The following is a 70,689-nucleotide window of genomic DNA, read 5'->3' as shown; positions in this document are numbered from 1 at the left end:
AGGTCACCAGCCTCACTTTTCCTCTGGAGCCATCTGGATCCAGTGACCATATATTCATCAGGATGACTGGAGATGGCCCAGGATGCAATGGGAGACCTTGGCCCCTTTAGACCAAGGTCTGTTCAGTTACTCACTTAGGGTGAGTATATAATAATACGATGTATAGATATGATAGATCGATAGGTCACATATAGATATGAGTGTGGCTGAGGTATTGGTGAAGCCGTGGGAAAGAATGTGTGCTTATGTGCAGGTGTGGTCATGTTTAGTGGCATGTATGGATATATGTGTATGGGTGTGGTTGTGGGGTTCGAGGGGAACGGTGTGTATATGAATGGGGGATGTGGGAGTGCAGTGTGGGTGCAGTTGTGGGGAAGATGTGCATATATTCATGGGTGTGTCAATGTGATTGTGTGGTATCCTGTATAGGGGAGGAATCACTCTGTCCTGTACACAGTTTTGCCTTCATCTACATCCCGGGAGCCTTGGCATTCCTAGGCTTGAGGACACTCCCAGCAGGCGGAGGGGACTAGGATGAGAGACTAAAAGAACAGGAAGTAGGAAAGGAGCACAATCTGAAAGAAGAGTGAGAAGAGGAGTGAGAAGAGGGGTAGATGTGGGGGAGGGAGGGAGATACCTTACTTAGCCCAGGATGGGTAATAGGCTTCTTGGTGACAGGGGATTAAGTGGAAGCAGATTGTTTGGTGCCCCCTCTTTCCTTCCCCCACTCCCCTGTATGGAGGGGCAGGGAGGGGGTGTGTCACAAACAGCTCTCAGCCACTGGATCCAAAGGCTTTTTCAGGCTTTCCTTTTGATGCCTCTGCAACGTTGGACATTGTTGACCACCCCTATGCCTCCTTTGGGATACTGCTGCCTGCCCACAATCCCCACCCCAACCCCCACCCCCTGCAAAAGTTTTCCTGTTGCTGCTCTCCCCTGGTTTTCCTGGGCCCCCTTCTCTTCAGTAACATCAGTGCATTTGATTTACAGATTTATATATCCTGCCTTCGTCTCTCTCCTAAGCTCCATGCTACATCTCCCACTGCCTTCTGGGCACCTCCACGTGGATGGCCACAGGCATCTCAAAACTCATCATTTCCAAAACAGAATTCATTGTCTTTCTTTCTAAACATACTTATCTTCCCAATTTTCCTGTTTTTCCCCATTTTTCCCAATTTTTTGATATATTTTGCCTTTATATCACTGTCTTTTTGTGGGGGGAAGAAACCTCTCTCCCAAACCCTCCACGTTGAAGTCTACTTGGTGACAAACGGCAACAGTCAAAACTATACACTACATCTGATAACAGATATAATATTGTGCCTTGAAGAAGGGCCTGCATTGGTGTTCTGGTCACTGAGTTCAGCTCTCTTTTAGTGGTCTTTTCCTTTATACTGTTGAATGGGTATGTTGTTCTTGTTCTGCTTATTTTGATATTGCATGAGTTAATGAAAACTTCCTGTGTGTCTCTGAATTTAACACTCATCATCTGCTATATGATAATATTAAATTACATTCATAGGTACTTTTTCAAGCATTCCTCCAAATAATAGGTATCTGCTTTATTTCCATTTATTTGTTATCACGAAGATGGCTGCTGTGAATATTTAGGGTTTGGTTTTTTATTTTGTTTATTATTGAACTTTGCTGCTATTTTTTGCTTCCTTGGTGTATAATATAAGCCCAGTAAGGAGACTGCTGAGTCAAAGGCATAGATTTTAGTCATTTTTTCTTTCATTTGAATGAGTTTACAACACCACCAATAGTGTTTTAGTATTCCTGTGTTTCCAATGCCTTTCCAATATTGAACGTTGCCAGGTTGTGTTATCTTTGTCAGTTTGCATGGTATATGGGGAAACCTCAGAGTAGTTTTATTTTGCATCTATTATTGTTAGTAATTAAAAATATTTTCATATACACACTATAGTTTGCATTTCTTTTGAAAATGATTCATATCAAAGCTTTTTACTTTTGTTTTCAATTGGGAGAGGTAGGAGGGTGAGAAAATAAATGCCTTTGGGGGGGGTGTAAAATAAAAGTTACATTAAGAAAACAATTCAGATCTTTTGACCACCAGCCTACTGGGGAATGTCTCTTGGTGTTAAGTAGTTCTAATTAACTGTATAGTTCAGATAGCATAGAGTTATCAGACATAATTGATGTAAATGTTCTCTCACTCAATTCTTTCTCATTTGCTCTTATTAATACAAAAGAATTGTCTTACATACTCAAAATATTTTTTTATGTTTTATTATCTCCTCTGTCCCTCATTTTGTTAGACATGCTTCCCCTAGGATAGTTGTAAAAGCAATCAGACCTAATTCTCTTTGATGTGACCTTTTCTGTTTAGTTTCTTTTCCATTTGCTTTTATTGCAGTATATGAGACAAGATATTGGTGTAAATATTACTTTTACCAAACTACTTTCTACTTTTTGCAGCATCTTTTGTTATAAGGAAGACTTCTCCAATATTTTATGCTCATGATTTTATGAAATGCTTTGCTAGTTTTTTATTTCATCTCTTTCAGTGATCTACTTTTCTGTTTTTAATCTGTGCTCCTTACTTTTTTCCCCTATTATTTCCCCAAGAGATTCTAGATCAGGGAACCTGCAGCCTTGAGACCACATATGTCCTTCTAGGTTCTTGGCTGTAACCTTTTGACTGACTCCAAATTTTACAGAACAAATCCTCTTCTAGATCTTTATATCTTTCCAATAAATTTATTTTTGTTTTGTTTGCTTTTATAAAATATCCTTTAAATCTGTAAGTTAGTTCTGGTAGTATTGTTATTTTTATGATACTGGGTTGGCCCAACCACAAGCAGTGAATATCTTTATGATCATTTGTCTCTCTTTTTTTCTGTAAAGAGTGTTTTTATAGCTGTGTTTAAATAAATCTTATATGTATCTTAATAGGTTAAGTTTGAGAAATGGAATGCATTTTTTAGTTATTCTGAATGAAATTTATTTTAAAATCTTCCTTGTTTTTTGTTAGTACTATACCAAACAATCAAAAAAACATTTATTAAGCACTTATGCTTGGCACGGTATATACAGATACAAAAGTGACACAGTGCCTGCTTAAAGAGATTACATTTCATTGAGGGGATACAGCATATTCAGAGATAAATAAATACAAAAGATATAAAAAATGAATACACAGGGATGGGGAAGAGGCATTCACAATTCAGAAATCAGGAAAGGAAGTGGCCCTTGAGCTGAAAGAGGTAGAGGTTCCAGAAGTTAGAAGTGAGGAGGCAGAGCATTCTAGCCTTAGGGAATAGTATGTTGCAGAAGATACAAATGGGAGATGGAATGCTATATACTGTATTGTGACGGGGGTGGAGGGGGAGAGAACAGGACAATAAATAGGCTAGCTTCATTGAAGCAGAGAGTACATGAAGGGGAGTAACGTCTAAGTCTGGAAAGATAGACCGCAGTCAGATTGTGAAGGGCTTTAAATGTCAAACAGAAGACTGTATAGAAATATGATAGCTTTTCATATTTATTTTGTATCCTGCTACCTTACTGAAACTAATTTATTCATTGATTCACTGATTCTCTGGAATTTTCTAGGTTCACCATCATGTCATCTGCAAATAGGTTTAGTTTTTTGTTCCCTGATCTTATTTCTATAACTAGCATTTCTCAAATTATGTTGTCATAGTGGGAAGAAGTAACATCCTTTCTTTGCTTCATTTTTTACTAGGAAAGCTAATATTTCTCCACTGCAAATAATACTAGTTTTGAGATTTTTCTTAATGTGTGCTTTTGATCATTTTTTTCGAAATTTTTTTTTTTTAAGTTCCAAATTCTTTCCTTCCCTCTACTCCTTCCCACACCCATTGGGAAGGCAAGAAATATGATGCCCATTATATAAATGAAGGTCATGCTAAACACTTCCATATTAGCCGTGTTAAAAAAAAAAAGACAAGAAAAATAAAGGGGAAAAAAGAGTTTAGTCTGTTCTCTGGGTCAATCAGTTCTCTATCTGGTGGTGGGTAGAATTTTTCATCATGAGTCCTTTGAATTGTGGTGGGTCACTATAATGATCAGTTACTAAGTCTTTCATAGTTGATTATTTTTGCAATATTACTGTTAACTGTGTACACTGCTCTGATTCTGCTCAGTTCATACAAATCTTCCCAGGTTTTTCTGAAACCTTCCCCTTTATCCTGTCTTACGGTAAAATAGTGTTCCATCACATTCATATTCTACAACTCGTTCAGCCATTCCCCAATTGATGGGCATCCCATCAGTATCCAATTCTTTCTGCCACAAAAAGATTTGCTATCTATAGTTTTGTACATATGGGTCCTTTCTGCTTTTTTCTTTGATCTCTGGGTTATATAGATCTCATACTGGTATTGCTGGGTCAAAGGATATGTGCAGTCTAATATGCCTTTTAGGCATAGTTCTAAAATGTTCTCCAGAGTTGGAGACTAGTTGGACTGGTTCACATCTCCACCAGTAGTGCATTAGTGTTACCTATTTTCCTACATCCCCCTCAGCATTTGTCCTTTGAATTTAATTTCTTGTCTAATGTGATATCTCCCCCAGTAGTTACTATGTAAGCAGAGATGGTGTTAGGGGCTATGATCTGTTCAGGTCATATATTAGGACAAAATGAGACACTAACAAGTCATTGAAGGAGGCTTCTCTAGTTTGGGGCCTCTTGTCTCCATGTAGAAATAAATGTCTCTGGTCAGTTAAGAAGGATATGATGAAGGATATAGAGATTCATATGCTTTTCAGAAAACTATCAAGTTGGAGGAACCCCAGCTCCACCTTTGTGGGATTTTTCATGCCCTTAGTTGACTAGAAAGCTACATCAGGCCAATGAAATTCCAAGGATAGATTTGTTGCTTTTTGGGAAAATTAATAATCTCTGTTATGAGAAGCAAGGAAAGCAAATCCCTTTTGCAGTAAGTGGGAAGAGTCTGGTTCTACTACCAATGGGTTCATTTTTTTAATATCCCTAATGTCTTGCATAGTATCATAATGGGTACTCAGTCCATGAATGGACTGAATTGGATTGAACTGAACATAGTATAATGTATTAAAGACCTTACTAGAAGTCAGGAGAACTGTTTCCAAGTGCTGGTTCTGCTACATACTTGTAAGTAGCTGAGTCTCCATTTTTCAGCTGAACAATGAAAATCACATTTTTACTCCCTAGCTAACAAGGTAAGAACTATGCTTTTAAAACAGGTTATAACCAGTAACATTTGTGTATGTTTGAGCCAATGCTGAGACAATAACAGTTTGTTTAGTGTGTTCCACTACTGCACTACTTTGTGGATGATGTATATGTATCATCCCCAGTCTCTGCAGGGCCCTGACATCAAATGGTACAATTGAAATTTCTGGATCCCCCCAACTGACCGTTACACATCTTTGAGGAATGTTTACAGGTCTGTAAGAAACTGACATTATTTTGATTATGCACATTTGAAGTATAAGAGGACAGACCCAGATGGAGAGATGCTGGCCTTTGAAAAAGATGATTACCATCTCCCTCAAACCACAGATGTTTACTATACATGAACAAAGCAGGTTACTGAGAATAGATGCTCCTAGGGATCAGATAACTATCCTAGGAAGAGATCAATTTAATCCAGAAGCTTCTCACCAAAGTTTCAGATGTTTTCCTTACCTAGAGAATGTGGGACCTCATGAAGTTGTAAGCCAGCCTTGGGGACTCTACCTTCAATGGCTGAAGTCAGAGATTCATACAAAGGAGCAGATCCTGGAGCTACAGGTACTGGAGCAATTCCTGACCATCATCCCCAGTGAGATCAGGATTTGGGTGAAGTTGTAGCATCCAAAGACTTTTGAAGAGTTGGTCACCTTGGTGGAGGATTTGACTCCCATCCTTGAAGAGGAAGGTGAGAATTGTACAGGAAGAAAGCAGAGGGACAAGTCTCTTCAGGATGTGAAAAGGGTCAACCCAGTGATAAGGGTCCTTGGAAAACAGAAGGGAAAGAAGAAAGCAATAGGAAGGAAAGGGAGATCTCTAGACTGGTGGTCAGGGAACCTTATAGTGACAATGAGCGAGGATCTTTTTTAACCTCAACATAATAATGTTGTCTCTTATCTCATGTAATCTAACCTAGACCCTTCTTTGCAGTTTTAATATCTTCAAAGCACTTGGTCACAAAAGGGGAGACCAACCCTCATGGGCTACGGAGTACAAAGAGGGGGTCTCATTAGTGGATCATATGGTCATAGATGTAGAGCAGTAAGGAGCTGTAGAAACCATGAAGCCCAATTTCCTTGTTTTATAAAGAAGGAAACTGAGACACAGAGTTACTTAGTTACTTGCTCAGTGTTACTTAACTTGTGTCTAAGGATTCAAATTCAAGTTTTTCTGACTTCAATTTAGTGCTTTACTCACAATGTCACCAATTTGCCTTTGCTTACAAACTATTCTTGTCGATAAACCAATAAATCTAACTAAACATTGGGTTAAACCATAATAGTTTGCATTTATAATACTTTCTTATCCCTTATGACTCTGATACGTATCATAATCCGATATGATCACAGTTCTACAGATGAGAAAAGTAAGGTACACTATGGTTAATTGATTTGCAAACTAGATAATACTGAAGTTGAATTTGGTCAACTTCTTAATCTCACCTTATACCCTTATCAGCAGACTACGCTTCCTCTTTGATAGATTTTCTGCTTTCTGTAAGAAAAGCAGGAAATTGACCCATCCCACATTCTGTGATGATGGAATGAAGGATGAAGGAAAAGAGAGCATTACACTAGAAGGTAACTTTAGCAGAGACTTGAATTACACACTCCAGATGACATAATAATAATTATTAAACCAGTTCATGTGTTTTCACTCCCAACCAAAATTTCATCCTTAGAAATCTGCTGTGAACACTAGCACTGCCCTGCTCTCTTAATTTGTCACATCCTGTGGACTGATTCAATTTCTGTCTTTTCTCCTTCCAAGCTCTGTATTCTTAGGATTCTATCCTTCCTCAAGAAAAAAATACATAAAAAGGAAGCTACCATGATCCTAATAGCAGGATCTCAGATGAGTTGGAGGTTGCTTTTATTTTTTAATATGATTTTGATTCCAAGTATATATAATCATAAGTATATGATTTTTATTCCACACCCCCTTTTTCTAGGCCTTCTCTACTTTAATGCCTAAAAAGGCTTTTCCAGAAATCTAAAGCCCTCATTTTCTTTCAGGAAACAGGTCCTATCCTGGTGCCTGATGGATTCCATAGGGAATGTTCCCTACTTCCTAATAGAGTACTGGACTTGGAATCAAGAACTCCTCCTCATGAATTCAAGTATAGTCTCAGACACTTACTAGCTGTGTGACCCTGGGCAAATTATTTTACCCCTTTGGCATCAGTTCCTCATCTGTAAATTGAGCTGGAGGAGGAAATAGCAAATCACTCCAATATCTTTGCTAAGAAAATCCTAAAATGGGATGGACATGGACTTAGACATGACTGAAATGATACAACACCCTAACATTTACTAAGTTATGTCTCTTTACAGTGTGCTAAGTACTGTAGTCATCACCAAAGAGTACAAAACAAATATAAAATCTAATCCTTAGAACATTAAGACTTCAACCACTTCATTGGAAGGACAAGGTCTATTTGTGTGTGTGTACTTACATAGATAAAAATGAAAAGAAATGCAAAAATTAAAGCATCTCGGATCTGAAGTTGAAAGGGACCCTAGAGGCCATTTAGTCCAATTCCTTCATTTTATAAGTGAGGAAACAAGCCTAGGAAAGTTAAATATCTTGGGTCACACAGATGGTAAAAGTCAGGGGCTGGATGTAAACCCAGAACCAGTGCTCTTCCTCTGTACCATCTTGCCTTCCTGGAATCAAATTTCAGGATATGCAGAAAGTAATTGCTGTATGTATTGGGAGAAGGAAGAGATCTATGTGGGTTGAAGGGATAAGACATGAGATTTTGCTGGATTTGTACCTCCCATTTACACTGTATATGTGTTGTGTTTATGTGGTGGTTTGCATGTTTTCTATCTCATTAGAGGAGGAACCATGTTTTTGTCCTTCCTTGTATCCCCAGCACTTAGTGCTGTACCTGGCACATACTGAATGCTTAATAAATGTTTGATGAGGATAATAATGACGTTCCTAAAAATGCATAGGATTTGTAGATTCCAAGGGGAAAAGACTAGCACAAACACATGTTCAGAAGTAGATGTGAATATGATATCTACAGGAATATCTATGGCAGCAAAGTGATGCAATTGATAGAGCTCTAGGCCTGGAGTCAGGAAAACCTGAGTTCAAGTCTGTCCTCAGACACTTACTGTATATGCATGGGCTAAGTGACTTCACTTAATCTCTCCGTCTACCTTAGTTATTTCAACTCTAAAATGGGCATAACAATAAATAGCACCTACTTGTCAGATTTGTTTTGAGGATCCCTTCGTACAATGCCTGGTACACAGTAGTCACTTGGATTGTTGCTTCCATTCCCCTCCACAACTCCTACCCAGTAACCAGTGTGAATATAATTACCTGGAATAGAAGATTCGTGGTAGGATAGTTTAAATGCCCATATCTCATGCAGGGGACAGTAAAGAACTATTCAGGTTTTTTTAGAACAGAATTTAAATGAAGAAATAGTATGTTATGAAAAAGTGGTAAGCAGGGGAACTAAAGATATGGAATATTCTTTTGTTCTTAGATGTGGTCACTATGTTGGTTAGCTTTGCTGGTTTGGGTTTTTTTACCCTTTGTTATAAGGAAAGGCTCACTGAGTAAGAAGGGGTATGTTTGTTAAATATAATAAATGAATGTTGTATAAATAAATATAATAAATAATATAATAATATAAATATAATAAATGAATATTAAATAAAAACAGAAAGCATTAATAAAAAATAGAAGAATCAAAAACAACTCTGGGATTTCGAGCATGGGACACTGGTAGAAGAGAGTCTCAAATAGTAATCTTAGTGTTGTTAGGCTGACTATTGTAGATTGTTATGAACAGATTGGCCAACAAATCCCAACTACGAACCATAACTCTTTCCCCTTCTCGTATCAGCTCTTCACAGAGAGCATATTTCCTGCCTCTGTGAAGAACTGAAATGAGCAGAGGAAAGAGTTATGGTTCATCCTTGTTCTCAAAAAGCTTACATTATACCAGGAGGCAAGTATATATATGTGTGTGTGTGTGTGTGTGTGTGTGTGTGTGTGTGTGTGTACAAAGAATAAATAAAAAGAATAAACACAAAATATTTAAAATACAAGGTAGACTTGAAAAGTAAGCACTAGCAATTGGGGATACCAGGAGAGATTTCATGTAGAAAATGGTAGAGAAGGGGTGGAGTCAAGATTGTGGAGGAAGAGAGGAAGCATTTTTGCCTAAGTCACTCAGCATCTCTTCTACAACAACTCAGAGAATGTAGCTGACCGAATTTTGATTGGGAAAGTCAAGAAAAAGTCAATGAGTAGTTTGTCCATCCTGGGCCAGCTTAGGAACATAAACAGAAAGATCTATGGATAATGGGGTAAGGACTAGCCAGGAGTGCAGTTGCAGGGATGGCAGTGGCAGGGTGCCACTGGCAGTGCCCAGGGCTTATTAGGGGGATGAGACTCCATGCCAGTGCAGGAAACATTCACACAGAAAGAGATAGCAGGGAACCCTTGAACTTGCAGTGGGAACAGGATTAGGTACCAACTGGCAGCTCTGCTGCCCATTACCCAGTTTGGGGTTATAGTGTACAGAGCAAAAACTTAAGTTCCAGAAATTTAGCTCTTGAGACTTTGAGCCCAAGAACACATCAGAGGCTTAACCTCTAACCTTTAGCCCAGCACATAAACCTGCAGTGGAATCACCAGGGCAAGAGACCAAGACCATTCTCTCTGAACCTGCAGAACCCCACAGCAGACTAACAGTGAATGAGATCAATAGTAGTTTATTACAACTCAGCCTTGAACAAGCCAACAGACCCAAACCTAGGTCAGAAACTTAAGAGTGTTGAGAGCAGGATAGTGAACAGACCTCTCCCCTCCACTTTGAAAGTATGGAAAAATTGCAGGCCCCTCAGAATGAGCTATGAAAGAAGCAGAAGGACATCAAAAGACAGCCATTCTGGCCAGGCATTTCTTCCCAGAAGAGAACAGAGCCCAACACTAACATAAAGTCCATAGTCAAGAAGTAGCCTGAAAGAATGAGCAAAAAAAAAAAAGGACCCAAGCATTAAGAGCTACTATGGCAATAGGGAACTTCAAGATGCAAAACATAGAAGACAATGACTTGAAAACATCTATACTTGAAATCTCAAAGAAAAATGCAGATTGGACTCAAGCCCAACAAGAAAATGGTGCTTGAGCTACATAGGGAAAGAGGAAAGGGAGAGATTTTGTTAGATTGAGGTGAGAAGAGAATTCAGGCATTGACTACGGACTGTGGAAATATACAGAAATGAGAGATGGGGTGTCATGTGTGAGGAACAAAGAGGAAGGCTAATTTGGCTGGATGGCCAGGTGTGTGTTGTGTATGTGTGTGTGTTGTATGTGTGTGGTAAACTGAAGTGTGGTGAGATTGAAAAGTAGGTTGGGAATAAATTGAGAAAGGCTTTAAAAGCTAAACAAAAGAGTGTATATTTTATTTTAGGGCTTATTGAATAATGGCATGACATAGACATCTTCTTAAGAAAAATAATTATGGTTGCTCAATACATACAGTGTGTTGGAGTGGGGAGAGCTGAGACAAGAAAAACAATTATGAGGTCAGTGTAATAATTTAGGGAAGAAATGATGTAGGTTTGACCTAAGGTGGTGTCAGAGTAGAAAAAATGGATAAGATGTGAGAGATGAGGAGGTAGAAATAGGATTGACCACTACCCACTTCAGATGGTCTCCACAAGTGATACCCCCAGCCTTGTTAAAAAAGCCTATCTTACTAATCTATAAAGAAGATGGAAAAACTAAAAGAACCTACTGAAACTGTTATGGCATTCTTACTAAATAACAAAGGACATAGTGGAAATTAGCAAAGTAGTTAGTGCTACTCTAAAAATGATACTTATAGAATTATAGTCTTGTCTCACCTGGTGGTATTTTAACTATAATTTTTTTTTCTTCTTGGTAAGGCAATCAGGGTAAAGTGACTTGCCCAGAGTCACACGGCTAGTAAGTGTTGAGTATCTGAGGCTACATTTGAACTCAGGTCCTCCTGACTCTAAGACCTGTGCTCTTTTCACTGTGCCACCTAACTGCCCCTTAACTTTCATTTTTAAGGAAAAGAGACACCTAATAAATTGTTAGTGATTATAATATCCGATAGATTTTTCAACATATTTTGTGAAAAAGGCAAGACTTAATATAAATGAAAATTAGTGTGGTGGACAGAGTACTAGATTTAGAGTCTGAAAGACCTGGCATCACAGAAGACTTCTAATTAAGATGGTGACATGAAATATCATGTAGGAATCCATCTCTCCTAGCAAAAACTTTCAAGAAGAAGCAAATCCAACAATACTTTAAAAAAAAAAATTGAAAGAGAAAAAGTAGTAAGCTCCATCTTCCAGCCCAGGACTGCACAAAAAGATACCTAGAAGTCTATGGACTCTCTCCTCTATGAAGATGAACAAGTGGGAAAACTGTCAATAAACTCTGACCAGAGACACTCTGGGTATCTGAAACATGCAGTGTTCTGTTCAAGGGATTGTGGAGCAGCGGGGGAGAGGAAGCCCAGAGCACTTATATAAGAGAAGTTCCAGGGAGTTAGAAACCCACAGCACCCTGACTTGAGATATTCCAGCGGACCCTGAAGACTATAGCACTCTGAGCCCAAGTGGTTTCAGAGACACCTGAAAACTGCCAGCATTCAGGGCACAGAGCTATCACACAAGGTGGCAGCCAGCAGCAAGTACCCAGAATACCAATAAATATCAAGAGCAAACAGATTCTGACCACCCCATCCAAGAGCATGGGAAAAGGTAGAGCAAAGTACCAAATCAGGAACTGAGACTGGAGAGATGAGTACTGAAGAGGATACTCAATTAAGAAGGGGTCAAGAGATAATATGAGTCTTAACCCAAGAGATAAGCTCAGAAAAAGAGAGCAACTTCCACAATTAGTAGAGCCTCAAAGAGGAAAAAAATATTTTGTCAAACGGATGACAATAATAGCTGGGAAAATGAAGCAGGATAGAAAACAAAATTTTAAGTGAAAAAAAGAGAAAAGAAGGAAAATAAATACTGGGGAAGAACAGGAAAATTTTAAGTAACTTGACTCCCTGAAAACTGAATGGAGCAAACAGAACTCAAAGAATGCATGAGACAGCAAGAAATAGTTAAAATAACAACAATGACAACAAAAATGGAAAATTTTTTTAAAAGATCAAAAATAGAAATGTTACATACTATAAAAAAAATTAATGACCTGGAAATCAGATTAAAGAGACATAACTGAAGAAGGATGACCAAACAAAAGACCAGGACACCATACTCCAAAAAACAAAATGTGAAAACTGTCCAGATTTATTAGAACCAGAGGGCAAAGTGCAAATAGAAAGAATGAACCAAAGGCACCTACACAGTGGTAGCACAACCTGTCCTTTAGGTGATCTTGAGATGTAGAGAAGTTTATTATAATGTCATTATCATACATACATACCCCGCCAAATGGGTTTTTTTGGGTGCATTGTAGGTAGTCAAATGCACAGTTCCACTGAGGCTGGGACCCCTCCCCTATTACCTAATCCCTTAACAAGCCCCTCCTGCCTTTTGAATAGTCATGATTTCTGTTACGCGATTGCATCTTTACCCTATAAAAGTTCATCTTGCATTCTCTGAAGCTGCTGGTTCCTCTTGGAACTTAGCCCACATCATGAGAGGCCTCCATCTCAATAAATGCCTATCCTTGGATTAGAGGTGGTCTGACTCCGAAATCTTTGAGATGGTTCCACCACAACACATCATGAAACCACAACAATTGTGTAAATCATTTTGCACACTTCACTTATCATTAGCTTATCTCACTTTTTCCAGGTTTCTCTGAAACTGTCCCTTTTATCATTTCTAATGGCAAAATATATTCATTCCATGACATTTGTGTAACATAATTTGTCCAGCCATTGCTTGTTTGATAGTTTCTAGTTCTTTGCCATTTTAAAGAGCTACTATAAAAATTTTTGTAATGTAGAGACCTCTTTTTTTTTTTGGTATACAGACAGTATCCTGGGCCAAAGAGTATACACAGTTCAGTGACTTTTGATCATAGTTCGAATTGCTTTCCAGAATGTCTAGACTGTCTCACAGCTATAAAAACAGTGCATGAATATACCTGTGTTTTCACAGCCCCTCCAACTTCAGGGTTACCTCAATTTACATTTCTCTAATTGTGATGTGGAACATTTTTTCATATGGCTACAGATAGGTTGGATGTCTTCCTTTGAGAAATTCGTATTCATATCCTTTGAACATTTAACTGGGGAATGATTCTTATAAAATTTGAAGGAGTTCCTTCTATGTCTTAGAAATGAGACCTTTATGAGAGAAACTTACTGCAAAGTTTTTTTCCCCTTCCAGTTAACTATTTCTCTTCTTGTTTCAACTTTTGTTTGACTTGTACAAAAACTTATGCAATCAAAATTGTACATTTTGTCTGTTATCCTCTCTACCCCTTGTTTGGTCACATACCCAATCTATCTATAGATCTGAAAGGAAAATGTATTGTTCCTCTAATTTTTTTATGACGTGACATTTTCTATTTGTCATGTATCATTTAGAGCTAATCTTTATTTATATGAGGTGTTGATCTAAACCCAGTTTCTGCTATATTACTTCCCAGTTTTCCCATGTAAAAGTTAAAATCAGGGTAGACTGAGGCACCAAGTTCAGAGCATGATCAATTTATTAGTAAAGGGAAAATATACTACCAATAAATAGAATCTCAGCTTCCCCAGCTAAGATCCTGAATGAAGGGGCAGCTCTCTTTTTTTTTTTTTTTTTATTTTGTAATGTTTAACAATCACTGCCATACAATTGAGATTTTATCCCTCCCCACTTACTCCCCACTACCCCCCTCCCTCCCCACGACTGCATACAATTCTGTATAGATTCTACATATACTTTCCTATTGAGTATATTTTCACTATAGTCATGCTATGTAGTCAGACTAAGATAAATGAAAGAAATCGTATAACAAATCAGAACATGATACACAAACACTTACACATACACAAACATGATCTGCTACAATATGTGAGTGACTTCCATATTTCTCTCTCTGAGTGTGGAAGGCATTTTGCCTTGAGATCCTCCATTGGGATTTTTTTTTTTTTTGATAAGAAGATCTTGTGTTATTACAAAAATCTAAGTCTACCAGAAAAAACTCTCACACAGTGTGGTTGTTGCTGTGCATAAAGTTCTCCTGGTTCTGCTCCTTTCACTCAGCATCAGGTCATATAAGTCCTTCCAGGCCTCTCTGAAGTCTTCTTGTTCATCATTTCTTATGGCACAATAGTACTCCATTACATTCATATACCATAATTTATTCAGCCATTCCCCAATTGATGGACATCCCCTTGACTTCCAGTTTTTGGCAACTACATAGAGTGCTGCTATAAATATTTTTGTACATGTGGGACCCTTTCCCATTTTTATGATCTCTTGGGGATATAGTCCTAGTAGCGATATTGCTGGGTCAAAGGGTATGCACATTTTGGTAGCCCTTTGGGCATAGTTCCAAATTGCTCTCCAGAATGGCTGGATGCGCTCGCAGCTCCACCAACAATGAATTAGTGTTCCAACTTTCTCACATCCTCTCCAGCATTTATCATTTTCTTGTTCTGTCATGTTTGCCAATCTTATAGGTGTGATGTGGTACCTCAGAGTTGTTTTGATTTGCATCTCTCTAACCAATAGTGATTTAGAGCATTTTTTCATATGATTATAGATAGCTTTAATTTCTTCCTCTGAAAATTGCCTGTTCATATCCTTTGACCATTTATCAATTGGGGAATGACTTGTATGATTATACATTTGGATCAGTTCTCTATATATTCTAGAAATGAGGCCTTTATCCCCAAGCTTAGCTGTAAAAATTCTTTCCCAATTTACTACATCCCTCCGGATTTTGGTTGCATTGGGTTTGGTTGTGCAAAAACTTCTCAGTTTAATGTAATCAAAGTTATCCATTTTGCATTTCATAATGCATTCTATCTCTCCTTTAGTAAAGAATTCTTCCCTTCTCCATAGATCTGATAAATACACTATTCCTTGCTTCTCCAGTTTATTCATGGTATCAATCTTTATACCTAAATCATGTACCCATTTGGACTTTATTCTTGTGTACGGTGTCAGGTATGGGTCTATGCCTAATTTCCGCCACACTGTTATCCAGTTTTCCCAGCAATTTTTGTCAAACAATGAGTTCTTATCCCAGAAGCTGGGGTCCTTGGGTTTATCAAACAGAAGGTTGCTATATTCCTTGCCTACTGCATCTTGAGTGCCAAGTCTATTCCACTTGTCTGCCTCTCTATTTCTTAGCCAATACCAAGTGGTTTTGATAATTGCTGCTTTATAGTACAGTTTGAGGTCTGGTAGCGCTAGGCCACATTCCCAAGCATTTCTTTTCATTAGTCCCTTTGATATTCTGGACCTTTTGTTTTTCCAAATGAATTTTGATATTATTTTGTCCAGCTCTAGAAAGTAATTGTCTGATAGTTTAATTGGTATGGCACTAAATAAGTATATTAATTTGGGTAGAATTGTCATTTTTATTATATTAGCACGGCCTACCCATGAGCAACTAATGTTTTTCCACTTACTTAAATCTGACTTTATTTGTGCAAAAAGTGTCTTGTAATTGTGTTCATATAATCCCTGGGTTTGTTTTGGCAGGTAGACTCCTAAGTATTTTATACTGTCTACCCTAGCTTTAAATGGGATTTCTCTTTCTATCTCTTGCTGTTGGACTTTGTTGCTAATATATAGGAACGCAGAAGATTTGTGTGGGTTTATTTTGTAACCTGCAACTTTGCCAAAGTTGTTTATTAATTCAAGTAATTTTTTACTTGAATCTCTGGGATTCTCTAGGTAAATCATCATATCGTCTGCAAAGAGTGATAACTTAGTTTCTTCTTTGGCTATTTTAATTCCTTGGATATCTTTATCTTGTCTAATTGCTACAGCTAACATTTCTAGTACCATATTAAATAATAGTGGTGATAATGGACAACCTTGTTTCACCCCTGATCTTATTGGGAATGCATCTAGCTTATCCCCATTGCATATAATGCTTGCTGAAGGTTTTAGATAGATACTGCTTATTATTTTATGGAAAGTTCCCTTTATTCCTACATTCTCCAATGTTTTTAGTAGGAATGGATGTTGTATTTTGTCAAAAGCTTTTTCTGCATCTATTGAGATAATCATGTGGTTTTTGTTAGCTTTGTTGTTGATGTGATCGATAATGCTAATAGTTTTCCTAATATTGAACCAGCCCTGTAGTCCTGGTATGAATCCTACCTGATCATAATGTATTAATCTCGTGATAAGATGCTGTATTCGTTTTGCTAAAATCTTATTTAAAATTTTTGCATCTATATTCATTAGGGAAATTGGTCTATAATTTTCTTTCTCTGTTTTGTCTCTTCCTGGTTTGGGTATCAAAACCATATTTGTATCATAGAAAGAATTTGGGAGGACTCCTCCCCCAATTTTCAAGAATAGTGTATGTAGTATTGGAATTAACTGTTCTTTAAATGTTTGATAGAATTCACTTGTGAATCCATCTGGCCCTGGAGATTTTTTCCTAGGGAGTTCATTGATGGCTTGTTCAATTTCTTTTTCTGAGATGGGGTTGTTTAAGTATTCAACTTCCTCTTCTGTTAATCTGGGCAATTTGTATTTTTTAAAATATTCATCCATCTCGTTTAGATTATCGAATTTGTGGGCATAAAGTTGGGCAAAGTAGTTTCTAATTATTGTTTTAATTTCCTCCTCATTGGAGGTGAGTTCACCCCTTTCATTTTTAATATTAGTAATTTGGTTTTCTTCTTTCTTTTTTTTAATCAGATTGACCAAAGGTTTATCAATTTTATTAGTTTTTTCATAAAACCAACTATTGGTTTTATTTATTAATTCAATAGTTTTCTTAATTTCAATTTTATTAATCTCTCCTTTGGTTTTCAGTATTTCTAATTTGGTATTTACTTGGGGATTTTCAATTTGTTCTTTTTCTAGCTTTTTCAACTGCAAGCCTAAGTCATTGATCTCCTCTTTCTCTATTTTATTTATGTAAGCATTCAGAGATATAAAACTTCCCCTAATAACTGCTTTTGCAGTATCCCATAAGTTTTGGTATGTTGTCTCACTATTGTCATTCTCTAGAATGAAATTGTTGATTGTTTCTATGATTTCTTCTTTAACCCAACCCTTCTTTAGAATTAGATTATTTAGTTTCCAATTGATTTTTGGTTTCTCTTTCCATGGCCTTTTATTACATGTAATTTTTAATGCATTATGATCTGAAAAGGATGCATTGATTATCTCTACCTTTCTGCACTGGATTGTGAGATTTTTATGTCCTAGTACATGGTCAATTTTTGTAAATGTTCCATGTACCGCTGAGAAAAAAGTATATTCCTTTCTATTCCCATTTAATTTTCTCCCAAGATCTATCATATCTACCTTATCCAGAGTTTTATTTACCTCCTTAACCTCTTTCTTGTTTATTTTGAGGTTGGATTTATCAAGTTCAGAGAGGGGGAGGTTGAGGTCCCCCACTAGTATAGTTTTGCTATCAATTTCTTCCTTCAACTCCCCCAACCTCTCCTCTAAGAATCTGGATGCTATACCACTTGGAGCATACATGTTTAGTAATGATATTGCTTCATTGTCTATGGTGCCTTTTAGCAGGATATAGTTTCCATCCTTATCCCTTTTGATTAGATCTATTTCTGCTTTTGCTTTGTCTGAGATTAGGATTGCTACTCCTGCCTTTCTTACATGAGCTGAAGCACAATATATTCTGCTCCATCCTTTGACCTTTATCCTATGTGTATCCCCCCATTTCAAATGTGTTTCTTGTAAGCAGCATATTGTTGGATTATGGCTTTTAATCCATTCTGCTATCCGTCTCCGTTTTATGGGAGAGTTCATTCCATTCACATTCACAGTTATGATTACAATCTGTGTATTTCCCTCCAACCTCTTTCCCACCATTTGTGCTTTTAGCTCTCCCGTCTCCCTTCCCTTCATCAATAGTATTCACTTTTCTCCCCCTCCTCCTTCAGCCTTCCCCTCCTTCTTTTGACCCCCCTCCCTTTTAGTCCCCTTTACTCTTATTGCTTCTTTCCTCCCTTTTAGCCACCCTCCCCTTTCTTCCCCCTTCCCCTCCTACTGCCTATAGAGCTAGTTAGGATTATCTACTTAAGATTATTGTTCCCTCCTTTGAACAAATCAGATGAGAGTACCTCTCAAACAATGCTCATCTCCCTCCCCTCCTTCCCTCTACTATAGTTTTGTACTTCTTCCTGTGATATAATTTGCCATTTTCTGCTTCCCCCTTTCCACACCTCCTATTACATTCCCTTCTCATACTTAAATCATATTTTTGACATGACATCATTTACTTTATGCCCATTCCCTCTACATATATCCCTTTTATCATAATAGCTGCACAGTTCTCAAGATTAACAGGTATCATCTTCCCTTATAGGGAGGTAAACAGTTTGCCCTAATTGAGTAGCAAGTTTTTGTTTTTGTTTTTTCCCCTCTGTTTACCTTTTTATGATTCTCTGGAGACCTGCATTTGAAGATCAAATTGTCTATTGAGTTCTGGTGTTTTGGTCAGGAAGCTCTGGAAATCCCTTATTTCGTTGAATGACTTTCTCCTTGCCTGAAATGTTATGCTGAACTTTGCTGGGTAGTTGATCCTTGGTTGAAGTCCCAACTCCTTTGCCTTACGGAATATTGGGTTCCAATTCTTTCGATCTTTTAATGTAGAAGCTGCAAGGTCCTGTGTGATCCTGACTGTGTGTCCTTGATATTTGAATTGTTTCTTTCTGGCTGCTTGTAGTATTTTCTCCTTCACTTGATAGCTCTGGAATTTGGCAACTATATTTCTTGGGGTTTTGAGTTTGGGATCCCTTTCGGGAGGGGAACGGTGGATTCTTTAGATGACGATTTTGCCCTCTGAGTCTAGTACTTCTGGACAGTTTTCCTTGATGATTTCCTGGAAGATATTGTCCAGACTCTTTTCTTCATCATGGGTTTCTGGCAGGCCAATAATTCTTAGATTTTCTCTCCTGGATCTATTTTCCAGGTCAGTTGTTTTTCCAATTAAATATTTTACATTTTCTTCTATCTTTTCATTCTTTAGATTTTGTTTGACTGATTCTTGTTGCCTCATTGAGTCATTAGTTTCTACTTGCCCAATTCTAATCTTCATCATAGTGTTTTCTTCAGTTAGCTTTTCCATCTCCTTTTCCATCTGACCAATTTTTCCCTTTAAGGAGCTATTTTCTCCATTTAATTTTTGTACTTCTTTTTCCATTCGACCAATTTTCCCAGTTAGGTTTTGGGTTTCCTTTTCCATCTGATCAATTTTCCCAATTAGGTTTTGGGTTTCCTTTTCCATTTGATTAGCTCTTCCTTTTAGGGAATTATTCTCTCCAGTTAATTTTTGAACTTCCTTTTCCATTTTTTCAATTTTCTTTTTCAGGGTGATGTTCTCATCAGTGAATTCTTTTTTTATAGTTTTAAAATCATTGGCCAGTTTTTCTTTTATATCCTTCTTCAGACGTTCCAGGTAATCTAGTTGTGCTTGCGAGAAATTCATAGTCCCATCTGAGGTTTCAGATGGAAGTACAGTCTCAGCTCTAACCTCTTTGGTGTTTGTGTTTTGGTCCTTATCCCCATAGAAAGATTCTATGGTTTTTTCACTTTTCATCTGCTTTTTCCGATTCATGATGTTGGCTGAGTGTTGTAGCTTTTGGTTCTTTCAGTCAGAAGGTACAGATCTTTAAGTTGAGCTGATGTGTGTCTAGGCTAAAAGCAGGCTTTTGTTTTTTGTTTCCCAGATCAACCCTGGGGTTAGCTTGTTAGGTGTGTGGGAGGGGTGGTCTGGTCTCAGGATATCTCCTCAGCTGACTTGAGGCAAAGGCAAGGTCAGGGGATGGTGATCCCAGCTTCCCTATTGTCTTCCCTTTTACCCTGGAGGGCTGGGGCACGCCTAGAAGCTAACGCGTGTTCCCACCCCTCCTGGGGCTCGTCTCCCGGCTCTGAGGCTTGCCTGGGTCTCAGTGCGAATTTTCTCTGCCCTGGGTCATCTGTCCCTCCAGCCGTCTCCGCCACCATAGGAAGAATCTCCCTTTGCCACTTTTCCAGCCTCTGGTGTTATAAGACCACCCGCCCCCTTCTGCTGTTCCCGCTGATCCAGGATTAATCTGGGGAAGAATTTTATGGTTCCCTCACGGTCATCAGGGGGGGAGGAGAGAGCACTTACTGATCACTCTGCCATCCCAGTTCCTGGAAGTTCAAGTAGTGACCCACCGAAGCCCGTCTTCAGGCTGAAGATTTCAAGGGCTGCTGCGCTGATGTCTGGCACTCAGCGGCTCTCACCGGCTCGGCCTGGCTTATCTCCTGCTCCGCTGGTCTCTCCCACCACTCTCGTCCTCCTCTGGTCCCCTCCGCCCTGCCGCGCTGACCGCGCTGCGCTGTGCGCCGGGGTCTTACCCCCGCGGAACAGATCCCTCCCGTGGACCCTCCGGTCCAGCCTGGGCTCCGAATCCGTCAAAGTCTGTCACCCACTGGATTCCACACCTCCAAAGTCTGGTCAGACTCTCCCCCCAGAGATATCCAGAGGAGTTCTTCCAGGAGCTTAGGTGAGTCGTTGCTTTCACTCCGCCATCTTGGCTCCCAAACCGGGGCAGCTCTCTTTTATAGTTTTGGGGAATATGGAAAATAGGAAGGCTAGCATCATAGATGGAAGAAAATATGATTGTATGGAAACTTGGGAATGAGAGCTAGCAGCAACATTCCCTTTCTTCCTGTGACTGAGAAATGTTCATTGTTTGAGTATATCTGCATCCTCAAGGATAGACATAGCAAACCAGACTTCTTTGCATGACAAACCAGACATCCTTGAAGGGTAGCTTGATGGTGTAAAGACACCAGACCAGCTCTGGTGTCTACTTGCTTCAAGGGCAACAGAGTTCCTTGACACAAGAATAGAACAGTGATTAACAAGAAGACTGGATTCCTAAATTTAAAGCATTAAAAAAAAAAAACAGCTGAATTCTGAGCTAAGCTCAGAAACTAAGAACCATGGCAGGGCAGTTACAGGATAAAGTCAATTAACTGTAAATAGGATGAATTAAAAAATTATACCGAATCAATCTGATTATTTCACCCAGCAGTATCAAACACCAAGCTACTAGATTGGTTGGCTTATGCATGTTGTGACCATAATCTATTGCCTTGAAACTATATACTGTTTTATATATAGTTTGAGACCTAGTACTGCTAGGACCTATCCCTTCCCACCTTTCCCCCTATTATTTCCTTTGAGATTCTTGACTTTTTCTTCTTCAAGATGAATTTTGTTATCATTTTTCTAAACTTATGAAATAATCCTTTGGTAGCTTGATTGGTTTGGCACTGAATAAATACATTAATTTAGATAGCATTGCCATTCTTATTATATTAGCTTGGCCTGCCCATGAACAATCAATATTTTTCCAATTATTTAGGTCTGATTTATTTCCACAAAGTGTTCTGTATTTGTATTCATATAGCTCCAGTATGTATCTTGTGGGTATACTCTTAAATGTTTTACATATTCCATACTTATTTTAAATGGAATTTATCACTCCATTTTTCTGCTGGGTTATGCTGATTTTACACACATACACATACACACACATAGATGTGTGTGTATGTGTATGATTTATGTAGATTTATTTTATATTCTGTCACTTGACATGATTGTTCCATTTCATTTTTAAATTATTTTTTCCTCTAGCCACAGGAAGTAAAACAAAATTCTTGCTATAAATATGTTCAATCAAGTAAAACTCTCTAATGACAATGTTAAAAAATGTCTGTATCTGCACTCACCTGTCAGGAAGTGGATAGTGTGTTTCATCATGAGTCCTCTGCTGTTGTGGTTGGCTAGGGTTCTGAAGTCAAAGTCGTTTGTCTTTACAGTGACATTATTGTAGAAGTTGTTCTGGCTCTGCTAGCTTTATTAGTTCTTACGGGCTCTCCCAGATTTCTCTAAAACCATCCCCTTCATCATTTCTTGTAGCATAGTAGTATTCCATTTTATTCGTATACCTTAATTTGTTTAGCCATTCCCCAACTGATAGGCATTTCCTCAATTGCCAATTCTTAGCTACAAAAAAAAAAAAGAGCTATTGTGAATATTTTTGTATGTAAGTCTTTTCCCTTTTTGTTTGATCTCTTTGGAATATAGACCTAATAGTGGAACCACTGAGTCAAAGAGTATGCACAGTTAAATAACTTTTGGGGAGTAGTTCCAAATCACTTTCCAGAATGACTGGACCAATTCACAGTTTCACCAACAGTGCATTGATCAAATTGTTTTCTACAGCCTTTCCAACATTTATCATTTTCCTCTTCTCAGTTTTCCCAACCTCACAAAAGTAAGTTGGAACCTCAGCTTTGTTTTAATTTGCACATATATTTAGGGCATTTTTATCAATGTCTACTTGAATTTCTTCCTTTGAAAAGTACCTGTTCATATCCTCTGACCATTTATCAATTGGAGAATTGCACTTATTGTTGTAAATTTAAATCAGTTCCCTTTATATCTTATAAATGAGACCTTTATCAGGGAAACTTGCTGCAGGAATATTTTTCCCATTTTACCTGTTTCTCTTCTACTTGTAGCTGCAGTGGTGATATAAAAACAAAAATTATCAATGATTTTAAAACTTTTTAAAATGATAATGAGTAATCTTGATTCCAGGCAAATGACAATTAAGCACAGTTTCCTCTTAAAGAATTGGAAGACCATGCATATAAAATGTGGCATATGCTGTCAAGCATGATAACTGTGTCCATTGGCTTTACTTAAATATCTTAGACAAAAAGAAGATTTAGTGGAAAATGTCAATTTAAGAGCAAATAACTGTAGGGGGAAAAAAGGCACCAATAATACTTTTTGAAAAAGGTAATGATTGTGACATTCCTCTGTTACGTCTCCCAGCAATGTAAAGTGTTAGATGTAAAGTGATAGATATCAGTGACTCAATAGAAGGAAATTATTTGGGTTCACTCGGCGACCTGAACCTTATCAGCACTTTTAGTTCATTTGTTCAAAACTGCCCATCTCCGCATATGAGTAATGAAGGGAGCTAGTTCTAGAAAAGCATTAATGTGTTTTGGTGTTTCAGGAATTGATGACTTTCAAAGATGTGGCACCAGACTTTACCTGGAAAGAGTGAACACAATTGGATTCTGTTCATCAGGACTTAAACAGGGATGTTCTGCTGGAGAATATAGAAACTTAGTTTTACTTGGTAAATCTCCCTATAACTCTGCCTTTACTTTGGAGTGTTTTAACCTCACTTGAGTTTTAAAGACTGTGGAATGTCAAAAGTGTGTAGCCAGGTTTTGTCTTATTGTGTAGAAGTCAGAGGTTTTTAACCCCTTGGGGTCAAACAAGTTTTTTCTGCTTAGTTTTCCCTAGTAAAATGTCTTTGCCTTGGAGAACTACATAATCTAGCTTTGTGTCCAGAATTCTCTAAATTCTCTAAGATTCCAAATCAGGCTTTTTTCCAAGAGTGACAGATTTGTGGCCTGGTAGCACAAGGGGCAAATGAGCTAGGGACCATTGGATCATAGTGTAGCTTGAAGGAACCAAATGTAGATGGGGAAATTCAGGCTCAGAGAAGTGACTTGTCCTGATCACACATGTAGTAAGCTGTCAGATGCAGTATTTGAATCCAGGTTGTTTGACTCCAGAGCTGGACATCTTTCCATTAGATTACTCTGCCCAAGGACGTTTCTCTGCAAATATCAACTCCCCAGCTCATCCCATGAATACCTACCAGAAGTCCTTTAAATTACTCTGGCATTTCTTAATATCTTCTTCATTCAATATGAAAGACCTTGATTATATTAAGGAATGTTTCTTTTTCAGTAGCTCAGATACCCATTTTGATTTTCTTTTACATGAGCAGGGCTTTCAGCTTCCAAACCAGGTGTGATCTCCCAGGTGGAGAATGAGGAATTATGGATGCTTAAGAATGAAGACACGAGAAACATCTTTCCTTGTGAGTGAATGAAAAGCTAGGGAGAAAGCACCTTTGAAGCACTGATTTAGGAAGCTCCTTTCAAAACCCTTCTGGTCTATGAAGAAGGTCAGAGACTGTGCTGAAGTCTACATATCCTCTCTATCAGAAAGTGGTATTTGCCCACCGCTTCCACTTCTTCAAGCCCAACTCTCTTAACCTACTGGAACATGACTTCTGCCCCTCATTTCTTTTTTTGAACTAAACTTATGATTTCATTATTAGATGAGGCTTTCAAAGAGGCAAATCCCTCCTACAATGCTTGCTATATAATTTATAGTTATAAAAAGGTACCTGAGGCACTAAGAGGTTGGAATTTGCTCAGGATCACACAGTTAGTATTTTTTACAGGTAGGATTTAAACCTAAGCTCCTAACTCATCCACTATGCCACATTACCTATCACTTTTATTTTATGGGAATTGTTCTCAAAACTCATCACTGATTTAGAATAAATGCTTCAATGCAGAGACAGTGCTTTCCTCATCACAACCCTGTGAGGAAAGAAGTACAATTATTATCATCATTTCCATTTTCTTGATGAGGAAAGAGGTTCTCAAAGAAGTGCTTTTCTCATAGTCAAATAGCTAATGAACACCAGAACTTGTATGAACCCAGGTCTTCTGTCTCCAATTCCAGAGCTCTTTGCACTGCAGGACAGAGTGTAAGCTTTATACAGCCTCTCTCAAAAGAAAATATGCTATTTAAATGTCAGTAAGCTAGCCTCTATTAAGGGTTTACTATCTGCCACACACTTGATAGCTCTCAAATACTTGCCATTGTAAAGAGGTTCAGAGTGAAGCTAGAGATTACTCTGCCTCCCTAAACACAAACTCCCCAGTTCAACCCATTGGGCTTTCAGGGAACAGGATACTGAATACCTATCAGAAATCCTTTGACTTACTCTGGCATTCCTTAGTATCCTCTTCATTAAACATGAGAGATCTTGGTTATATTATGGAGTAATTATTCTTCAGTAGTTCAAGCATACATTTTGCTTTTCTTTTACTTAAGCAGGGCTTTCAGATTCCAGACCAGATGTGATCTCCCTGTTGGAGAATGGAGAATTATCATGGATGCTTAAGAATGAAGACACAAGAAACTTCTGTTCATGTGAGCGAATGAAAAGCTAGTACTTTCATCGTGAGCAATAATTCATCTGATCAGTGTTGAACACCAATTTTGCTAAGAAAGAGACAAAATTAGGGAGGGTGTGTCCACATTTTAACTTCTCTCAAGCTGGCTTGACATGCATTACATGGGAATGACAGTCCAGAACTAGGAGGCCAGTCCAGAATTGGCTCAATTTGGGATTTGGGCATTCTAATCAACTCCAACTGGTCAACACACTGAGATTTGGGCTATATTAAAATGAGATCTTGAGTATGTGACTTAGGTCACTTAATCTTGGTCAACAGGGGCTGATAATCATCCCACCATTCAGACAGAGGAAATACTCATTCTTCTATCTGTCTCCACCCAAGCAGCTTCCAATGCAATCTCATTATCAGTAATGTCCCTGTGAAGAACTTTAGAGCAGGAGGTTGACTGGGAAGGTGGGCAAGCTCTGAGAAATATTTTTTACATTAATCAATAAGAAAGCATTAAGAAAGCATTATACTCCTTAATATAATCGAAGTCTTTCATATTTGATGAAGAATATACTAAGAAATACCAAAATAATTCCAAGGACTTTTGACAAGTATTATAATAATTAAATACAGAGGCTTTTTCATGGTTTGCATATTCAATTTTAGTGTCTCATTTGATGGTATTGAGCAGAATCACAAATTATCTGAGTTGAAAAAGAGCATAGAGAGCATTTAGTTCATTCCATATCTACATAAGAAGTCCCGGTAACACACTTAAGAAATACTCATTGCTTCAACTTGAATATCTCTTCTAAAGAGAAACCCACTATCTTCTGAGATAGTCCATTCCACTTTTGACCTAATAACTTTTATTTCCCTATAGGTCAAATGGAAGGACATTCATTGGTGGTTTATGATATGATAAAGCTAGTATTATGGTAAGTGTAATGAGAAACAGCTTGTCAAAATAGATGCCTCAGAACTAAGACCCGGGTTCAAGTTCTACCTGACACATCCTGGCTGCGTGACTTGGGCAATTCAATTAACCTCACTGTGTTCCAGGCAATTCTCTAAGACTATAAGTTGTAGAGAAGACACAAAACTGCACTGATGAAGAGAATTGCCTTACACAGGAGTTACCTATGCATTTGGAATCACAGGCCTAGGCCATTTCGCCATAATAAATATAATTTGACAATTCTATGGAAGATACATTGTAAGGGAATAAAAAAATAAATAAACCTACAAAGATCATCAAGTCTGATATATAAAATACATAGCAAATCAACATAATATATAAACACTAAGAGTCATCATGCAATTGAAAAGTGATTAAAGGATTTGAAGTTTTCTGAAATAAAATTAAGTCATATGAAAATTCTGAGGTTTAATCTCACATCTGTCAAATTACAGAAGATGATAAAAGACAAAAAGTATTTGATGTTGGAGAGACTGAGAGAAGACAAGCACACTAATGCAGAATGGAACTCAAAACTTTTTTTAAAATGACGAATGTTAAAAATTACTTTTATATCTAGTTAGAGAAAAATTAAATATTAGTTTTTAAAAGAAAACATCAGTATAAAGAAAAGAATTATTCAAGAAATGTCATTCAAGTTCATAACCTTTGGTCCTGTGATCCCACTACTGAGCAAATTGTCAAAGACAGAATCAATATAGCACTGATATGCTAAAATTTTCAAGCAATACTTTTAGGGATAACAAAAAACAGGAAACAAAGTCGGTGCTCCAAGATCGAGGAATAACTGAAACAAATTGTGGAATACACATGGAATGGAATATTATTGCACTGTAAGGGAGACTAAATATGAGAAATTGAGAAAAAGGAGTTCATGATCCTTGTTCACTTTCCTTGACTTAGAACCTCTTTAAAATGGCAAGTATTTGAGACTTTCAAGTATCTGGAAGACAGTGAATGCTTAATAAATGCTACTTGACTCACATTTAAATAGCAAACTTTCTTTGTGAATTAGGTAGTATAAAGTTTATGCTCTTTCCTGCAGTGTAAAGAGTTCTGGAAATAGAGACAAAAGATCTGGGTTTTTATCCAAGCTCTGTTGTTTGTTAACTATTTGACCATAAGAAAAGCACATAACTGCTTTGAGAACCTCAGTTTTCTCACCAAGAAAATGATAATGATTATGATAATTATACTACCTTCCTCACATGGTGAAGAAAGCAGTTTCTCTGTATTAAAGCATTTATATAAATATTAACTAATTCATTATAGTCTCCCCATTCTGTTATTCTGTTCTTACAATAGCTCTTTTTCTTCTACCATGAAGAAATTTGTATTTTTATATTTCTTTTATACTTTTTTACATTTCTTTCAGATTTGAAAACAAGGCTTCAATCACAGGAGTCCATTCCAAAGCAGAAAACTTCTGTGGAAGAGTCATCTCAGGGAATGATGAACTACAAGACATACTTCCTGAAACTCCAAATGGAAAGAATCCTTTACATGTTATGGCACACAAGTGATGCAGCATGGTCACCAGGAGAAAACATTTGAAGCAAGTAACAGTCACAGATGACGAAACATCAAGTAGAGAAAGAAGCTCTGAAAGTAACGAATTTGAGAGAAGCTTCAGTCTGAAATCAATCTTGATTGCACAGCAGACAGTTCCCATAGTAAGAAGTTCCTATAAAAATGATACTTAGAGAAACAGTATCAAAGATGATTTGCATCTAATTGAATGTCCAGAAATCTTCACAAGAAATAAACCTGTTAATTATAATGAATTTGGGGAAAACCTGAACCTGATTTTACAGCTTAATATTCAGAAAATTCATGCAGAAAACCAGACCTATGAATGTAATCAAGGTGAGACAGGTACAGCTTACTTATCATCAGAAAATTCATTCTGGAAATCCTATACACATATGGAATGTGGGAAGGCTTTTTTTCTTCAAGTCACACCTCTGTCAACATCAGAAAATTCATTCTGGCGAGAAGCCCTATGAATGTTTTGAATGTGGGAAGGCCTTCACTCAGAGGATGCATCTTATTCAGCTTTAGCATATGCACAAGAGAGAGAAGTCATTTAAGTGTTTTGAATGTGAAAAAGTCTTCAGCCTAATTTCGCAACTTATCTTCATCAAAGAATTCATTCTGAAGAGAACCCACTACATTTATAAATGTAGGGAATGTGGGAAAGCCTTCACCTTCAGATCACAACTTAATGAACATCAGATCATTTATGCTGGAAAGAAACCTTATAAATGTAATGAGTGTGAGAAAACCTTTACAAAGCAGTCAAATCTACTCAACATGAATAAACTCGTATTGGAGAAAAATCATTTAAGTGCAATGAATATGGTAAAAGCTATAACTACTTTTCACAATTTAATTTTTATCAAAGAATTCATTCTGGAGAAAAACCCTATAAATGTAATGATTGTGGGAAAGCCTTTACCAAATGTTCAAACCTTACTTAACATCAGCAAATTCAGGATGGAGAAAAATCCTAGTAACATGATTAATGGCCCAGTTCACAACTTCCTGAACATTCGAGAATTCATACAAAAGAACAACATTGTTAAAAGTAATGATGGTTCCAAGAAAATAAATTAGTTGGGGAAAAACTGCCTATTGATAAGAAATGCAAGAAAGACTAAATTGGAAGAAACTGAGTTTAAACCAGTGATGTCAAATTCAAACAGAAATGGGGACCACTAAAACATACACAAGGATCCCTGTGGACTGCACATTGACTTAATTTTAAAATACAATGTCATCAATATCTTATTGAATTTTTATTTATTTTGTTAAATATTTCTCTGTTGCATTTTAATCAACACTCAAAAGTGTTGCGGACCATGTGTTTGACATCTCTGGTTTAAACATTTTACACAATACGTCAAAAATGAGCTAAGAATGGATATGTGACCTGAGTATTAAAAGTACATCACAAGAATGGGGTAAGGTATCTTTTACAGTCATGACAAGGGCTTAAGCTAATAAGTCTTAAGCAAACAAAAATTAGAGGTGATCACAAAAAATATTATTTCAGTTATATAAAACTGGAAAGCTTTTTCACATGTAAAATCAATATACTTCGAACAAGAAGGGAAATGGTTTATTGGGGGAAAAGAAACCTTTGCATCAACTATCTGAGAACATCAACAACTGAGAAAAGTTTGATAGCTAAAACATGTAGGGAGCTGACACAAATATATTAGACCAATATTTATTCCCCAGTGAATAAATGATCCATATGAGAAAGTGCTCCAAATTTCAAGCCATTTCCAAACCATATTCTTCAGCTTACTAAGGAACTTTTATAATTGAACTTTCATCTTATCTTGCCAGGACCTAGGCCTCCAGAACACTTTCTGGCCCAGCCAATATGCATGTACCTCTTCCCCATTACGTGCTGTCTTCCCTCATTAGAATGTAATATGCTCCCTAAGGGAAGTGACTATCTTGCTTCCTTGTAATTGTCTCCCCAGCACTTAATGCTTTACCATTTATTCATTCACTAATAAAAAGAGAAATGCAAACCAAAACTATACTGAGGTTTTACCTCAGACTTACAAAACTGTCATAAATTAGAAAAGTGGGAATAGTAAATGCTGAATGGGCTATGGAAAGATACTAATACACTATTAGTACAACTATAAATTGGCCCAACCATTCTGAAAGCATTTGGAATTAAAACTGTAAACTCATGCACACCAAAATATTTATAGCAACACTTTTTTGTAGTAGCAGAAAACTGTAATATACCACTGCATTTATGTAACACAATTTAACATTTCCCCAATGAAATGGTGTGTAGGGTGTGTATACACACACACATATACATATGCTTATATACATGTGTGTATTTGGCATATAATGCCAGAAGAAACTCTGAGGAATACAAACAAGTAGGGACAGATTCATATTAATGGGTTAAAAGTGAACTAAGTAGAACCAAGATGACAATGGCAATAAAAGTAATGAGAATAACAAAAGTGAAACTAAAGGCTATGGAATTATAATGATCAAGACTGGCTCTGAGAAGGAGATACAAGAATGTACTCCTTTCCTTCTTTTCAGAGGCAGAAAACTATAGATGTGGAATACATCATATGTTGTTAAAACTGCTTTGTGTGTTGGTTACTTTTAGTGAATCATTTTTCCTGTTTGTTCTTAAACATAAAGGATGACACTCTGGATAGAGGAATGTATGAGAAAATGAAGTTGATATAAAAGCAAAAAATATCAACAAAATTTAAAAAGAAACAAAATTAATGATGGTGAGTCTTCAAATTGATGGTATACCTTACCATGAAAGCAAGCATACTGAAAAAAAAACCCTCTGAAAATGTAGTGAATGTGTTGTTCTGTGCTTTGGCCAGCTTATGCCTTGCAAAGAATATCAAAATCTCTCTGCAATTTGAATTCATTGTCCCAAATACTTCTTAATGAAACAAAAACAAGTTTTATAACAAAATATGAAAACCTAAGAACTAGAAACAACCATAAGGCTATAAGTACAACCCAGAGTTAAGCAAGCATCCCTTCTACAAAATACTTAAATGATCACCTAGCCTGTGATTGAAAATTTCTAACGAAAGGGAAAACTGCTTTCTCAAGGCAGCCCATTCCATATTTATGTGGCTCTCGCTTTTGAGAAAATTTTCCTTACATTAAGCCTGTCTGTCTTTTTGTAACTTCCATCCATTGCAGAGTTTTGCTTTCTAAAGCCATGCAGAACAAGTCTGTCTCTCAATAGCCCTTCAAATAATTGAAAACAATTACTACATCCCCCAAAATTCTTTTGTCCAGGCTAAACATACCTACTTCCTTCTACTGATCTTCATCATATTCTCTGATCTCACCATTTTGATCATCTTCTAATGAATATACTTTCTTTCCCAAAATGAACTCCAGATGTGACCCAAACAGTGCAAAATGTGTAGTTGTAGTTGAACTCTCCCACTCAAAGAACATGGTGCCTCTCAGTGAATGCAGTCTATGCTGCCATTAGCTTGTCAGTTTTTTTCTGCCACATCACACTGTTGACTCATACTGAGTTTGAAGTCTATTAATACCCCTCCACCTTTAAAACCCATGCACACTCCACTTCCGTCGTTAAGCATCTCCACCATGTGTTTTTAAAGTTGCTCTTTTTGAGACCAATTGTAAGTTTTTGCATTTAGTACATTTCACCCTCCTTGACTTGACCCATTGTTCTGTCCTACTGAAATCATAGACTTGTATGTCTAACATTTCTACTACCAGTTTATTAAGCAGAACACATGCCTTCTTTGATGTCATTAAGAGAAAAATTTTAACAATATAGAACCAAGAATGGATCACTGGAATGCTTTATGAGAGAGTAATGCTTCAAGGCCAGTAATTTAACCAGTTTCAAATCCACATCAATTTCATGCATAATTCTCTTAAACCCCTATAACATGAGGAGTAAATAGGCTGCCTGTCCAACCATACCTTTTCATTCTCCTTTCTCATTCTCACCATCTATGTCTCATCTGCTTAGCAAGAGTATTCCCCAGGACTCTGCCCCTAAGTACATTTTTTCTCTATGCTCTTTGGATTTCATTAACTTCCATAGGTTCAAGCATCATCGCCATATAGGTGGCACCATATCTATTTATTTACTCCTGCATCACCAACTATGTATTAAACATTCAAAACTGAGTATCCTAAAGTCATCTCAAACTCAACATGTCCCAAGCATAATTAATTATATTTCCTCCTCAAGTCCACCCATCTTCCTACCTTTCCTATTATTGTCCATGGTACCATTTAAGGAACCTCTCAGTCACACAGGTTCACAATCTCAATATCATATTTTGACTCCTCACCCTCACCCCGCATATCCACCACCATACCTTGACTCTTCTACATCCACACCCTCCTGTATCTGTTCTCTACTTACTATTCAGAGCCACCACTCTAGTTCAGTCTCTCATCACCTCTCACCTGGACTATTGCAGTATTCTTCTAATTGTTTATCTTATCTCATTTCTTCCAGCTTCCATCTGTCCTCTATAAAGCTGCCAAAATAATTTTCTTTAAGCCAATCACTCCCCTCTCCATAAACTCAAAAAACTCCCTATTGTCTCTGGATAAAGTATAAACCCCCCATTGCTGTCTCCCATTGCACAGAGCCCTATCTAACCTTGGTTTCAAATCTAAGTCCCAGAGGTGGGTTGACTACTTGACGTATATTGAAAAAATGTTGAAATCCTGGGGGGTAGACCAAGATGGCAGAGTAGAAGGACAGATCTGATCTAGCTCTACCCCCCAAAGGCCATAAAATACCTGTAAAAAATGACTCTAAACAAATTCTAGAGCAGCAGAAGCCACAAAACAACAAAGGGAAAGAGATTTCCAGCCCAAAACAGCCTGGAAGGATGACAGGAAAGGTTTATCACACCTGGCTCAGAGAAGGGCACAGCCCAGCCTTGGCCCCATGGCAAGGAATTACGGGCAGCAGCTGTGGTTCCCAGATTTCTCAACCCATAAATACCAAAGATGACTTCAAAGGTTAGTGAGAAAGCTCTTTTTCCTGGGTGAGAAGGAAGCAAAGTGTGGCCCTAGTCCCAGGCCCAGGGCAGGTGCAGCCACTGCATCAGCAGCATCCATTTTTGGAGCCCTCAGCCTAAAGACTCTGGGGGAATCAAGCAGCTGATCTGAATCTCAGCCCTGAGTGGTGGTTCTGGGGTGAGGAGGAGCACTGTGGTGTGGTAGAGCTGGTGGCGGTTGTGAAGAGAGAACCCTACCTGCAGATCCTGGGCAGAAAAGTATGTGATTGCTCCCAGACCAGAGGGCAGGACAGGAGACAAGTAAACTCTTGTCCCTTGATTGTGCCACTTTGGAGGAACTGAGAACTTACATGTCCCTAGAGTATACCCTCCTCCATTGGACAAAAGACTCAAAAGTCAAGTACTGACTGGGAAAATGCCGCAAAAAGGAAAAAAATAAAGACTATAGAAGGTTACTTTCTTGGTGAACAGATATCTTCTCCCATTTTTTCTGATGAGGAAGAACAATGCTTACCATCAGGGAAAGACATAAAACTCAAGGCTTCTGTATCCCAAACATCCAAAATAAATATTCAATGGGCTCAGGCCATGGAAGAGCTCAAAAAGGATTTTGAAAATCAAGTAAGAGAGGTGGAGGAAAAATTGGGAAGAGAAATGAGAGTGATGCAAGAAAATCATGAAAAGCGAGTCAACAGCTTGCTAAAGGAGACTCAAAAAAATGCTAAAGAAAATAACACCTTTAAAAATAGACTAACCCAAATGGCAAAAGAGGTCCAAAAAGTCAATGAAGAGAATATTTTAAAAAGCAGAATTAGACAAATGGAAAAGGAGGTTCAAATACTCGCTGAAGAAAATAGTTCTTTAAAAATTAGAATGGGACAGATGGAAGCTAATGACTTTATGAGAAACCAAGAAATTACAAAACAAAACCAAAAGAATGAAAAAATAGAAGACCATGTGAAATATCTCATTGGAAAAACAACTGACCTGGAAAATAGATCCAAGAGAGACAATTTAAAAATTATGAGGCTACCTAAAAGCCATGATGAAAAAAAGAACAGACATCATCTTTTATGAAATTATCAAGGAAAATTGCCCTGATATTCTAGAACTAGAGGATAAAATAAATATTGAAAGAATCCACCAATTACCTCCTGAGATCCAAAAACTCCTACGAATATTGTACTCAAATTCCAGAATTCCCATGTCAAGGAGCAAATATTGCAAGCAGCCAGAAAGAAACAATTCGAGTGTTGCAGAAATACAATCAGGATAACACAAGATGTAGCAGCTTCTTACATTAAGGGATTGGAGGACCTGAAATATGATATTTCAGAAATCGAAGGAACTAGGATTAAAACCAAGAATCACCTACCCAGCAAAACTGAGTATAATACTTCAGGGGGAAAATGGTAATTCGGTGAAATAGAGGACTTTCAAGCATTTTTGATGAAAAGATCAGACCTGAATAGAAAATTTGACTTTCAAACACAAGAATCAAGAGAAACATGAGAAAGTAAACAAGAAAGAGAAATCATAAGGGATTTACTAAAGTTGAACTGTTTACATTCCTACATGGAAAGATAATATTTATAACTCTTGAGACTTTTCTCAGTATTTGGACAGTTGGAGGGTTTATATACATATAGACAAGAGGGCACACGGTGAGTCCAATAGGAATAGGAAGGGATGATATCTAAAAAAATAAAATTAAGGGGTGAGAGAGGAATATATTAAGATGAGAAAGGGAGTAATAGAATGGGGCAAATTATCTCTCATAAAAGAGGCAATAAAAAGCTTTTTCAATGGAGGGGAAAAGGGGGGAGGTGAGAGGGAAAAAATGAAACTTATTCTCATCACATTTGGCTTAAGGGGGAATAACATACACACTCAATTTGGTATGAAAATCTATCTTACACTACAGAAGAGTAGGGGAGAAGGGGATAAGTGGCAGCGGGGGATGATAGAAGGAAGGGCAAATGGGAGGAGGAAGAATTAGAAGTAAACGCTTTTGGGGAGGGACAAAGTCAAAAGAGAGACTAGAATAAATGAGAATAGAGGGAAATATGTAGTTAGTCTTTCACAACATGACTATTACAGAAGTCTTTTGTAGAACTACACAGGCATAGTCTATAATGAATTGCTTGCCTTCTCAGGGGGGATGGGTGGGGAGGGAGGAAGGGAGAGAAGTTGCAACTCAAAGTTTTAGGAACAAATGTTGAAAATTGTTCTTGCATGCAACTGGGAAATAAGAAATACAAGTAATGGGGTATAGAAATCTATCTTGCCCTACAAGAAAAGAGAGAAGATGGGGATAAGGGAAGGGAGGGGTGTTAAAGAAGGGAGGGCAGACTGGGGAAAGGGGTAATCAGAATACACAGTGGTCAGAATGTGTCAATAGATTATTGTTAGTCCACACTTGCGACTTCTCTTTATATACAATCTTTAAATTTATCAGTAACAACCCATTTTAAAGAACTCTAGATTATGTATGAGGTAATGTCTGACCTTTCAGGCCTCTGCTGGTAAGTGCAATTGGTTTTTGGTGACCACCACCTTCTTGGTATAGAACTGTTCCTAAGCTTTCTAAAGCTGACACTGACAAAAGTGTAGTACAAAAGGCTTGGTTTACCTAGGCCAACGTTAGTTCATGGGTGAGGCAACTGACCAAATTTCTGAAATCTTTTTCACATCTATCTGTCCATTGGTCTCAAAAAGGCTTTTCTGATTTTAAGATAACCTTGTATTTCTTGCCCTTCTGCTTCTATATCTCTTCTGCTCAAATGAGGTCATTCAGTGGCTTAGGAATAACAACATAGTTTCTAACAAATTTTGTGATTAATACCTGCTAAATCCTAAAAAAATCATTAGATCTTGAAAGCTCTGACCAGGTCAGCTTCTGCCTTCTCTGGGTCAGCACTCATACTTTGTTGCAATACCGTGTTATGAGCATACTTAACAAAACTGGCACTTCTCGATTCAAAGCTTTAGGATCTTTTCTTCTAAGTGAAGACTTTCATCAGTCATTCTTCATGTTCTTCAATGATTTTCCTAAAGACAACGATGTCATCAGGGTACACCAGCAAGTAGTTCTGTCTCCAACTGTGTTCTCTTTATCTTTGGAAAGTGGCAAATACTTTGAGGTATATGGCCAAACAGGTAAAAATCCAGCTGAACAGATGAAAGGAGCTTTATTTGCCACAGGAATCTAGTAACAGTCGCTGAATGTATAAAATACTAAGAACAAATAGCTGGCTAAAAAAAAAAAAAGATCCAGAGCACAGTTTACTAGTCTACTTTAAATTCTTGGTATGGTATACTGGTCCATTTTGACACTTTTGTCCAAAGCCCAGTAATCTACACATAAAAGCTTCTTCTATTATTCTGTAGTACCCCATTATGGCCAGTTTTAATGGAATGTAAAGGCTTTTCTGGTCTTTCTCCTGATGGAGGTACACATAAGGTATCTGTCTCACACTTTTCCACGTAGAATACGTCTGCCCTGGGTCTATGTCTCACCAGACTTCCTAAGATTCTTCATTTAACAATGCACCTGTTCCCCTGCTGAGTTTCCTTGAACCATACATGAACAGATATTCCTAAGGTGATGGAGTTGTATATATGAGTGGGTCTTTTATTGATCTTTTCCATTAACCCATATGCTTTCATGTGTTGTTTTAATTTACTACAGGACCAGTGTGGCATTTTGCTACAACATCATTTAGGGATACCAGTTCATTAGTTTAATCTGTTCATATCTTTTTTTAAGAGGACTAATCTTTTCTGCACTAGTCTGATAAGGTATCTATATTTCCATGCCAAAAATTGGGATGTTAAATTCCCTTTGTGCTGATGATATTGCCAAATTTTTAAGGTACCGTGTCCTCTGATACTTCAAACAGACCTAGAACATCTCAGAACCTTTTGAACACTCCAAATATATGATTCTGGGGTTTATGTACCTTAGATCCCACAAGTAATCAAATATGAGGCCTTTGGGATTTTTCATCAAATATTCCATCTTGTCCCTGATACTTGCCAGCTTGCTAGTAGCTTTACTGAACATGTGGCCCAGATCTATACCAAATTTCTTTCTTATCTGTAACATGCTCACAAGTGATGCTTCTCTACACAATTAGAGAATCTGGTTTTCACATGATATACAAGTGGACTCTCTTTCCACTAGAGTTGACCTAGGTTGAGGCACTCATGCAACTGTCACAATGCTACTTGGCACAAGGTAGTTAGCTTTTCGTATGACCCAGTAAAGCTTGACACAGAAAACATGGAATTATCATCATTCACAAATGAAGAATACAAATCTGATGATAATAAACTGCTTAGTTTTCTGTGAAAGCCCCAGTGTATTCAAAGGTTGCACCTCACCTTCTGTGTTATGTCAGCTTCATTAATTTTGTTAATATTTCTATAGTGCTTCTTTTGAGAAAGGATTAGTTAGCCAGTTCCCTGGTAGTACTCTCTGAATTTTATCAAGTATTTTTAAGTGGTCAAATCAAGGAGTAGTTCAAAGAACACATCCTTAATGGATTTTCCTAACTTCATTCCAAAACAGACTACTCCACAGTCCTTCAGTTCTTTTACTCTGTCATAGGATCATAAGATCATAGATTTTGAGATGAATAGGATTTCAGAGACCATCAAGTCCAAACCCTTTCATTGTACATATGAGGAAACTAAGGCACAAATCAATTAAGTGATTTGCCCAGAATCACACAGCTAATATCTACGGTCACATTTGAACTCCTCTATAAGAACAATAAGAACTCCAAATCTAGTGCTGAGTCCGTGATACCACAATGCTTCAAGACTTCTATTCCATCTTCAGTTCCTTATAGGGAGTCTATTTCATATATCAATAATTCTTTATAAATGTCAAAATTCATCAAGCAACAGAATTCATTGTCACACTTATATTTTCACAATACTGATTCACAATGCCAACATTTAATGTATTACCAAAAGGCAAATCACCAAATGAAAATAATTTAGTCAAACTTCAAAACAACGGATATTTATGAAATATCAGCAAAAAGAATTATACAAAAAACAGGAATAACAGCAACAACATGTGTTAACAATCAATTACCAGCAAAATGGATAAGCAAATAAAGATGCTACAGTAAGAGCAATGACATTTCACTTGAACATCAACAGGTATATAACAATGTTCAATTTGGACTGTCAAATAATAAGCATTAACATGCAGAGGCAACACAGAAGTACAATAGAATCAAAACGATGAAAGTCAGTACACAAAAAAATTTTAATTAAATTTTTGAAAATTTAACACACAGCTAACTTCACTGCTAAAAGAAAAATAGCTGAGATAAAAGTGAACTTCAAAAGGAAATTGTAGACTTCTGAGTCACAACTAAAAAAAAAGGATCAGACATCTTCACGGATCTTCACAATCACCCAAATATCTCCAAAACAGAAATTATGCATGAGAAATAAAGCAATTTCAGTTGTCTCCATCGGTCTAGTTCAGAGGTTTCAAACTCACAGCTAGTGTGACGCAGCCTAAAAAGTTTATCAGTCCAGTCTGAACCAGATTAATATGTAACTGGCAAATACTTAACAAAATACAACGTTAAGTAATGTTAATTCGTGGTTTTCTAAGACAACATGTAGCGTACAGGTCCATTTCCGTTTGATTTTGACATTACTGATCTAAAATATCAAGAACTCAGGGAAAAACTCCATGAACTTAATGCCTACTTTATCTTAATCAAAACCCCTTCCCCCACTGCCCATCATGTTCCTGGGAGCAAAGATGCAGAAGTCAAACTGACCTAGGCGCTTGCAAAAAAAATGCAAACTCACACCTTGACCCTGTGCCTCCCTATCTTTCCAATGCCAGAGAGATTCAAACTACAGAAACTTTCTGAGGCCAGGATAACCAGACCCCCAGCAGTATTCTGTGCTGCAACAGACCTCTGTAGAAGAGTGGAGGAAGAGAGGGAACAGGACAGGACAGTATCTGGGCTCACAATACAGCTCAATTCTCTATCTTACCCACCCTCTCCTCCCAATGCCATAGACATCCAAACTCCAAATAACAGAAAATTGTCTAGGCTTCAATATCATCAGCATAGCAATCCTGCATAATTGTGCCAAAAAAACTGAGGTACAGAGGCAATGGGACAGGATACTAGATGTAGGAGGCCACATGGCACTCTATGAAGCCAGGAGGAAAAAGTACAGTATCCAGCTGGGGCCAATTGTTCCTACAGAAGTCAGGGTGGAAAATTTAACAGGTAAGGCACCTTGGAGGTGCAGTGGACACAGAATTAGGTCTAGAGTCAAGAGGACATGACTTCTAATTGGGGTTTAGACATTTATTAGCTGTATGACCCTGGGTAAGTCACTCACCTCTGTTCACCTCAGTCTCCTTGAGTATAAAATGGGGACAGTAACAGCATCTACTTCATAGGGTTATTGTGAGACTCAAATAAGATAAAGTTTTTAAAGTGCTTAGCATAGTGCCTGACACATAGTAGGTAATGAATACATGCTTATTCTTTCCCTCCCTCCCTTTCACTGGCGAACCACTGTTTGGCATTGGAAGAGGTGGAGACACTCTGAGGGCTATCCACCAAGGAAACTACCACCATAGAGGAAGGAGTTAGAAAGTGAGGAACAGGAAAAAATGAAAAAATAAAAATAAAGACTGAAATTCCCAAACATCTCCCAGGAAAGAAAACTCAAAGATCTTGAGCATAAACAGAAAAATAAACAGGAAAGATATTAACAGCAAAAATAAATATGGCATCACAATATAGTAAATGAGTTTAGGTATCTATGAATAAAGTTTAACAAAGGGAAATTAATCAACATGTGATGAGGCAGGTGACCCCGAAGAGTTTGAGGAGAGTATGACATCACAGAATGCTGTTCCTGAGTGGTTTAAAAGAGAATGAAAACTGTAGGAGCAGAATTTATGGCCTGCATGGCAGAAATAACTGGCAAGAGTAGAAAAACTTGAATCCATAATGACAAGTCTCAGCAAAGAAATAAAAGAGAAGTCAACTTATTGAGAATTCAAAAACAAAGGGTGATCTAGAAGAAGAGAAGTAAAAAGCAGTAACATTAAAAGAAAACGTGTTCTTTTGATCAAAATATATAGATCTCAAAGACACGATGGGTACAATTAATTTAATGATTATAGGTCTCCCAGAACATAACTCAAAAAACTTGAATATCATAATTATATAATGTAAGAAATTACATTATAATGTAATAAATAATTTAAGAAAATAGCCCAGAATTTTGAACACAGAAAACAAAGGACAATTCAAAGAATCCATAGATTCCCTCCAGAAAAAAAAAAAAAGGCTGCTACTCCAAGGCACATAATCATCAAATCTAACAATTCCATTAAGATACAACAAATTCTGTAGGCAACTAGAGAGATTTTCAAATACAAAGGAATTTCAATTCTGCATCAATAGAAAATGCAGGAGAGAATAGAATAATGTGCTCTGAAGGACAACGGAGCTCTGGATCCAGCCCAAAGTGACCTACCCCATAAATATGAGCTTAAACATAAACATAAATGTAAAATGGACTTTCAATAATAAATGAAGGTTGAGTCAAATCAAATTACCCTACCCCATTTAAAATGCCATGGTGGTACAATGATACCACACTATACAAAATTCAACAGTTTAGATGTCCTTGAAAGTCACTGGATGAACTGAAATGATACAGAGGGCATATGTTTAGATTAGCTAAGGAAACCTGGTCACATCATGTGAACCATCTTTGACCTCCTTAGGATATATGGCCAGGAATGGTATCATGCACACACACACACACACACACACGTATGTGTGTATATATATCATACATACACACACATACATAATGTAAATTAACAGTAATAATATGTGTGTGCATGTGCATGTCTTTTCATAAACAGCACTTTCTTGTGATACTGAGGAACAAAAATGAAAATAGGTCCCACCTAAGCACATTCTAAGTAGTATTTCACCGGACACAGAGAGAAATTAGATAGAACATTTGGGAAAGATTAGAAACCTGGAACAGAGGCATAACAAGTGATAAAAGAGTTCCTAATAATCTATATTTTGTCCAAGTGGTACATCTCTGATAAACTTGTGATTTGCCTAGATAATTATTTCAACCTTCAAAAGGTAGAAGAAACAATATTTTGGACATTTTGACTGGTATTCTGGGAGGAGAAGAGGAAATGCATTGGTATTCTGGAAATAATTTTGACCAATAAGAAAGAACTAATTGCTGAAACAGAAATGACAGGAACTTTGGATGAAAGAAGCTACTGAATCCTAGAGACTGTGATGCTAGAAATTAGAGCCAGACAGAGTGATGTGTACCCTTGATGCAGCTTTCAAAGGGTTTAGAGAAAGAATAGCCTGAATGCATAGCAAAGGAAGTCAGCTTATGAGTGATGAGACACAGATATCAAATTAAGATACAAAAAGGAAATCTAAAGAACTGTCTGCACAGATCGGTATATATGCAGGGGAATTTATCACTGAAATTCCTTTTAAAAAAATAGCTAGTTAATAATAACAGCTAGCATTTATAAAGTGCTTTAAGATTCACAAAACACTTCACAAGTACTATCTCATTTCATCCTCACCACAACCCTGGAACTTAGATAGTATTATTATCCTCATTTTAAGGAAATAAGACACAGGTGGTGGTTACATAACTTGCCCAGGGTCGCATAAATAGTAAGTGTCTAGATCATTTGAACTCAGGTTTATCTGACTCCAGGTCCAACACAGTATCCACTCTCTTACCCACATTTTCTCAAAAGTTCTTAAAAAGGCAAGTATAGAAGATGGGAGCTAGGATAAGTAACTGAAGATAAATACAAAGAGTAGGGCAGTCTTAGAAGAGGTGTCTCAGGTATATTGAAGCCCAGAATGACCTGAGATTGGCAATAAATTACCTGAATTACTTACTGCTTATTTTGCTCCCATTTTCCTTTTCCAAGGAGGAAAATCTGTGTACTCAGGGGCAAGAGCAGAGATAGCAAGTAGAGAGGATAACTCTAAGATAATAGAAGATAACTGGGCAGTATCTCAATTAGTTTTAGTTATCAGGCACTTAAACTACAATCTAAGATGCTAAATGAACTGACACATGAGTATTAAGGCAGCTAGCACTGGGTCTGGAGTCAAGAAAAACTGGGTTCAAATTCAACCACAAACATTTACTAGCTGTGTGACCCTGAGCATATCACTTAACCTGTTTGCCTCAGTTTCCTCAACTGTAAAATGGGAATAATAATAGCACCCTACCTTGCACGGTTGTTTCATCAAATAACATCTGTAAAGTGCTTAGTATAGTGCCTGGCACATAGTAAGTACTATATGAATGCTTATTCCTTTCCCTGCCCCACTTCCCTAAGCCAATATCAATAATTTGTAAACAACAAACAAAAAACTCTGGGCATGGAAGAGCCATAGGATTGGAAAAGGATAAGCATAGCAATTTCCAGAAAGTTAAAAATGTAAAATGACCCAACGTCTGTTTCTGGAAAAAATCTGAGAAGACATTATTAAAGGATGGTTTGTAAGGCAGAAAGGGAAATATTATGGTGTTTGAAAGTTGGTGTGGTTTTATCAAGAACAGATTAACTCATTTTCTTTTTTAAAAGGGCACCAAGACCAGCAGAACAAAGAAATATTGTAGACAGAAAACTACTTAGTTTTCAGCAAAGTATTTTAACTTACTTCATTTGTAATTTACTTGAATTTACAAGTATTAATTAAATGCCTATGATGTATAAAGCATTCCTCTTATGTGAAGTAACAAGTGCTCCGAATAAAGGCTTTTCCATATACATCACACTTTAAGTGATTTGACTCCATTATAACAAAGTTGTTGTTGAATAAGTTGCATCTTCCTAACTAAGCTGATGTTGAATAAGTTGTGTCTTCCGACTAAAGGCTTTCCCACATTCAATACATTTATAGGACTTCTCTCCAGAATGAATTCTCTGTTGTTGAGTAAGGTTTGTCCCAGGGGTGAAGATTTTCCCATAATCATTATATTTACAAGATTTCTTTCCAGAATAAATTCTCTGATGTCTAGCAAGTCTTTTCTGCTGGACAAAGGATTTTCCACATTCCTTACATTTAAATGGTTTTGCTCCACCACACTGATGTTGAGTAAGGTGCGTCCTCCAACTAAAAGCTTTCCCACATTCAATACATTTATAGGATTTTTCTCCAGAATGAATTCTCAGATGTTCAGTAAGGCATGTTCTCTTAGTGAAAACTTGCTCACATTCACTACATTTATAAGATTTCTCTACAAAATGAATTTTCTGATGTTCAGTAAGGCATGTCCTCTTAGTAAAGACTTGCTCACATTCACTACATTTATAAGATTTCTCTACAAAATGAATTTTCTGATGCCTAGAAAGGTTTGTCTTCAAGTGAAAAGTTTCCCCACAAACATTACATATATAAGACTTCTCTCCAGAATGAATTCTTTGATGTTGAATAAGGTTTGCCCTGTGGGTAAAGGCTTTTCCACAATCACTACATGTATAAGGATTCTTTCCAGAATGAATCCTCTCATGTTCAGTCAGGTAAGCCTTCTTGGTAAAGACTATCCCACAATCGTTACACGTATAGGATTTCTCTCCAGAATGAATTTTTTGATGTTGAGGAAGGTTTGGCTCCTGAGAGAGAACTTTTCTACAGCCATTAAGTTTAAAGAATTTTTCTCCAAGATGACTTACTTGATGTTGAGAAAGCTGTGTCTTCATATTGAACATCTTCCCACAGTCATTACACTTATAGAATTTCTCTACAGAATGAATTTTCTGATGTCGAGAAAGATTTGTTTTTAGAGAAAAGGCTTTCCCACATTCATTACATTTATGGGATTTTTCTCCAGAATGAATTTTCACATGTTGAGAAAGATTTGTCCTTAAGGTAAAGATTTTCCCACAATCATTACACGTGTAAAATTTCTTTCCAAAATGAATTATTTGATGAATATTAAGCTGTGAACTCTGGATAAAGGCATTTCCACATTCATAACACTTAAATAGTTTATCTCCACTGTGAGTAAACTGATGTTGAGTAAGGTGTGCCATCTTGGTGAAGGCTTTGCCACATTCGTTGCATTTATAAGGTTTTTCTCCAAAATGAATCTGCTGATGTTCAATAAGGTTTGCCTGTTTGTCATAGGTTTTCCCACATTCGTTACACTTATGGTTAGAATGCTTAGAACGATGAATATTAAGCTGTGAAATGTGGCTGAAAGCCTTTCCACACTTATTACATTTATAAGGTTTCTCTCTAGAAAGAATTCTCTGATGTTCAGTAAGGTTCTCACACTTTTCATAGCCTTTCCCACATTCATTATACTTATGGAAATTCTCCTCAGAATCACTCGCATGATGCACATTATGCAGTGAAATCTGGCTGAAGTCTTTCCCAAATTTTTTATACTTCAATCTATACTTCCCTACGTAGATTCTTTGACATTTATTTGGTTTTGAATTATCTCTGAAGGTCTTTCCATGGGAATCATTGATATAAAGACTGTTTATTCTCTGTTGTGTAACTAGGGTTGATCTTAGAACAAAATATTCCCCAAATTGATTAGTTTCAGAGTCTCTAGCTTTATTTACAGTTTCTTCATGTGTGATTGTTACTTGTTTCAAATGTGTTTCCTGGTGGTCCTGCTGTCTTTCTAGTGAGCCATGACATTCAAAGGTTTCACTGCCCACTTCAGGATCCAAGGATATAGTGCTTTCCATTATTGTCTCTTGAGATGATTCTTCCACAGAACATTTTGGATCTGACTCTGTGGCTTCAGGTACAGTATCTTTGTCTGAAAGAAATTTAAGAATATAAATGAATCTTTAGCCAGAAAAGAGAAAATTGCTGTCATGGTAATGGATTAACAAAATGCGAAAAATATCTCTTGAAATAACTCATATGCCACAACCTCTTTAATAACAACAAAATACTTTCCTCACAGAATCATTGTGAGGTATATAATACAAGTTTTATCATCATACTGAGGAAAACAAAAAGACATAATTTTGCTTGGGCTGGGTCAGGAGTGAAACAACACTCTGAGCTCAGTCAGATAACTGAGAAACAAAGAGTACGGGGGCAGGACAAGTGTATGACTGTATATCACTTCACAAAAACTGAGGGAAAAAGCCTAGCATCTATCTGGAGCCAGTTCTATCTTCCCAGAAGTCACCTGGGGCATAGAATACAGCCACAAAATGGTGAATTATCCAGTGAGGGAGGAGGCTGACACAGTTGCTTGGTTCAGCATTCAAGAAAACCACAATCAAAGGAAGAGAAGTCATAAAGTAAGCAATAAGGGAAAAAAATTCTGAAATTACTAGAAATCTCAGGAAGAAGAAAATTCTAATTAAAGACCTTGAGCTAAGCAGATAAACCAGCAAGGAAGATACTAATAACAGAAGAGAAAAATTTGAATCTATGGTGGCAAGTTCTACCAAAGGAACAAAAATGAGAATAACTAATTAGAAATGCACATCTAGAGAAGTAAAGAATGATCTGGAAGAAGAGAAGCAAAAAGAAAACAGGATGTGTACAGACAGCTTAAGGATTAGAGGATTCTGGGAAGATGGTGGAATAGGTCAGAAAACTCCAAGCTCTCAAGATTTTCCCCCACAAAAGAGTTAAAAATAGCACCTCAGGGTGAACTAAAGTGGAGATAAATAAGAATAGGGCACAACCGGAGTCTCCCGGGACAATTTAAGAAGGTCAGTAGAAAAATCCCAGTACACTTGGTCCCTATAAAGAGTAAACACCTCCAGGCTAGGGTCCCTTTTAACAACAAGCTGCAAGTCCTGGGTTTAGTTGGTTTGAGAGGCTACCTTAGCCCCAGCCCCAGGAGAGTGAGGGGAGTTGGGCATTTAAGCCATGGGAAGATTGAAAAAACCTCTGCTGAGAAGGAATGTCAGACCTTGCTGTGCTGCAAAGAGCAGTGGGGGTGAGAAAGATCTAGCACATGCTCAGTGGAGGCAGAAAGCCCCTGGCTGTGGGCACTTACAGGAGGTTGGGGATTTGGCTTTGGTTCCAGGTAGGAGGGCAGAACTGAAGATCTGGGCAAGAGGCACCATTTCCCATATCCCAGGGCTAGAGGTGATTACAAAAATCAAGCTATGACCACAAAAAAAAGCACAGGCAAAGGAGAAAGAATCCATAGACTCTTTTAGAAAGCTATTATGGGTACAGAGATGACTGGGGTTCATCTTCAGAGGAGGATACTGAAGTAAAGAAACTCCTGAAGGGTAACTTCAAACAGTCACCTGACCAAAGAGAATTCTTAGAAGACCTTATAAAAGAGTTTAAAAATCAAATGGCAGAGATGGAGGAAAAAAACTAAAGAAAAATATAAGCGTAATCCAAGAAAAACAAGAACTTTATGAAAGGAAATTTAACCAATCAGAAAAAGGAAATCCAGAATCTTAAGGAAGAAAATGGCACCCTGAAAATTAGAACTGGGGGAAGTGAAGCCAGTGATATTATAAGAGATCAAGAAATAATTAATCAAAATATGAATAATGAAAAAACATAAAAGAAGGTGAAACATCTTATAAGAAAAACAACAGATTTGGAGAATATATATTTTATATATATTTTCTTTCAAGAAAAGAAAATATAAAAATAATTGGACTACCTGAAAGTTATGATAAAAAAAAAAAATCTTGATACAATAATACAAGAAATAATTAAAGAAACTTGTCCTGAAGCATTATAACAAGGGTGGAAAGTAGAAATAGAAAAAATTCATCAATCACCACCTAACAGAGATCCTATGAGGAAAATTCATAGGAATATCAGTCAAATTCCAAAACCCCCAGCCCAAGAATAAAATATTAAAAGCATCAAGATTAAAACAATTTAAGTATGGTGGTGCCACAAGAAGACTCACACAAGACCTAGCAGCAGAGACATTAAAGGACTGCAGGTCTTCAAATATAATATATCGAAGAGCAAAAGAACTGGGGCTCTGGCTGAAAATATACCCTGCAAGGTTAAGTATTATTCTGAATGAAAAAAACAAACATTTAATAAACACTTTGTTAAAAAAATCCTGATTTTAATAGAAGATTTGACATACAAGAACCAAGAGAAATATAAGGTACATTCCAAAGAATGATTATAAGGGATTCATAAGGACAGACTGTTTACTTTATGGGTGAATGTGTGTGTGTGTGTGTGTGTATACATATATATTTTTATATATATACATATATAATGTAAAATATATGTCTAAGATTCTTATTAAAAACTTGGTAGCTCATAAGTAAGACTGAGGAAAACCTGAATAGGACAGGAATTTAGAAAGTAAAACCATTTAGGAACAGCTAAAAAAGAGTAATTATTTTATATAAATGAGGTACAAGAGGAAGAAATGATACAGAGGAATTAGATGGGGGAGGAGTAGTAGTAGTTCTGGTAACCTACTTTCATTGAGAATGGGTTTAAGAGGGAACAAGACATATATATATTTAGAAGAGTACAAAAGTCTTCTAGGGAAGGGGAAGAGGACAAGGGAGGGATCTTTAGAGGGGAGGGGGAGGGAATAGGTAAAAGGGGAGTATAGAAGAATGTTTATATTTATGGGAATGGGAGAATAGGGGAGGGATGCTTGGAGAGGGATATGCAAGTAATAGTTGGGCAAAGTAATGGGTAGAAGCTAAGTTGAGGAGGCAGAAGGGAGAGGAAACAAGAGATTTACTCAAATGTAAAAAACAAAGATCAGGAGCAGAATATGTTTGGGAAAGTAAATGTTTACATATGTATGTATATGTGTATGTATATATCTACAGCTATACAGAAATATATCTAAACTTTATTGTAGATTTCTGGAGGGGTGAGGGGGAAAGAACAAAGTAGAAAAATGCAAAGCAGAGAACAAAAGAACTCACAAGGAAGCAAAGAAAAGATGGACAATTTACAACACAATATTATTTATCATACAGGCTTTCTTGAAATGAAAATTGATTGTTACATAGTTTCAATCCTCTCATATTCTGCTATGCACATGACATGCTTTTTTTCTTTCTAACTTTGTATTTAAGTTCTAATATTTAAGTTTATGATATGCTTTTGGTCCTTTTTTCTATTCTGTATATGTGTTCTCATGTTTGGGTCAAAAATAGGATTTTAAAAAGTAATTTCTTATTAATACAGCACAAAAAAAATCACTTCTCTCAGCAAGAAGATGAGATTTAGAAGTAAAAAAGCTGAACTGGAATCCAAGCTCTAACACTAAGGGAAAAAAGAAAGAATTATAGGTATCCAAGAATACAAGTAAAAACTTTAATACCATAATGCAAGAAATAATACAAGAAAACTAACCAGAACTTACAAACACAGAAAACTTGACCCTTGGACTCTATTATACCATACTTTTCATACAACTGTCAGATTAAATAAATACCCTTATACTTTATCTATAAATTAACCATAACTCTTTCACTAAAAATAAAATGGTCTGACTCAGGAGGCTGCATGTTCCTCTTCATGAAAAATATTCAAGCAAGGCTGGACTACAGGCAGTGGCCATATTACAGCAGGGATTCCTGTTCAAATATGAGTTGAAGTAAATATTCTGTGATTCTGCTCAAGATCCCTGGATTTAAATAAGAGAAACCAGTCATGACTTTTAAATGCAGCTTTCATAATATAATACAGGTTTCAGAATTTAAAGAAAGCAAACAAAATAAAGTCACTTAACTTCTGAGCACCAACATCATCATTTGTGAAATGAGAAAGTTGGGGCTGGCCTCTAAGATCCCTTACAGCTCTAAGTCTATGGTCCTGGGAATGAATGCTAAGAGATTTGAGGCACTGGGCACACATTACTTGTTGATAAAGAAAATAAAAATACTTGATAAAGAAAATAAATACAAAAGCTCAAACCAATTGGCTTCACCCCTTTTCCAAAAATCTATAAAGTTTTGAGGAGGGGTTGCTAGAGTAACATTTTAAAAATATTTTTCTCCCTGACTTACCATCTGAGCAGAAGCTGGTTATTAATTTCCATTTGATAGTTTTTCATTCACTTACATGGAGAGGTGTCATTTGGAGCTTCACTCCTCAGCAACCATGGCATTTCTCCATGCTCCAACTGGGGGATCACATCTGATTTAGAAACTGAAAGTCCTATGCATGGAAAAGAAAAGCAAAATGGACACTCACACAAGAGAAGGAGTCATTTCAGAATATGATCCAAATAATTATGGAAGAGAAAATTTGCCAAGGAGACTCAAAGAATACTTCAAAAGATTTTAGAAGCATATCCAATAATGGATTTTTAAAAGTTATACAGAAAATGAACACAGAGCTGGTTTCAGTTCAGAAAGACACTTAAGTCCTTATTCATAGAAGAGTACAAATCTTCCACTCCTGAAGGTATCTGCATTAGGATCCAGGCAGAAAATCTTGGACAGAGAGAAGCAGAGGATTGGAAAAGGATATTATCAGGGATAACAATGAGGAAGGGAAATTGCTCCATTTTTAGTTCTACAAGGTAAAGGTCTTTACCCAGGGAAGAATGAAAAGAAAAATCCTATAGTTTGACCCAAAATGAACTAAAAATTTCTGGTTTCTGCAAGCCAACACAAAATTAAGCTAAGTACTTCTGGTATTATATAGGTTTTAATAATGAGTAAAGCAAAAACATTCCAAGGTGAAAAATGGGAGTCAGAAGGGAAAGATTTACCAATAAAGGCCAAGTTGCTATAGTTTTCCATCAGCACATCCCTACAGAGGTCCTGCTGACCGTGGTCCAACTGTGTCCACTCTTCCCAAGTGAAGTCTGGGGCCACATCCTGAAACGTGATGGTTTCCTAAAAAAGCAAACACATTTCTGCTTGCTGGGTATAAGCTCCCATTACAATAGTAGTAAATGAAGCTGGTAGAAGTAGAGAAATGAATAGGGGATACAATAAGTAATAGACATTTTAACCTGCAGACTGATCCTGAATCTTTTGTTTATCTATAATGTGCATAATTTTACTTAACTCTTTACGGCAAACCTGAAAGAATGAATTTTTTTTTTAAACCAATGAACCCTGTTAAGCAATAGGAACCTACCTTTCATAACCAGCATTACTGCTTATTTTGCTGAAGGATCCTCAGGTGCACAGAGTAGACAATGCTATTAACTTGGTGAAAAATTAATTCATGCTTTCCTTCCAAATTCCATAAGGCTACCAATTTAACAAAACTCATCGTAAGCTGTATTTTATGATATTATGTGAGACGTATCAATCCTATTTCAAATATTAATTTCTAACTGAATACAATGTAGTGATTATACTAGACTATGAAGATTATTCATTTGTTCATTTTTCAATAAAGATACAAATCTCAGACATTGTCTAATTAGAAAAATTTTCTCATCATGTATTTATTACTACTAAGTACCAACACTCTGCTAGGGGGAAAGGATACAAGCATAGGAAAAAACTATCCCTCCCCTCCAGGAATTTATTTGTTAATGTAAAAAATTAAAGACAATAAATGTAAAACACACGTAATAAAAAAATAAGAAATAACTGAGGGGGGGAATAAATGTGAAGAGTACTGACAATCAGAGAGACCAGGGAAGGCACACTATAGGAGGTAGCACTTGAGTTGAAATTTGAATGCATCTACAAATTTCTGGAGACTATAAGTGATAAATGAGAATATTTCAGTCATGGAACAGCCTGTGAAAAGATATGCAGGTAAGAGATGGAATTTAACAAAAGTAACAAAACCGAAGGCTAGTTTGACTAAAATGTAAAGTTTTAATGTTTGACACCCATTATTTAGGTTTCGTTTCTTTATTCATATTTATATACTATGAAGCCTATGTCATAAACTGAGGAAGGCTGAGATAGACTAGGAAGGAGCATGGTTAACATGGTCCAATAGGGATGACAGAGGTTTGTCTATACATGGAAGGGGCACATGGAGGTGACCAAGGAGATATAAGACCCTGTGAACTGGAGAAAAGGGAGGGAGGGAGGAAAAGGAAGAGAAGGAAATGAGCATTTATATAGCCCCTACTATGTACCAAGCATTATGGTAAGTGCTTTACAAGTATTATCTCATTTGATCAGGAAGACTATAAATCTAGCTAAGTAGATAGGGCTCTATAATCTGGCATTTGAACCAGACTGAAGTCACAGAAACAAGTGTGTTCTAAAAATGGAAACCCAGTATGATATTTTATAAAATCTGACAGGTGGTCATTTTTGATGTTGGGGGACTGACTCTGACCAACCAAAGAAGGACAACGTGGTTGAGGTTGGACAAGGACAAGGAAAAATTCTTGTTCAGGGTAATAAGACCAGAGAGACTGATAATACAGAGGCATAAAAAAAACATATAGTATGGGCATCCAGGAATAGAGGAATAGAAAAGTTCGGCCTCAGAGGAATTCTGATGGAGTTCTAAGTTTTTTTGGGAAGGCCTTTAAAGAGGTGAAAGGGTAGAGAAGAGTAAAAGTCAACTGGGAATAAGATACTAAGGCTGCTGCTCAGAACCTGTTTTGGTTACACACTGATAGAGCACCAAAACCTGAGACTGGGTGACAGAAATGTGAACTGCGAGTTTTAACTCATAACTCAGTAGGATGAAGAGATACTGGTAATTCTTACCAACAAATGATTATATGACTTGAAGTTTCTTCAACAATAGAATTGGATTAGTTATTATAATATTTTTAAATATCTACATGAAAATGTTTCAATCAGATATTTTCTGCAAAAAGCATCCAGCTAGTCTAATATTTCACCATCTGCCTTGGTCACAACCAAGTGAATCTTTGGGAAAAAAAGAAAATTCTCATGATAATAATTGTAATTATAATAGTACTCAAATGGTTCTGGGATCTCATCTGTTTGGATGCAGATCCAAACCTAACAATGCAGATCACAATCCATTCATACTGGGCTATTCCCTAAGACTCTTGTCTATGTCCTCACATGAGCTCATCACAGAGGGTCCACTCAAAGTGTTAGGGGAGATTTTTCCCTTTCCCCCAACTATGATGCACTAAAGCTGTCTAGCTCATATTTATATACAGTGATTTAACATTTTCAAAGTGCTTTAGAAACTCTAGAATTACTCACATAACCCAGGGATTTCAAAGGGAAGGGGGAGAGGAGGAAGACTATTCTTTACTTGCTTCAAGTCACTGTCCAATCCATAAAAACAAGTTGAAAAATTTCTTAGAAATTGTAACTATTGAAAAGTTACTAGACACACCTTGTTTCTTCAGAAATTGGGTTGAATACTACCAGGTAACTTAAAGTTACATTTCCAAGAATATTGGTTGGAGTAATTTTCACTCTAAGAAGTTGACCTTGGATAACTACCACACTAAAACTAATGGATTCTCTTACCTGTTCCCTATTTTCATAGTTTAAAAAAAAACAGATTTCTTCTCTTCAAAAAAGCTAGCAATATGTGAAATTTGTGGAGAGTAACTGTCTAAAGAGTGTAGAGGCCTAAGAAAATCTTTTTATCATGATGTACAACGTAAGTGGAAGACTGACAGCATCAACGCCGAACTGAGGCTTCCTGAGGCAAGGAGGCTCCCAATTCACTCTCCATTCAAGAGAAAATGAATTCAGAGCATGGGAGGGACATGGCCCAGAAATGGGAACAAGCAGCCCAATCTATTCCTAACATTCTGACATAGCTCTATAGTCAGCCTACAGACATAGCCTTGGCCACAACATATACCATTCTTCTAGTCTGTAAAGTTAGAAATCCTAGAGTTGACTTTGACTCTTTCACATTGACCCTTTCCTTCCTTCAAATATCTTCCCAAAAAAACTTAAAACACTACCCGTTGACCCCTGAATAAAATTCAAACTGCTCAAGCCAATATTCAATATTCTCTTCAAACCTGGCTCCCACTATTTAAACCTTATAAACCTGCTCTAGCCAGGAAAGTACATTCACACTGATTATTACAGATAACATGTTCCTTATCTTCTCAGTGTGTTCTATTCTTTTAACTTAAAATCTATTTCCCTATCCTAGTAAAATACAAACATTTCTTCATAATCAGTTTCCTATATTGCAACCCACTCTTGACCTCTTCCTAAAATGACAACACTTCCTTTCTGGATTATGCATTATGGGATTTAGTTATGTACTTTTCTTCGCTTACTTTCCTTTTCTCCCATTTGTGGTATTCTTGTTACAATGAGGCTATAACTTGTTTGATTCTAAGGATTGTGTTTATATTCCTTTTATATCCATCAGAATGACTGCCACTACAATAAACACATAATAGATATAAATGAAAGTTGGGTAGAGAAGAGAAAACACAGCAAAACAAAGGAATATTTCCTATAGGGTCCATCATCTTCAGCATAGGTCCAACTTAATGGAATACAACAACAGAAGTTTGAAATGTTTAAATCACATGACCAACAACATGAAGATATTTTTTCTGATTCCTATATCCAGAACCTCTCTAAAACAGAAATTATCTGCCAAAGATAAAGAAACTTCCATGGTCGAGAACACCCAGAATCCAAAAGATTACAAAAAAGAAAAGCTGCAGAAGTTTGCTCAGGAAATGACCAATAGCCAGTGTTGTGTTGGCACTCCAGGCTGCAAAACCAGCCAGCACTATAACACGTAAGTACTGCTATACCACTAGCGTTCTGAGCTGCAAAAGATCTCTGCAGAAGGGCAGAGCAAAAGGGCATGGTGGAAAAAGCATCAACCTCATACCCCACAAAACCTTTCCTCCCAGGGCCTCAGAGAGTTCTCTGCTGGTGCTGGACCAGAGTAGTGAGGGACAGAGGGAGAAGGACAGGACACTGAGACAAGGAGGGGCACAGGAGAACTCCATTAAGCCTAAGGAAAAGAGTTTGGTATCTAGCTAAGTCAGTTCTCAAAGTCACTTGGGGCAGAGATCTAGGCTGGTAAACAGTTCATTGTCCAGTGTGGTAAGAGGCTGAGATACTTGAAGATCAGAAACCACTATCAGAGGGGAAGGAGTCAAAAAATGAGCATCAGAGGAAAATAAGGAGAAAAAAACCCCACTGATATTACTAAAGATTTCAGGAAGAAGAAAACTCAAAGACCTATATTATAAGCATATAAATCAACAGAGGAAACAGTAACAGCAGAAGGATGAATAAGTACTACAAAACAAAGGGAAACCATCCAACATTTGATGAGACAGAGGACCCTATGGAATTTGAGGAGAACACAAAACCACAACATACTGCTCCTGAGTGATTTAAAAGAGAAATGAGAATTATGAGAGCAGAATTAATGACTTACTTAACAAAAATAATGGGCAGAATAGCAAAACTTAAATCTGTGATGGCAAGTCTCAACAAAGAAAAAAGAGAGAACAATTAATTGGGAATATAAATACACAGATGTGAAGGACAATCTAAATGAAGAAAAGCAGAAAAACACTAACCTTAAAAGACAATATGCTCACTACCCAAGCAAAACATACTGATCTCCAAGACAAGATGCATACAATGGAAGCATCACAGGTCTCCCAGAAGACCACAAGACAAAAAAATTTCAACACTGTAATGCAAGAAGTAATTCAAGAAAACCACCCTTTTGAGCACCAAAAAATAAAATACCAATTAAAAAAATGAATGGATCCCTCCAGGGGGAAAAAAAAAACCTGCCAACTCCAAGACACATAGTAGACATTTTTAACAATTCAGTTCAGAAACAAGTTCTACAAGCCATCAGGAAAAAAGGCTATCCAAATCAAAGAAAAGGAAAGTCAAATAGTACAAAACTATTCTGCACCCACCAGAAAATGTAGGAGGGAAATGGAATAATGTGTTCCAAAGAATAATGAAGCTCATGATGCAGGCCTAAAATAAGCACAAAAGAGGAAATGTTAAAAATTAGAAGAGAAAGAGAAATAAATTAGAAACAAAAACATGTAAACCATAAAAATTAAAATTTAGTTCTTTGAAAATACTAATAAAATTCATTGATCTTTAGCTAATGTCATTAAAAAGGAGGTTATTAAATCAATAAAATAGTAAATGAACAAAGTGAAATCACAACAAAAATAGAATAAAAAGAATAATCATAAAGCATTATACACAGGTTGGGGTAATGAAACTGAAAACATAAAAGAAAGAAGTAGATCAATAAAAAGTACTCAAATTATCAGAAAATCAGAAAAAAATCTTAAATAATCCAGTCTCAGAGATGGAAACAGAACTGTGATATATAAAAAGTTTGAGAGACATAATTTCTGGGTAGTTTATCATTTTACTAATCTTGCTAGCATATAATTAATAAAAGGGGTTATTGACACTTGACCCCTCAAGGAAAGTACTCAACACTTGGAAGAGTGTATGTTCCTGAGGATGGCAATTGATTCTGAATAAGGTGGACCTACTCTAATGGAGGGCTGGGGGGATGACATAATTTACTTCCAAATCATCCCCAGTCTTGAGCAATCTAGACAAAGGATCTACCTCATTTCCCAAATCTGCCTGAGCAGAATATATAATGGCTATAACTCACCTCAGATTAAATTCTTTGTAAGGTTTTTTAATTGGGTAAAACAACAACTCCAACAAGGTAAGTCTAGGTGGGGTAAAATTTTCAGGGATAACAATAACTTGTTATTTAATAATCATTTCTCTCAGATCTAACTGTTAAGGAATAAAATGCCAGGTTCCAAAAGTACAAATGCTGATAAGACATGAGAAGAAGGCCTCTTCTGACTTGTTGGGGATAAGTGTTCTCGATCCTCCCATGCAGGCCACTGCCCCTCCATTATTATGCAAGTAAGAGAGAGTGAATGTGAGTGTGTGTGAATGTGTATGTGCGTGCATGCATGTGCATGTGTGTGCGCGTGCGTGCGTGTGCATGTGGGTGTGGGTGTGGGTGTGTGCATGTCCCACCCCATCCAGCTGTTCCCACCCCTGTAGCTTTCCTTGTAAAGCTAATAAACAGTTGTGATAGTCTGTATTTCTGGGTGCCTCTCCTTCCTTGAAGAATCTGAACCCACTGGCAAGTTAAGCCAGATCACCAAGAAGCAAAAACAGAAAGGCAAATACCACTACAAACAGCAACAAAATGCATAAAATATATGAGGATCAACTTAGAAAAGCCCACAAAAGACTTATGGCAAAAAGAATATTCAGGCCTCATGGCAAGGTTATGCCAATATAATAGAAATGCCAATTCCATCACAGTCAATTAACCCTTCTAATACTATACCATCCAGATCGCTAAGGGGACACTCTATGGAATTTGATAAAAATAATTACAAAATGCATTTGGAAAAACAAAAGATCTAGACTATGAAGGGAAATGATGTAAAGAAAGCACTTCCAGATCTCAAACCATATTAAAAATCAACAATAACCAAAATTATCTGGTAATTGTTAAAAAAAAAAAAGATAAAAATAAGGAACACATTAAAAAGGGAGAATCAGAAACCACAGAACTCAAAAACATAGTGTTTTGACAAAATAGAAAACACAAATTACCTAGGAAAAAATTCCATTAAAAAAAGCTTCAAAAGCTGCTGGGAAAACCAAAAAGCAGTCTGGCAGAAATTAGATTTAGGCCAACACCTTATACCACAGTCCATAATACATTACAAATGGATATATGACGTTAATATAAAGAATCATATTTTTTAAAAATTAGAAGGGAAACAATCATATACCTCTCACAGCTCTGAGTAGGAGACATATTCTTAACTAAATAAAAGATAAAGGTAATTACAAAAGATAAAACGAAATTGAAAAGCTTCTGCACAGACAAAATTAGTGCATCTAGGATAAAAATGGAAGTGGTTGAATGGGGAAAAAAATCTTTATGTCAAATTTCTCTGATAAGATTTAGGTATCAAATGTATATAAATAATGCTTAGCACAGTGTCTGGCACATAGTAGAAGTTTAATAAATGTTTACTGATTAACAATAAATATGTAAGATTGAAATAAATAAGTGGTCAAAAGATATGAACAGACAGTTCTCAAAAGAACTGCTAATTATTCACAATCACATCAGAATACTCCAAACCATTAATACAAGAAATGAAAATCAAAATAACTCTGAGGTTTCACCTCCCACCCTGCAAATTGGCAATGACAAAAAAAATGGCAACAGTCAATGTTAAAGGGGTTGTAGAATGATAGGCACACTAAAACATTGTTGATGGTGCTATTAAATGGTATAACTATTTTGGAAAGCAATTTGGAATTATGCAAATAGACCAAAATGTTCACACTCTATGAACCATTATTACTGGGCTATACCCCCAGGAAACCATCATTATGAAGAGAATCCCCATCTACTCCAAAATATTTATAGTGGCACTTCTTGTGATAGCAAAGAATTGGAAACAAAGTAGATTCAGGAATGGCCAAACAAATTGTTAAATGAAGTATGCGATGGATACAAAGAAGCACGGAAATATCTACATTAATTGATGCAGAGTGAAGAAATCCGAACCAAGAGAACAATATACATAATAACTACAACAACGTAAACAGAAAGAACACCAAAAAAATCAAAAGTGAATGCAACAGAAATTATAAAGCTCAAATATCATTCAAACGAGGAGATATGAGAGAATGCTTCAAACCACCTTCACGGAGTTCTGGGGAAGATCCATCATGACTTCAGACTTTTTCAATACACTGAGTAGATATGCTGACCTTTTTTTCTCTTCAAAAAATACTATTTGTAATATGAGGTGACTCTCTTGGAATAACTATAGATGATGTAGCAAACAAATAATACCAATAAAAACTTATTTGGAAAAAAACAACAGGAATTTGCATCTCTGGGCAGGTCTTTGCTGGGAAGAAATACCATAGGGCAAAAGAATGGAAAAGTATCCATCTGCGACCCAAGAGAGCACTGCAGGAAAGACAAAGGATATTTCAACTCACCTGAAATTTGGCTACTGGTAACACAGAAGATACTCCCACCTTCTCTGTGCTTCCCTTTTGGAGAAAAGAATTCTGAGAAATCAGAGCTAGGTAGACAAAAGAATGGAAAAATAATCAGTGACCAGGATATAACAAATTCAAAGCAAATGGTATTGCCACATGGGGCCTTGCCTCTATGTCCCTCTGATGACAACAGGTCTTTAAGGACTTGTCCACTGAAATAGTCTTTCTAATGCCTACACTACTGCAGTACCTTTCTGATTGATCTTCTTGCCTCAATTCTCTCTCCACTTAATCCATCTTTTATCCAGCTATCAATTTGATCTTCCTAAAATGCAGTTTGATCATGTCACCCCCCACTTCCTATTTGATAAACTCCAGTGGTTCCCTCAAACCTCTAAGATAAAATTTTAAATTTTGTTTTGCTTTTAAAACTCTTCATAATCTAGACCTTTTCTACCTTTCCAGTGTTCTTATGCTTTATTCACCTTTGGGGCAGCTAGATGGTGCAGTGGATGAGCACCAGTGCAGGAGTCAGAAGGACCTGAGTTCAAATCTCACTTCAGACACTTGACACTCACTAGCTGTGTGACCTTGGGCAAGTCACTTAACCCCAACTGCCTCATCCTGGGTCATCTCCAGTCATCCTGATGAATATCTGGTCACTGGATTCAGATGGCTCTGGAGAAGAAGTGAGGCTGGTGACCTGCACAGCCCTCCCTCACTCAAAACAAAGTCAAGTGCAAGTCATGTCATCATTTCTCTGATGGCGTGGTCTTCTTCAGCAATGAAGGACGAACACACACTTTATTCCCTCTACATACTGTATAATACAATGACTCTGGCCTTCTTGCTATTACTCACCCAAGACTAGATATCTCCCAACTCTTGGCACTTTCACACACTGTTTCACATAATCCAATGCTCTCCCTCCTCAACCCTACGTTCAGACTTCTCTGACTACCTTCGAGTCTTACCTAAAATCCCCTTCTTCTGCAAGAATCCCCTTTAATGCTAGTGCCTTCCCTCTTGAGATTATCTCCAATACATATATAATATATATATATATATATATAATCTTTCTGTATTCAGTTGTTAGCAAGTTGTCTCTCAATTAGATAGTGAACTCTTTGTTTTAAAGTCTTCCTTTGTCTCCCTGGCACTTAGCCAAATGCCTGGTACTGAAAAAATAGGCATTGAATAAATGCTTGTTGACTTGATTAAGGAGAGAAAGACAGCTTTAAAATCAAGATATATGAACTAGTTTCATCATTCCATCTCCAATTTGATGCAGAATCAATCAGTTTACTGAAAAAATTGCTTCCTAGAAAACATAGTACTTTCTATTTATTACATAGCAAGTAGTATCTTGTGAGAATAGCACAATCTCAGGGTAAGGGGACCTGGAATCAAGATCAAGCTTAATCACTTTTAGCTGTATAAACCTCAGTGAGTCAACTGATCACACTACACCTTAGTTTTCCTCATCAGTAAAAGTGGGCTAGTCATATCTGCTTCACTCATCTCACAGGCAATTAAAGGATTAATTAAATTAATTAAAGCATGATAAACACACATTTTTCTTGCTGAACACTATCATTACCCACTCCCTCCTATCGGACCATTGGTAGCCTTATACTGCCTAATCCCACTCTACTCATCCTCCCACCATGCCTTCTTGAAGCCTCATTCTATTTTTAACATATTAAACCTCACATTAAACTTAATTTCATGCCCCATCCAATCTTTGAAATCACAGAAACTTCTTTCCAGAACACCCTACATCCCTGGTCATCCACACTTATACTAGATGTATCTTCTCTCATTTGCCCTGTCCCCTGACACACTGGGTCAGGAAAATCGGTAGCCATGTTTCTTACTTCTCACTGACACTTCCAGGCATGCCTACTACATTCACTCTGTAATACCTCCTCTTCTGAGGTTCACTCTTTCCAGATATACGATCATGTCCATCCTGGTGACTATTACTGCAGTGGATCAGGTTCTTCATCCTTCTTTCTCAAGGAGCTCAGTACCTGGTTCACAGTCTTCCTCTCTATTACACCCTATGTCCTTATATTTAACGACTTTCATTCACATGTTGATGTTCCCTTGGTTACTTTCCCTCAGTTTATCCACCTTAGCAACTCTATAATCTGAATCTTCACTCAACCACAGCCACACACAGGTAGTCAGGTCCTTGATTTCATCATCATCCATAGGGGTTCTGCCGCCATAACCCACAACTCTGAAATTCCTTTAACTTCCTCTGCTTCCACATCTCCCTGTGCCTCACTCCTTCTAACTATTCTCTAACCTCACCACTTTCTATCCTTCTTATTCCTCCTTTATTTCACAGGATTACTTTATCCCTGTTCTGGTCTCATTTTCTTCCCCTTAAAATCTTGCCTATCTAGCTAGCCAGTTTACTGTCCTTGATCCTTGAATCTCATGTCCCATTCTCCTTACTACCACTCAACTCTTTCCAAACCCAGCCCTGGAGTATTTCCCCCATGTGTCTTTTCAGCTCCTACTGTGGTGCTTCTGTATGTCAAAAGGATTCAAACAACAATTCTGACTAGGTCAACTAAAAATGTGTCATTAAATCTGAACTTAGTCTCTTGCTACAGATGTAGCCTTTAACAATTCTTCCCTAACAATTTACTATCACACTCCCCACAGAGAGTGTTCCAAATCTCTCTTTTCAAAACACCTAAGCCACCCCCTACTTTTTCTTAACAGAAGACCCTGCCTCATAATTCCCAGAAAAAACAGAGGCTATCTGATTCTATTTTCTTCTTCCTGTTTCACATTTCAAATCTCCTCAAAAGTATGTATCTCCCCTTCTCTCCTCATTTGCTCTGATTTCAAAGGATAATCTGGCCCTCTTCCTTGCCAATTTAAATCCCCAAAAAATCTTCACATAACCCTACTATCCCCTAAAATTATTGCTATATATCTTTCCTTCTGTTGACAGTGAAATTCCTAGAAAGTTTTCTATACCAATTGCTACCTTGAAGTCTGGCTTCCATCCCACCCACTTGACAAAAATTGTTCTTCACTGATAAATCTTTTTTTTTTTTTTTTTTTGCTAAATCCAGTAAAGAAACTTTTTTTTCACTAAAAATCTCTTTATTGCCCATTCCAATGGACTTTTCTCAGTCTTCACCCTTCCTGACCTCCTCATGCAGTATTTAACAATGTCAATCTCTTCTGGGATTTTCTCTCTTCCTGGGTTTTGTGCATCACTTCTAATGTATCATTCCTCTACTTAATTGATCCTTCTCAGTTTCCACCTAAGGCACATGCAACCACCACAGGTCTCCATCCTAACCTTCTCTCTCATTCTTTTTTTTTTTGCTTTATACTCTCTCAACGATAGTTGTTTCCTGAACCTTACCCATCCAGAGACCTTCTCCTCTCCAAGTGTCCCTCTATGTTGTCTATTTTCCCCATTTATATCCTGAAGAGACTTTGCTCTCTCCCTCTACCTTCTACAGCTCTCACCTTCCTCCTCAAGTATTTGAGTCAAATCCTCCACCAAAGCGACAGCCTCCTCAATGTTCTCCGGATGCTGTGACTTCACCCAAATCCTGATCTCACTGGGCAAGATGGTCAGGAATTGCTCCAATACCAGTAGTTCCAGGATCTTCTCCTTCGTGTGAATCTCTGGTCTCAGCCACTGACGGCAGAGTTCCCAGAGCTGGTTCACAGCCTCACGGGGTCCAGCTACCTCTGGGTATGAAAAACATCTAAAGTTCTGGCGAGATGCTTCAAGATTAAATGTTTTTCTTTGTAAGGTGGTTACCTGTTCCCTCAACTCATCTCTATTTTGTTCATGTTGAGGGCTCAGAGAAACGGCCATTACGTTATTTGGGGCTGGCATCTCTCCATCTAGGATTGTCACCCTGGACTTCAAATCCACCTTCTGGCTCAAGAACAAGTTCTCTTCAGATTTAGGCTGGTCACCTACACCCAATCTTTAAGTTTGCTGTGGGCAGAGATAAATTATCAAATTATTTTAATTATTTTAAGACCAGCATCTAGCTCCAAAATTTGCACTGGAAGTCAGTCCATCAGTAAGCATTTTGTTGAGCTGATCACATGCCAGACATTCTGATAAGAACTGGGAATTTAAAGAAAGGCAACTGTAAAGACTTGCAAAAAGTTTCTCTTCTTAAGGAGCTCCATTTCTAAGGTAGAAGGCAAACATGAAAACAGCCGTGCACAAACAAGGTAAGTATAGAACTGATGCTAGCCACTTGAGGGATATCAGGAAAGGCCTTATACAGAAGCTGGGATTTGAAGTAAACCAGGGAAAGCAAAGGGTGGGGGCAGGGGGAAGGAAGAGGGCATTCCAGCTAAGTGAAAAGGTAGTAAAGGTGAAAAGTGAATATAAAGTAAAATAAATAAAAATTTATATTTTATAAAAATTTATATAAATATTATTTATATATTTATATATAATTTATACACATAAATTAAATATTATAAAAATTTATATTTTATAAAAAAGTGAAAAGGCTATAAAGAGCCAAGGAGGCTGGACATGAGGAATGGTGTGGAAGTGAAGCAGCAAGGAGACCAGGGTGTTGTGAGGAAAGAATTCAGTGCATTGCTGTGGTTCAGTCGTGTTGGACTGTGTGACCCAGTGGACCATACTGCCCAAGGGGTTTTCTTAGCGAAGACACCGGGGTGGTTTGCCATTTCCTTCTCCAACGGATTAAGGCAAACAGAGGTTAAGTGACTTGCCCAGGGTCTCACGGCTAGGCCTGGGAGTCCAAGGCGGCCTTTGTGACTCTATCCACTGGGCCGCCTAGCTGCCCCCAGAGAGTGTAAGAAGGCACAGACCCGGGGGTGCCAGGCTGATGCCAACTCCCCACGTGGGAGAGGCTGGGGGAGGGGCGGACTGGGAAGCGCTTTAGACGCCAGGCGTGGACCTAACTGTTCGATCCTGGAGGCCAGAGGGGGCCGGTGACAGGCTCAGAGGAAGGACTGGGGAGCCACGGAAGGTTCCTGTAAGCACCCACCGAAGGCGGCCCTAACGGGAGGTTACACTTCAGCCCCAGAGCCGGAAGGAGACGGCGCCGCCCGGGGGGGCAGAGGTTCCCCCTCCCCCTCTCTGGCCTCTCCCCCTTCTCTCCCTTCTCCCTCGTTTTCCTCCAGGGCCCCCGGCCGGCGCCTCTCTCGCCCCCTCCCCCACAGGGAGAGGAGGTCCCGAGCGGAGGCTGAGAACGGCCCGGGTACACACCGGGGCGGCCCCGGAGTACGGAAAGCAAGCGGGGGCAAAATAAACCACAACCCCAGGCGGAATGCGCCTCCAGCTGCTCTCCCCTCGGACGCGGCACCCCTCCCCCAGCCGGACAGCCCGCCACGAGCGATCCTCGGACCACGGCAGCTCTCCCAGCCGCGGGGTCCCCGGTCACCTGTAGGTCGTGTTCCCCCGCGAGGATTAGCACACTGCGGCAGCGTGAGACTGAGGGCAACCCAGCTGCGCGCGCACCCAGAGGGGCGTGGCCCGAGTCCACTCTTCCCAGGAACTACGACTCCCAGAAGGCTCTAGGTACACGCCTTATTGGTGCCTTCTCTGCAGCATGGAAAAAAAACCGAGATTTGGAGTCCAGAAGACTTTTTTTTATTTTCTCCTCTCTAAAATAAGGGAGTTCGATTAAATGATCCAAAGTCCCTTCCAATTCTACGTTGTGTCATGATGACATGTCCTCGCCCTTAGCAGGAGGGTAACTGAGAAGGACTAGCTATGTGTGGACTGACTGCTTTTTCACGAAGGACAGAGCTAAAGTATAGAGAGGCGGTGACTTCGTTAGAATTACACCGCTAACAAGGGAGTGAAACTGGGACCTGAACTCGTGTCTCCTATGAACTAGATGGCTTCTAAGGTGTTTTCCAGTTCAGAATTTACTGTTGAGTTGTTCCAGGAACAGTGGGACGGCGGTCTGGCAAAATAAAGCAGCACAAGAGCATTTTGAGAGAAGGCTGAAGATAGAGCTACATCTCATGATGCTTCACCATACATCTAAAAGAAGAGGCGTTACTCTTCTGAAGAGGTTTGGGGGTGCGGGGACCCCGAGAATGCCAAGGCAACGTCACCTGGAACGAATTCACACCCCCAAACTTCCTCTTGGTCAAGTGGAAAAGGTGTGTTGGAACCTGAAAACTAGTGAGGATGGTGCGGGGCTTCCATCAAAAAGGGACCGGGGAAGATTCCCTGGATGCTCATTAGGCAATCTAGGGACTTCAGCAAGGCACCTGTAACTTGTGCATGGGAAAATACGGCGAGTCTGCATACATAACTTTGTTGGATACCATACAACAAGGGAGAAAAGACAGTTTTTGTTTGGTTGCCAGAGGCGTGGACGTTAGGAGAGTCCTTGGACAGAAATTCTGGGGCCAGTATCCCTGTATCTCTTCTGACAAGGGCATGTTTTTGCAACAAGAGAAAATTTTCTCACAGGACAGGAGCCTGCTGAGAGACTGGGAGGCTTCCAGACGCATGATCTTAGAGCTGGGGGCCAGAGCAGAGGCATCCCCATGGCTAAAACTATTAAAAATGCAACTGTGATAAATGCTAAGGAATATGGAAAGATATTAAATAACCCAGATTAAAGCCAGCAAAATCAGAATTAATATTTATGCATTCATGAGGGTGTAGAAGGCTGTCCACACGCGCGCACATCTCCACCTTTTAACAATGAGGGTTATCATTGAGGGGAGTCTCTAGGCTCTTTTTCCCTCCCACCCACCCCTTCTCCAAGAGAGAGTTTTAATTCCTGCCAGGAGGGGAAGCAGGAGGTGGAGGCTAACGCTCTTCCCTCCTCAAAGAGAGAACAATAATTATATCTGCTCTCATAAATATTATTAGCCTAGAGGATGTGATTTTCAGATTCCAGCTAACTTCTGATCCTTGCTTTATTACTGGAGAAAGGAGGAGCCCAAGTTTTATATTCTAGACTTGACTCCTTCTCGCTGATAGAAATACAATAAGAAACCTGTTATTCAAATCATGGCAAAACAGAAATCAGAGAAAGCATACACAGAAGAATATATATTGGACAATAAAAAGTGAAGGAACTCTCCCATTAGGAGTAAGGTGACTCAGCTTAACCAAGAGATTCCCGGATCTCACCCAAGAGGAAGTTTCCCAAAGTCTCTAGGAAACATAATGGAAATTGCCAACTCTTCTCATGTCAGCTTTTTCCCAGAAGTTTTTTCATTCAGCAACCTGAAGTGGGATTGGCATCTTTCATCTTCTCTCCCTCAAAACTGGAAGCCAGAAGCTCAAAAAAGACCTCTCAATAACTATATACCACCCCCTTCAAGCTCCCGACTTTGATCTCCATTTATGAGGAGAGTCACATATCACTAGACTTTGGGAACAGATATGGGTTTCTGAATGTAAGAAGGTACCTGCCAAGGGAGTCCTAGTCTTCAGAGTGAGTTTTCCATTGGCTAGTCTCCTTTTAGACTGTATGGTGAGGCTTCTTAACAGTCAACCCAACATGGCGAATCTTTAATAAATTTGGTTTTACTTTGGCTAAAAGAAAGCTTGGGTCAAATTCATTCAGGCAGGACCAAGGGTGTCAGTATGTTGGGGTCCCAAGCACCCCAAACTTCAACATATGGTTCCCTGACCTCAACCCTCCAAACTGGGAATAACCAAATTAATACAATTGTAGAAAAAAGAATCCCATCTGACGCACACCTACATATAATTATAACTGACATTTATAAAGCTGAGAGAAATTATTATTAATAACCAATGAGTTGGTTATTTTTTCTAAAGTCCTGATTTGTAAAGTTCAGTCTCTAGAGGGCCATGTGTTCCAAGCCGCTCTTGTTCTATGTGGTAGTTTCAGATGGTTTAATATGGGGTTTAGGAGGAATCTAAATGAGCAAAGTATTCCTAAGTGTGAGGATTAAAATCTCTTATGTCCTGTCACTTTTAAAATCTTTAGCAGTGCCTTAGTTGGAAATAATGAATCTCATAATATGAAATTTTTGGAATAAATAGTCTTTATGTAAAATATAATAATAAATCATCAAAACGATAAACTAAGGTTATTATTTTCATATTTGATATTTGGAGAAGTGGTGGAATTTGTTCTGATCTAATTTTAAGTGAAATAAATATTATTATTACTACTAACATTATATTATATGGGTCAGGAAGCTTGTTAATAAGCTGTTACCTCAATTAATGTGATTTGTAATGTATAAAAATGTCACATTAATTTCATAATTCATTGTTTTAGAAATGTTGTTAGATAATTTTGCTTTTCTTGAATTCTTTTGGGTTACAGATTTAGTTGCTAAAAGACTGAAGTAAATATGTTTAAAAAAACAAAAATCAGTAACATTAAGATCTTGTTTAATGGTAAGATTTCAGGATCTAGCTGCATGCTTAGGTTAAAGTAACTTCCTCTGTGAAAGCTCTTGACAGTTTCTGCGTGGGGAAACTAGCCATACCCTACCAAGAATTAAATAAAATTACTTAGCTCTCTTTTTTGACTACACCAAAAGCAGCCCTGCAACTTAGAACCTCACAATATTTTAGACCAGTACACTGTAAGATCATATAGTGATAACAGGTATGAATTTAAACTGTAAAACTCTATATGTATTTTCTAGTTGATTAGTTGATTGGTTGTTGTCCTTTGCTCTCAAAGACGACCAAAATGACATCCCCATGGTAGAGACAAGTTTCAGTTTGTCCAGCTGTGGCTGATCAGAATAACATGAGCTTGGAATGCTCTACCACAGGTTGGGAACAAATAGTCCATATGAATATTTGGGGTGGATACTCTGAACTTTAGCATCCTGTGTTTCCTTTGAGCTGTTTCAATTCTGCTTTGCTCATAGAGCACAGCACCTTCTCTGATGTGGGCACTCCATGCTGAGTGGTTCTGTGCCAAGGTCTCCCATGTCACATAATCAATTAGAAAGTTCTTAAGAGACACCTAGAGAGTATCACTTCTGACCTTGTATCACTTCTTCTGACTACCATGTGAACACTTGCCCTGTGTGAGTTCTCCATAAAAGTCTTTTTGACAAGCATTTGAACAATTTGACCAGCCTATAGGAGTTGTGCTCTCTGAAGCAGAGTTTGAATGCTTGGCAGTTTAGTTGAAGAAAGAACCTCAGGGTCTGGTACCTTATCCTGCCAGACGATCTTCAGAATATTCCTAAGAAAATTCAAATGGAAGCAATTTAGTGTCCTGGCATGGTGCTGATACTGTCCAGGTTTCACAGGTATACAACAATGAGATCAACACGATGGCTCTGTAGACTTTTAGTTTGGTAGTCAGTCCAGTACCTCTTCTCTCCCATAATTTCCTTTGGAGTCTCCCAAACACTGAGCTAGCTCTGGCAACACATGCGTCAACCGCACTATCAATGTGTACATCCCTGGAAAGTACACTCCCAAGGTAAATGAATTTGTCAACAGCACTCAAAACTTCTCCATTTGCTGTAAACAATGTTTCCACATATGGATGGTGTGGTGGTGGCTGATAGAGCACCTAAGTTTTCTTGGTGTTAATTGTTAGACCAAAAGTAGCACAAGCAGCAGAAAATTGTTGCATCCGAGCTTCAGAGGCTGCATTAAGTGCACAGTCATCTATAAACAGAGAGTCATTCACCAACACTCCCTCCACTTTGGTCTTGGGTTTTTTTGGCCTTTTCAAGTTGAAAAATTTACCATCAGTGCAGTAGCTGATTTTGATGCCGTGTTCATCCTCACTGAAAGCATTTGACCACATGGCTGAAAACATCATGCTAAAAAGCATGGAAGCAAGCGCACAGCCTTGTTTCACTCCATCAGTGACTGGGAAAGCATGAGAGTCCATTAGCTAGAACTCAAGCAAGCATATCATCATACAATACTGATGAATTTCTCTGGGCAACCAAATTTTGACATAATTTTCCATAAGCCCTCATGACTAAGAGTATAAAAGGTCTTGGTCAGATCTGCAGACATTATGTATAGACTTCTGTTCTGCTCCTGGCATTTCTTCTGGAGCTGTCGAGCAGCAAACACCATATCAACTGTTCCTCAGCCCTTTCTGAAGCTACACTGTGTCTCAGGTATACGACCATCTTCCAGATGAAGGATCAGCCTATTAAGGAGGACTCTGGCAAGAATATTGCTAGCAATGACTAAGAGAAAGAACCCCACCCCGCTGTGATTATCACAGGACAATCTATTTCCTTTACCTTTACAGAGATGGACAATGGGGGAATCCTTGATCTCCTGGGGGATAACCTTCTCTTGCCATATAACCTGGAAAATTTCAGAGGATTTTTGGAAGAACTTTGTATGAGCAATGGACCCCCTACCTTGTAAATCTCAGCAGGAACAGAATCAGCACCAGCTGCTTTGCCACATGAAAGGAGTCAATGGTATTCAAAACCTCTTCTTCAGTTGGAGCTTCAGCTAAGGAAGGATTGACTTCAACCTGAAGTAAACTATCAATTTCCTAGTATATGCAGCTTGAAATCCCTGGGAGGATGGTAATTAGAAGCTGCAGTACTTAAGGAAGCTCTTTATCTGGAAAGTCTCAAAAACAGGTAAAGGAGGCAGGGGATTAAGAATTGAGCCAGCTCTTTAAGGAAATAGAGGAAAAGGTTATACAAGGCTGGAAATTGTCAGATGTGTCTTTTAGAGGAAAAAAGGGGGTAAGGAATATATGAATTTATGGAAAATAATAATATTTTTCTTTGAAGTACTAAGAGTACAGGGTCTTGGAAATTAAAATGTTACCTTTAGTGATTTGGATTGGATTTGATTTGATTTAAGCCTAAATCTGTCCTGAAAGAAATAAGAATCATGTCTGAATGTGTTCTCCTAGCAAAATAATTATGGTAAATTAGAACCTAACACAAAAGACATTTATTATTTGGCATTAAGAAATGTAACAGGGGAGCAGAGCCAAGATGGCAGAGTAAAAGTGGGGACTTGCTTGATCTCTCCCCCAAACACCGCCAAATACCTGTAAAAATGACTCTAAATAAATTATAGAGCAGCAGAATCCACAAAATGCCACAGTGAAACAAATTTCCAGCCCATGATAACCTGGAAGGTGAAAGGAAAGGTCTGTTGCACTATTCTGAGAGAAGAGGGCAATCCAGCTTGGACCACACAAGCATAGACAGGGCTGGAGCAGGTATCATGGGACTGAATCAATGGTAGCTTTGGTGGTTTCCAGACTTCTCAACCCCAAAAGACAACTTCTCAATGACAAAGGCAACCTAAAAGGTCAGTGGGAAAAGTCTGTGGGACCTGTATGAGAGAGGACCATGGTCCAGCTCCAGCCCCAAGGCAGCAGCAGTGGTGGCAGTGGTTGCTTCCAGAGTTCTTGGTCCACAGACAGTGATGGGGATTGAGTTGCTGATCAGAGAGGGATTGCAGGGATCTCTTCACTGACCCTGAGGCAGGATTCTCTTGCTTTGCCCACACTTTGATCTGGGTTGCTGTCCTAGGTGGCAGTTCTGGGATGAGGAGGAGTGCTGGTGGAGGGGAGCTTATGGCAGCTGTGAAGAGAGAATCCTCCTCACAGTTTCAAGGAAGAAAAGAGTACTTGAGGTCACTTACAAACCAGAGCACAGGTTAGGAGAAGAGTAAACACCTCTTCTTTGATCATACCACCTTGGAAGAGCTGAAAATGTGTAGCTCCCTAGAAGTATCTCTGAAAAGAGCTGCACAAAACCCCTGAAACTAGGGACAGTACCCCCCACACTAGAGTGCTACCTTGACAAAGAGCTCAAAAGTCAAGTAACTGACTAGGAAAATGAGCAAACAGTGGAAAAAAATCAGACTATAGAATCTTACTTTGGTAACAAGGAAGATCAAAACATATAACCAGAAGAAGACAACAAAGTCAAAGTTCCTATATCCAAAGCCTCCAAGAAAAACAGGAATTGGTCCCAGGCAATGGAAAAGCTCAAAAAGGATTTTGAAAATCAAGTAAGAGAAGTGGAGGAAAAATTGGGAAGAGAAATGAGAGTGATGCAAGAAAATCATGATAAATGCTTGCTAGATCCCCCTAAAAAGCTGAAGAAATAACACTTTAAGAAACAGACTAACCCAAACTGCAAAAGTAGTCCAAAAAGCCAATGAGGAAAAGGATGCTGTAAAAAGCAGAATTGGTTAAATGGAAAAGGAGGTCCAAAAGCTCACTGAAGAAAATAATTCCCTAAAAGTTAGAATGGAGTAAATGAAAGGTAATGATTTTATGAGCAATTGAGAAATTATAAAACAGAACCAAAAGGATGAAAAAAATAGAAGACAATGTAAAATACCTCATTGGAAAAACAACTGACCTGAAAAATAGATCCAGGAGAGATAATTTAAAAATTATTGGACTACCTGAAAACCATGATCAAAGAAAGGGCCTAGACATCATCTTTCAAGAAATTATCAAGGAAAACTGTCCTGATATTCTAGAACCAGAGAGGAAAATAGACATTGAAAGAATCCACTGATTGTGTCCTGAAAGGGACCCCAAAAGGACAACTCCTAAGAATATTGTAGTCAAATTCCAGAGTTCCCAGGTCAAGGAGAAAATATTGCAAGCAACCAGAAAAAAAAATTCAAATATTGTGGAAACACAGTCACAAGATGTAGCTGCTTTTACATTAAGGGATCAGAAGGCTTGGAATATGATAGCTCAGAGGTCAAAGGAGATAGGATTAAAACCAAGAATCACCTACCTAGCAACACTGAGTATAATACTTCAGGGGAAAAAAATGTATATTCAATGAAATAGAGAATTTTCAAGCATTCTTGATGAAAAGACCAG

The 70,689-nt window shown here is 37.9% G+C and overlaps 1 protein-coding gene and 1 pseudogene across 2 annotated transcripts; one reads left to right on the top strand and one right to left on the bottom strand.

The window, feature by feature from the left end:
• Positions 1-28,222: 28,222 nt before the first annotated feature.
• Positions 28,223-29,356, top strand: LOC140532247 (uncharacterized; annotated as a pseudogene).
• Positions 29,357-37,832: 8,476 nt separating this feature from the next.
• On the bottom strand, positions 37,833-63,400 carry LOC140497274 (uncharacterized). Of its 2 annotated transcripts, XM_072598039.1 has the most exons (6): positions 63,301-63,400; positions 61,382-61,865; positions 57,875-57,960; positions 49,675-49,801; positions 49,020-49,115; positions 37,833-44,784 (listed from the first exon to the last, which is right to left on the bottom strand). In XM_072598039.1, the coding sequence occupies exons 2-6, from the start codon at positions 61,758-61,760 to the stop codon at positions 42,839-42,841; spliced, it is 2,634 nt and encodes an 877-aa protein (XP_072454140.1). In that variant the 5' UTR covers positions 61,761-61,865; positions 63,301-63,400; the 3' UTR covers positions 37,833-42,838. The 2 variants fall into 2 exon arrangements, with proteins under 2 accessions (XP_072454140.1, XP_072454141.1); XM_072598040.1 differs by lacking the exon at positions 63,301-63,400 and having other exon boundaries at positions 61,382-62,315.
• Positions 63,401-70,689: the final 7,289 nt, after the last annotated feature.

The sequence above is a fragment of the Notamacropus eugenii genome, chromosome 3 (genome assembly GCF_028372415.1).
Source record: "Notamacropus eugenii isolate mMacEug1 chromosome 3, mMacEug1.pri_v2, whole genome shotgun sequence".
NCBI lineage: Eukaryota > Metazoa > Chordata > Mammalia > Diprotodontia > Macropodidae > Notamacropus > Notamacropus eugenii.
This window is presented reverse-complemented; position numbering and strand designations above follow the sequence as displayed.

Bases quoted from the DNA above. Each gene is read 5' to 3' on its own strand.
- LOC140497274 (XM_072598039.1), bottom strand. From the start codon at position 61,760: ATGCCAGCCCCAAATAACGTAATGGCCGTTTCTCTGAGCCCTCAACAT. The intron at 49,802-57,874 runs GTGAGTTGAAAT...TTGCTTTTTTAG, and splicing joins TACCAGTAGCCAAATTTCAG to GAAACCATCACGTTTCAGGA. The intron at 44,785-49,019 runs GTAAGTGAATGA...AATTTCTTTCAG, and splicing joins TCCAAATGACACCTCTCCAT to ACAAAGATACTGTACCTGAA.